This window comes from Hoplias malabaricus, chromosome 18 (genome assembly GCF_029633855.1).
Source record: "Hoplias malabaricus isolate fHopMal1 chromosome 18, fHopMal1.hap1, whole genome shotgun sequence".
NCBI lineage: Eukaryota > Metazoa > Chordata > Actinopteri > Characiformes > Erythrinidae > Hoplias > Hoplias malabaricus.
The window spans coordinates 15,482,392-15,554,480 of NC_089817.1; the positions used below are offsets into that span (position 1 = coordinate 15,482,392).

General features: G+C 38.3%; 3 protein-coding genes across 3 annotated transcripts; 2 read left to right on the forward strand and 1 right to left on the reverse strand.

Annotated features, from left to right (window-relative positions):
• The first annotated feature begins 1,583 nt into the window (after positions 1 to 1,583).
• mpzl1l (myelin protein zero-like 1 like) lies at positions 1,584 to 13,157 on the forward strand. The gene is made up of 6 exons (XM_066651402.1): positions 1,584 to 1,751; positions 2,913 to 3,085; positions 5,533 to 5,743; positions 5,849 to 5,978; positions 9,723 to 9,828; positions 11,250 to 13,157. The coding sequence occupies exons 1-6, from the start codon at positions 1,679 to 1,681 to the stop codon at positions 11,349 to 11,351; spliced, it is 795 nt and encodes a 264-aa protein (XP_066507499.1). The 5' UTR covers positions 1,584 to 1,678; the 3' UTR covers positions 11,352 to 13,157.
• Positions 13,158 to 20,087: 6,930 nt separating this feature from the next.
• On the reverse strand, positions 20,088 to 32,382 carry klhl35 (kelch-like family member 35). The gene is made up of 7 exons (XM_066651441.1): positions 32,330 to 32,382; positions 31,266 to 32,133; positions 30,202 to 30,386; positions 28,320 to 28,438; positions 27,465 to 27,653; positions 23,533 to 23,721; positions 20,088 to 20,836 (listed from the first exon to the last, which is right to left on the reverse strand). The coding sequence occupies exons 2-7, from the start codon at positions 32,111 to 32,113 to the stop codon at positions 20,645 to 20,647; spliced, it is 1,722 nt and encodes a 573-aa protein (XP_066507538.1). The 5' UTR covers positions 32,114 to 32,133; positions 32,330 to 32,382; the 3' UTR covers positions 20,088 to 20,644.
• A 5,033-nt stretch (positions 32,383 to 37,415) lies between these two features.
• lrrc32 (leucine rich repeat containing 32) lies at positions 37,416 to 46,570 on the forward strand. Its single transcript, XM_066651022.1, has 3 exons — positions 37,416 to 37,554; positions 40,135 to 40,234; positions 42,514 to 46,570. Exons 2-3 carry the CDS (start codon positions 40,148 to 40,150, stop codon positions 44,413 to 44,415), a joined length of 1,989 nt encoding a protein of 662 aa, XP_066507119.1. The 5' UTR covers positions 37,416 to 37,554; positions 40,135 to 40,147; the 3' UTR covers positions 44,416 to 46,570.
• Positions 46,571 to 72,089: the final 25,519 nt, after the last annotated feature.

Here is a 72,089-nt window from a genome sequence, read left to right on the forward strand (position 1 = left end):
TGTATTCTTTAAAGTGAAGCCATGGGTCAATTAAAATCTTACAGCAGGCCGCATCTGGTCCAGGGTCCAGACTTTGGACACCTGTCATAAGCCATATAAACACAAGTGATGGTAGGGGTATTACACTCTTCAGGCAACTGAAATGACCTCAACGACCCCAAATGACTTGGTGTATTAAAGCAAAATTTTAATTTGGCTCATCTCTCCAGAACCATGAATATTTCTATCAAAATTATTTCCTCTTCATTCCATATACAAATATTGTTTGTTGATATTCATTGTCTGTAACTGCTTATCCAGTTCAGGGTCACAGTGGATCCCTCGGCGCAAGGCAGGAACACACCCTTGAGTGGGCATCACACACTCACACATATCTATGGACACTTTTGAGTAGCGAATCCACCTACCAGTGTGTTTTTTCACTGTGGGAGGAAACTGGAGCACCCAGACATGGGAAGAATACACCAAACTCCTCACAGACAGTCACCCAAAGCAAGACTTGAACCCACAACCCCAGGATCCTGGAGCTGTGTGAACACTACCTGCTGCGCCACCGTGCCGCCTGTTATTGGTGTGCAAATCCTTTAAACCCTAAAATTAATAGAAAATAGCACAAATACAGTATTTGAATATGTGGAAATGTTTCTTGAAAAACATATGGCAATTTTTAATTTAATGCCAACAACACGTTCCAAAAATATGAGATGGGGCAAAAAAAGACTGCTAAGCTTGTGTATGGGAAAAAAAGGTTAATTAACAACCAGTCAGTTGCATGACTGGGTTTAAAAAGATCATCTCAGAATGTTTCAGAAGTTGAGAAGGGGTTGGCCATTTTGTGAAAAACTGCATGGACAAATAGTGAAATAATTCAAGAATATTCTTTCACAACTTAAAATAGTAAAGAAATAACATAATCAAAAGATTAATAGAATCCACAAAAGTCTTTGCATGAAACACACCAGGCCCAAACCCTGTAGCTGGCTGTGGTCTCCGGGCCCTAAATATATAAATGTTACCTTTGTATTTTTTTTTTAAGTTAAAATAATGTTCAAGGGAATTAGCCAATCACAGATTCCTCTTTAGCTACTGCGTGTGGTTTGTATCTGGCTAACTCAGATAACATGTAATATAGCCTTCGGTTCTATGTGTTGTAAAGTCACTTGTAATGTATTGCAAATGTGCTGTGATTTTATCATTTTTTATTCATTCTCACCATTGTGAGAATGGCCTGTGTGCGAAAATACAGGCCTATCCATTGCAAGGAACGAGTGTCAACCCTAAACCTACTCTTGGGGGTGGCGGGGGGTATTTCCCCCTATTGTATTGCCTTTATTATTTCAGAGAAGACAATGCAGTAAAACAAACACAGTGGGTGTTTCCACGGATTTGAATGAAGGCTCGGAATATGAAAAGAGCAGCCCCAGCAAAGGGCTTGTCTGGTAACGTGTGCGGTCAGTCCTGGTTGTCTGGTATGAATAAGTATATATCTATGTTTGAAAGGAGCGCGTCCCTCTAACGAGGGAACAGAGTTGTAACTCCGTGCTGGTCCCGATGCAGTAGGCGTGGCGAAAGGTTATAGTACAGACTCGATCTGCAGGAACTGCACGAAGATTTTCCGGTAGCAGGACGTAAACACACGGTTCAAACACACAGCTCTGATATTAATGTGCTCAAAAGGATGGAGCTGAGACCTTCGAATACTCCGCACTGCAGTATTTTAAGTGGCTTTTTTTTAATATGCGCCATTATTGGTGAGTTCACCGTTCATTTCGCTCGTTTAGCCAACAATGCACTCTCAAAACAAGGCGCTAACGCTCTTCGGCTTTAAGCCCCAGGCTTACCTGGCTGATTGTGATTGGGACAACACTTTATAATTGTCTGTAGCCTATATATATATTAATATCCTATGAAAATAATCGCCAAACCGTGTTAAATGATGTTTCTACAACAAAACAACGTCCTTTGGGTGACTAAGTATTTCCACCCTTGTTAGTCATGCTAGGTATCGTTAGCTTAGCGAGCTGAATTCAATACGTCGACTTTCTGTTTGATTCGCCTTTTAGGACCTTGTTTTACAGAAATGAGACACCGTATCATAAACCACACACATGAAGTGGTATGTTAGTCGTTTTAGCCAACGTATGTATTATATAATTCTAACAGATACTCAGTACGAGTTCAGGCAACAGCTAGCATGGCGTTAGCTGTTTAACGAGAAACACCCATACAGTAAAACTAACAGTGGTGGGCTAATCTAGTCAACATTATTTTCTTAAGGATAGGTCCTTTTAGTGATAAGGAGCTGCGAAAACACAAGAGACCCTCTCATTTAAGGACTTCAAGAAAGCGTTATTCAGTTTCAGGATATCAGGATCCTTGCCTTTAGCTTCAAATGGAAAACATCAAGGATTTCACCTTTTTAGTTTATTTCTCTCTTTTTAAACAGCTTCTTGACAGCTACGTTTTTTTCCAGATAAATGTAATTGTATTTATATAAACTTTTTAACAATAACAAATATGTCACCACACAATGGAAGGAAGGACCAAAACAGCTGTGGATTGTTCCTGAAGCAACCTTGAAGCTAGATTTTATCCTGTCTCTTAAAAACTAAAACTTGATAATCTGATGGTGACACTTTGGTGGTCTGCTAGGTTTTATTACATTCTCCCTTGCATTTTGCGTTTCTTTTGCCAGTAGATCTGTCATATATCCAATCTTCAGAAAATGAGTAACTTGTAATTAGTCACTGTTTTGCCTGGAAGAAATATAAATGGACAAATTTTAACCCTTGTTTTGGAGATCTGTTATGGTCATCACTATATAGTGTATATACATATGTGCATGCACATAAAATGTGTAACGCCCAAGTTGAATAATTCTGTGTGTATAATACATAGCTTTTTTTTAACAGGTATATACCCAGCTGCTGGTATAGAAGTGTATACTTCTGATGACCTATTGGTAGAAAATGGAACTACCGGGACACTTAAATGCTGGTTCAAATCCACCGAAGTGATCAGTAGTCAAGCATCAGTGAGCTGGTCCTTCACTCCTGAGGACTCTGCAGAATCCACAGTTGGAACGGTATGTCTGATGTGCATTTTCTGTTATTAACAAGTTACATATACTCCAGTTATGAGATTACAATGGGAGAAATTGGACATACAACAATTACTTCTAAGAGGTTTTAATGTTTGTGTTATTCACCACTATATTGTTTTTTTCTTAGCTGCTAATTGTAAAGGGGATATAAAAATATTTAAAATATTAAATCATTTTGGGAATTAATTTGGAAATCTGGAGTTCCTACCAACACACTGTGAAATAAAACAACCTGTCAGTTGTTGTGATCTGCGTATTTCAGTAAGCATGGGAGAAAGTGAATCATTCTGAATTTATGCTGCATCTTATGGAACTGCAATTTTGGAATTGCCCCCCTAAAAAAAAAACTCTTCTGAGTTTTTTCAGTCACAGCACTGGAATCACGTCTTTGAGCACACAAGGGCGAGGTTAAGCAGAGTGAGAATGGAGAAATGGATGTACTGAAAAAAATATGGTTAAAATCACTAAAAGCCAGAGCTTCAGCACCTTGCTCCTGACCCATGGGCTCTTGCTCTGAACTGGGCTGTGGCTCATTCTCATATGAAGCAACAGGCCCTGAAACAGGGCTGTTCACACAGGAAGAGAATGCGGCTGTGTTGGTTGGTCCTTGTGGTAATTTGACCAAAGGATATAACAGGTTTCATTAAGACCCAAGGGGACTACGTTAACTAAGTGGAAAAGGTGTATAGTACAAAAATGTGCAATTATTTTTCATTGAACAATGTAAAAAAATATGTTGCCTTTTTATTTTTTTACAAAGCTGTTTCCAAATCATAATATATGAATAATTTTGTGCAGACCTAGTAATTTTTTTGATGACACTATTGTGAAATATGAATCTTGTAGCGAATTCATAGACTACTTCACACTGTCCTATTGTAGTTGAAGTAATTCGAAAGTTGGCTTCTTGGCTTGTCATGGCATCATTAGTATTAGACACTGTCTGTTAATTTAAAATGTGTCTTTTGTATCTGCAAAAAGAGATAGGTGTCTTGTGGACAGATGAGTACTTGTAACAGAGGGGTGGAAAGAAGAAGCCTGTTCAAAAACCTCAGCATGTTTTCTGTTTATGTTTATCCTAGTGAATGCAAGTTGCATGTTTGGTACAGGGGTTTGGGATTATTTAGCGTATTATCCCCATTCATGTACTGCATGACTGACTTTTCCAGTCTCAATAAAAATTGCTAAAAAAAATTATACTCTGCTCTGACTATATGTAGTGTAGTCATGTAGTCTACCCAAGTGTACCCACCTATGGAAAGAGGAAATTGTATTGATTATGTTTTATTTTCCAAGGCATAACACCCATTCTGTAAAATGTATTTATAGAGGCCATTGCCAACATTTAAAGGAGCAATGTGTAATATATTTACTGTTCTGAATCATAAAACCATGGTTTTTCATCAGAGGTTAAGGAAACATTTTAAATTTAAGGCATGCTGCAGTGAGCATGCTCTTTTTGGAGAAGTGTCCATTGCAGATTGGAACTCTGATTGGACAGTGGGTGGGATCTCAGGACAAAACACAAACAAAGTACAGATTCCACACCTCAGTTTGTAACACAGTTTCAGCAGGCAGACACAGCATGCCACATTCATGGAAGTGAGAATGAAAACAGGGATAGTTATATTGTACAAGACCTAAAAAACTCTTTCATGATGAGAGCTGGACTGAAATGAGAGTAAATATTGGCAATGTTTGTGAAACATGGAGACACTATAATCCTTGGGTACATTACATGACTTTTAAAGTCAGAGCAGAGTATAAACAGACTACCCAGTCTTGCCCTACACGACTATTATGTTTTTAGCAGTTTTTATGGAGACTGGAAAAGTCAGTCATGCACTACATGAATGGGGATAATACACTAAATTATTCCAAACCCCTGTACCAAACATGTAACTTGCATTCACTAGGATAAGCATGGGCATAAAAAAGCTTGCTGAGGTTTTTGAATGTCAGTACACATTTTAAACGTTTACTGTGAATATTAAAGATTTCTTCTATACTGTCATTAATTTGAAACTAAAGTGGGCATGTGTTTATCCTGAGTTAGTGGAGTGACTTTTTTAGTATTTTGACTACGTTTTGCTTTTGAGTTTTGTTTATGTCTTCTTGAACCTGTATTTTGGGAAAAACAATATTATGTTTCACCTCCTTGTTCCAGTTCCACCTGTCAACCAGCTCATAGATCCTCCTAATGCTGATTTTCACCCAGAAATACACCAATTGTGACAGGAAAATGTACTATGGTTTTGAACTGAACATATTTGCTGATCGTGGACATGAGACACTTTTTTTTTCAGGATAGATGTAAAACTGCTCAAATAGCTGTAACCTCACAGACAAAGTTTTGTAATTAAAAACAAATTATGCAGTAGAAAAATGTTTAAATAATCACTCTCCAAAAACTGTGTTTCTGCTTTTAGATTTTCTATTACTCAGGTGGAAAAGCTTTCCCAGACAGCCGTAGGTTCAAAGGCAGAGTAGAATGGGCAGGAGATTTAAACAAGAAGGACGCGTCTATTCGCATCACTGAGATGCACTTCACAGACAATGGAACTTACTCCTGTGATGTTAAGAACCCTCCAGATATAAGTGGCAAACCGTCACTGATGAAACTCAGGGTCGTGGCAAAAGGTAAGCAAGGTTTTTCCACCTCAGTGAGAAATTAGGATCAGAGTGTTCTCACCCTGGTTCTGCTGTGCTGTTATTTTTAAAACATGTCTGTATTTCTTTCCACAGAGGCACTCCCTCAGACCAGCCCAGCAGTTATAGTGGGTGCAGTCATCGGTGCAGTCATTGGTGTCATCATCATTGCCTTTGTTGCATATCTGCTCATAAGATTAATACAGCCTTCTCATGACTATGAAGGGTAAGGTGTCTCTACTTGGTTTAACATGTGATATTTAAAATTTTGTTTCTGATATATTACTGCTCTGTATTTATGAGGGTGTGTTCTAAGGGAGTATATAGATTCATCGGGTGAGGTTTGTATTAACAGTGGACATGTTGGAGTAAGTCAGACTTTACACAGACATTTGTGTAAATGAGGTGCATATGAAATGTTTTTAAAACAATGATTAAATTGATGTGAACACCTGTGTAAAATCTGGATTACTCGCCGGACTAACTCTCCCTGGTGTCCCACTGACCCGACTAACCCCTGCACTTATTGACAGGATGAAAAGGAAGCATGAGGTATTGCATCAGTTACCTAATCCAAGTAAAACATAAAGGGGTGAATCTCATCTTCCCATCAGAATCTTAGCTCCTCCCATGAGAAAGCTTGAAAAGGAGGCAAGGAAAAGACCTGAGAATGGAGGACTCAACACTAAGCATGTGTTTACCAGATGAGAGGTCCTTCACTCAGTCATTTCTTTAATCACCTGTTACTGAGCCTGGAGGACCTGCTGTTATTAAACACATATTCAGTAACCAACTGATTTTTACATCAGCATGTTTTGCTGAATGAATAAAATACACACACACACACACTTTTATTAATTTAATCAAACATTTATATGCTGCAACTGAAAAACATCTTCAGCATAGGTCAAGAATCTCCTCCCTCAAAGTGTCTTCTCTTCTCTCCTTTTCCTTAAAACATCTCATTAAAGCCCCTGGAAACCCATTTCGAAAATTTGTGGGGTTTATTTTGTATAATTCAAAACTTAGGTGTTATGAGAAATGTTTAGTAAAGTTTAAATAAAAAACACAAAAAGAAACAGAAATATGATATAAATCTCATCAAAAATGACTGAAATATGCTCCTCTGAGCTCTCTGAGAATGGTGTTGGTGTGGCCCAATACTAATGACCCACAGCGTGACCCACAGCTCTGTATCACTGGAGAACAGAATGCTGTTTACATTACCATGGCGCAACACAGCCTTGAGACAGAGCAGTGGTGGGTTTTCTAGGGTTTACTCTGAATTGCAGTTGTCATTTTACACAAGATACACAATAGATTGGCACAGGTGGGTAGAGTTGGCATTGTACAGGTGTTCATGTGCGAACCTACGGACGTCTTTTTTCTTTTATGTGTCTGGGGCTTATTCCTGCTGCTATTTTGCTGTATATGTCGGCCTAGTGTGGCCGCTATCTCTGCTTTACATTCGACCGAGTGGGTCTGCCTTCTCCGCTGTTACTCTGCCCTGTGCCCCGGCCAAACGTGACTGCTATCTCCACTGATACGTCATTAAAGTACGCAGACAGAGTGTTGCTACTATCTCTGCTGTACTCAGACTTAATCCATTCAGCCTCGTTCTGTATTATTTTGTGCTCTGTTTGTTTTTCATTCCCTTCCCATAGCTTAGTGAATAGCTGGATAGCTAGATAATTTACTAATGCCTCCTACGTTTTAGCTCACCAGGCTCTTCAACTCAGAGAGGAGGTGTGGCTATGGTATCCTTGTGATTGGTCAGGGTAATAGTGACATAAGCATTACCCACTTTTAGGACTGCCCATTCTACATCGAGAGGAGAGCAGTACTGGTCGTTTTTGAGGAGAGATTTATCGTATTTCTGTTTTGTGTTTTTTTTTATTTAAACTTTGCTGCATATTTCACATATCACCTAAGTTTAGAATTATACACAAAACCCCACACAATTTCGAAATGGGTTCCCAGGGACTTTAAGGTGGCAGGCTGTAATCGGTTTTTGGCTTATGTACTGGAGGAGGTAGGACAGGAATCCGAGAAGCAGTGATTAGAATTGTGAGATTCACTCAAGCTAACCACTCATTGAATTGTGTTGCCATGTTTTTGTAGCTAATAACTAAAGCGTCCAAAGGGGTGTGTCTAACCATTGCTTGAAATTTCCACCACCATTAATGGTTTTGTGGAACACATTCTGTGCTGATTTCTATTGGGGATTCCTTTAGTTTGTGGCAGCTTACTACAATAGCACTTACTAAAATAATTTCAGCCTTGTGGTGCGTTGCATTGTTTTCATAAAATGTCTTTTATTCGACACCCTGTCTTAGAAAGACATTGAGTCTGAGGGCATGCTCGACACTTGAACGGTCGAACATGAACTGTGTGTGTTTCATGTGTGTTTTATAAAAGCGTCCTGCATCATCTAGCATCTGTATGTTCACCTTTCTTTAACCCACCACTTTTTCCATTGTTCATTGAACACTCTTTCCTTCTTTCATACCAAACATTTCCACTAACTCGTGTGAGCTAGCATACCCTAACAGTAAAATATGGAATACTAAATATAAAATCCAGGCAGGAAGTATTGCTGCTGGGGCTTTTTAAAATGTAATGTTTTGTTTTTAAGATTTGTAAGCATTTACTGTTCTGTAGGGATGGGTGATATGGCACAGTACCATCAGTACTTCTGGATTTTCCAGATACCAGCTTTATATAAAATATTGATAATTGCACAAATAGTAGAGAGCTTCATAAAACATATCTCAAACAAATCAAATAAAAATATTTGAGTTGTCCACATGCTTTCAGATTACATAGAGGAAAATTTATGATATAACCATGTATGTAAATCAATCTATTCCTCAAATAATTCCAGCTGGAAGCAGAGTTACAGAACAATAGCTGTATTTTATTTATTTATTTAGATGGTGAGTGTCACCACCTAACCTAGATTTGTTCTGCATTTTTTCCTCTTGCAGTGGAACAAAAAAAAACAATTTAATTCAAATGACTTAACTTTATTTGTTTGAGGTATTTTTCCCTCAGCCAGATTTAATCAAACAATTAAACAACTTGCACAAACACACATTTTTCCCCTTAAATGTAAAAATGCTGGGTGAATATCCTTTAAATATGATGATTCCATAATTATTGTGGTCGAAGGGCAGGTATACTTATTGGTTCATGACTTGGGCGTTTAGACCTCACCGTTATCACACCATTTCAGTAGGGTGTACTGTTGTTTTGACCATTGACCAGTTTGGCTGAAAATAATTATACACAGATCAGCCATTAAAAAATTTTGCGTTTACATTTATTGTTCATTTTATAAGCTTCACTGCCCATAGATCTAAAGAATGATTAGGAATGTTTTCTGGTTCATTGATTCTTGTATGTCCACCTTGATGCACAGAAAATCAGCAGGCAAAAAAAAAAGGCTAATCAGCTTCAGTTTATTTATGATGATTATAAATTCATAAACGGGGATAAAATGCCATTGAATACAAGACAGTTTTGTCTGTAAATTTATTAATGTGACAATTTTGTTCATAAACAAAAGTAATTTTCTTGCTTGTAGAAATCAATGTAAAATTGCTCAGTGCCACATGGCTTTATTCTTGCCATATAACTCATCCCTACTTAAAAAAAATAATAATAATTGTAAGCCTTAGTCAAATTAGTAGCTCTTTCAGACTTGATAACTACTATCTTATATTTCTCACAGCCGTTTGTTAGGTTTATTCTCCATGTTTTTCATCCAGTGTGCCGAACTCCCTTGCTTTTTTGTCATTTTGTGTCATCACACTTGTGTCTGTCTCCATATTTTTCTCTCCATGTGTGTGTGTCTGTGTTTGTATGTATGTATGTATGTGTGTGTGTGTCTGCTGTTGTCTGTGCATCATTGCTGCCTGGTCATCACACACACATGAAAATGGTTCTGGTTGAAAATTGGCTGACGCAGCTGCACCTCCATAGAGAGTGTTAGCACACAGCCAGCGCGGCCAGGGAAGAAAGCTGAGTCCAGCACGGAGGGCTCACGTTGTAGCAGTCCCTCAGCCCCTGTACAGGTACGAGTGAGAGTGAAGAAGGGAAGGGGTGTGAATGAGAAAAGGAATTGAAGTGTATGCCTACATGAAGTGTATTTTGTTTGTTTTATAACAGTTATGACATATTATGGCTGATTTGAAAATAGATTCAAAACAGTCTTTTGCATCACACCCCGGCTACCTAAACTTGGGCTCAGTTGCATGCAAAAGTTTGAACACCCCTGGTCAAATGACATCAAATGATTGTTGATTTTTCTCTGAGTATGAGTTAACACATACCACATACACAATAGATGTGTGTTCTCTGTAGTGGAGGCAATTTTATTTAGAAAATCAACATTCAGCTGTAACTCGGAGACATTTCCTTTGGTTTCAGTTTTATATAAACCTTGTTTCAGTTTGGGATATGTCATGATTAGGGTTGCAAAGGGGTGGAAAATTTCCAGTAACTTTCCATGGGAATTTTAGCTTGGGAAACCCCCCCACCTTGGTCAGCTGGTTTGGTATTATATCAAATTATTTTAGCTTCAGTATGTTTTTTTTTTTAATTTACAAACTATGTATGTTTCTCACCTTTTTAGCTTTAAATATTCACATTTTATGCCTGTAAATTCTTGTTAATTCCTATAGTAAATTTCCCAACTTTAAAAAAATTCCCAGAATTTTGTAGCCCTAGTCACAATACTGAAGGAAAATTTCTGATTTCCAGTTGATTGTCTTGTGTATTTTAATTCATCATAGTTGTCAGTCCTATAATACCTGTCTTTCACCCAAGCTGAGATATGGCAGAATGTTTCAGGTCTCTTTCACAACGTGCAGTATTATAATCCATTTTTGTTTCTTATGTTTCGTGAGTATATATTTAAATCTCTTCCCTACCTTTTGTGTGCACAATATGCTTGAGCTTGGGTAGAGTCCCATGTTGTTTTTCAAACTGTTTTTTCTCTCGACAGAGACAAGTCATAGCATGTCACTGATGAGTTCTAACAACAGACACAGGAACTGTTTTAGGTTTTACTATGAGTAGAAGCTATAGGTCAAGCTGTAGAGTCCACTTAAGTGTATATACATTTCATATAGGGATATTTTTGCACCTAGAGGCACATTTTAAGGTCCTGTGATTGGGTTCACAATTATAAGTGTAAGTACAGAAGATATAGTAGCACAGCTGATATGCAGGGTTTGACATGACATTGATATTTGCCTTATATTCAGATGTATTACATATTCAAATGTGTAAAACATACCTGAGGTTTATGAAGTAATCTAGTTCAATGGAACCTTGCCTGAAATTTGTTATGGGTTATGATTAAACAGACTTTGCCTGGGAACCTCCTTGTTTTTTTTGTTTTTTTTTTAAACGAATACATGCACTCATAGCTTTTACTGATTTTCTTTTGTTCCTCTTGTCTCCCTCATTCCTTTCATCTTTCATTTCCCAGGGCCCGGTGATATACGCCCAGCTGGATCACTCTGGCAGCAAGAATCTAAACTCTGTCCACAAGATGGAGCCCGTCGTATATGCTGACATCCGTAAGAATTAGAGAAACAGAGGGTAGTGCTCACAGCCCTCAAGCAAAACTCCATCGTGAAATTCCTGTAGGGTTTTTTTTTTTTTTTTTTTAAAGGACAATGTCACATGTAAATCATATCCCTTGTATGCAGAGGCTTGAAAACAGGTTATAATAGCTAGTATCTCATCAAGAATATTTGCCACCAAATGTTCAGTTACTACATCCCCTCATCAGCTTACCGCCTCTTGTCATGGACTGTAGCTCTCCTTGCTGCTTTTTTCTCACAGATTACAAAATTTAGGGTACAGATACTTCAGGGTCAGTGTTCCTCTTACTGCCACTGTGCATTATAAAAAATATGAAACAAACTGATGGTGCAGCATTGTGACATAGTAAAAGTATATCCTGTAAATGTCTTAACTGAGTCAGTAGCTTAATAACAAAATAGTGATAATGATCACAATAGACTAGTTTCTATTACTTAACAGATCATCCAGAACAGCTGTTCTCACCACAGCATGAACCACAAACAAATCATGAGCTCTTTACAGAATGAATGCATTACGTGTTAATATATAGATAAATGTCTTTGTATAGTGTCTTGCAGGGAATTTACTTCAACACTAACAAGAACTAACATTTTGTACAGTTTTCACCTGTTCTAAATATGCTGTGGGCCAGTTTTTAAGAAGCATGTTTAGCTGTGTCTTACACTAAATGTTTTTAAATGTTCTACCTTATAATGTAACCTAAGACCAGGCTTAAAATGCATCTGGAAACTGGTCCAAAAAGCCAATAGCCTGAAAATCTTGGTGTTTGTTTCTTTGGTTTTTGTTTGTTTTAGATTGTTTATTTTTTCCCCTTTCCTACTATTATTTGTCAAGGGCCAAAATATGTACATTACCAGACGTATGGTCTTTTTAAGATTCTTCCAAAGTTTAAAGGTTATTTCAAGCCCAGGAGCCTGACTTGATTTGATGTCTTTGTGCTACAGGTTAGCAGAGAGTTTGTTTTTTGAAAATGCTATTAGTGGCATCTTTCATTTTGGTAGGTCACTTCCAGAGTGTGGATCAGTTCAGATGTATTGGAAAAATACTGGTCAACTCATGCTGCATTACTGCCCTTTGTTTGTTTGTTTAATGCCAAAATAATTGCCTTTGGAAGTTAAACATTCCTTAGATTTTTTTTATATTCTAGTTTTAAGTCTTAAATATTTTGCACATTGTTGGAGGATACAATAAGTTTGAATTTTTTTTTTTATTTTTTATTATTATTTTATTTTATTTTTTTTTGGAAAGGGTAAAATTTATTGAATGAACGGTGAGTGCAACCAAAATCACTGATGAAAGATCACTGACATTCCTCGCAGGTGACACGATGCTGGACCTTTTTTGTCATGCAGTCTTGTGTTAGTGGTAGCATGTGTGTATAAATTATTTTTTTACGTTTAAAAGCTCTTTTGTTGGCTATTGAATCTCAGACTGTCTTAAACCGATAAAGAATACGCTCTTAAGAGTGCAGTTTACAGCAGCATCACGTTGTTAAAATGTGCCTGTTCTGCAAAGGTACTTTATGTAATATAGTACTTTTTGTTAGAAAGTATGTATAATGTCCTACAGCATGTTTTGACTTCAAGCACTATTGTACTTTCCTGTAGAGAAATGCAGGACGTGACCATTCGTTTTGAAAACTGGAACATTGTAAATTAGTGCCTTTCACATTTCATGTACTAATTCAGTCATCTGACACAGGCTCTGCATATGTTCTACCCACTTTTATTTTGTATATGAATCTGTTGTATCTGTCTAATTTTTTTATATACATATAAAACCCAGATTCAACTCATTTAATATTTTCGTCGTCTTTTCTCCACATGAGTGACCACTGTCCATGAACATTTAAATGTGTCAGTGTTTATCAGTGGTAACTTGCACAACAGGGTCCTTTGGCTTAAATACAGTTTTGAGTGACTTGTACGTTGCTGAGTATTTCAATTCATAATTTTATTATGTCTTTTTAACACTTATCTTGAACAGGGAATAAAGCACTCAGCCCATATCTACTATTCAAAACTGACCCTTAGACTCTGAAGTTTGGGATGACTTCAGGAAGAATTGCTGAGTATCAATACAACAAATGATTCTATACAGTCGAGGAGTTTGTTGCTATATTATTTGGTGTAATAAGTTAGATTTATCCAGGACCATTTTTGAACTTTTCTCTGTTTGGCTCTAGCAACCAAGTGCTGTTTCAAGTCGGGTTATAAAAATTCCACAGATACCCTTTTAAATTTTTTCTGGTATGTGAGCTACATGGGCAGTGATGTTGACTCTTCCAGTGAAGGGGGGGGGGGGGGACCTGCTGGACCTGTCATTGTTTCACATTACCTGATGTTTTCCTTCTTTCTGTTGACTGAAATTTCTTTGGAAGAATGAAAAGGATGTTGTCCATTTGTCCGTTTCTACAAGTTAATTAGGCTTATCAGATGTTGCATGCCTGTCATATTTTATTTATTTGTTTATTTCCTGTTTATTTCCAGGAACTTCATTTTATAATGACTGTTTTTGGGCTGTGCTTTTGTTATTCTTTATAGCACATTGATAATTTACCATTCTCAATGTTTTTCAATGCAGTTGTCCACAGATAAGCATTTAATCTGTTCATAATTTTCAACTGTGAATAATCTCAATTGTTAGTTTTCAGTTTAGCAACTTGATTGTGTCCTCCCTGGTGTCGAATGGGCAAATTCAGGGTAATGGAGGGTGCGCTATTAAAACAAAATCATTTCATTATTTCACACTAATTGTGAAGTCTTACAGACTTATCCAGATTAGATTAAGATTAGTCACAGACTAATTTTAAGATTTTCGGACAGGCCTAGTCTGCCTGTACACAGTAACTGAACATGTTTAATTGTAACATTAGCAGTTCCTGGTCTGACTATTAACATTAGATATTTCATTGTTGGCTGTTATCCAGTGCATTATCTTTTGGGGGGACCATGTCATCAGTAAAATATTTCACTAATGTCAGAACATATGGAAGATGTTTCTACTGATTTCCTCTTCCAGTGAAGTATCCCTATAGGACTGGCCAAACAGGTTGCCATTTTGAAGTGTCTCTGTTTGTCCTTCACTGATGAATTTCTTTGGAAGGATAAAGATCTCATGTTAAATGGCTTGACTCAGATTACATCTGCACTAACAAGTCATTTATGCTACCAGACATTTGAGCCTTCCTGGTGACCTGCCAAATCTGTTTTCTACGGCATATCAGGCCTAATCCTGTCTACATTCCCAAAGCCCTTCAGTGGAAAATCAGTCCAAGGCTGTAAGACATTTTTATCATTTTTGTACCTATATCTATATAATTTTATTCAGACTTCCTTCTGGTGAACAGATTGTACCATGAGTTAACACAGAAAAATTACAATATAAATTCTTTAAATTATTTACATTTAAAACGGTAGCCAATGGGCAGATATACATTTATGTATGGATCACATTTGGTAGTTCATGTATTTAACTCTTTTTGAGCATGAAGCATGTGATTGATACATACACAGTGCTCAAAAAATAATCATTACATAGTGGAATGTGTTCAGAACAAAACATAAATATGATCAATGGATATCAAAATTATTATCCCATGGAGGTCTGGATTTGGAGTTATACTCAAAATAAAAGTGGAAAAACCAAATTACAGGCTGATCTAACTTCAGTGGAAATTCCTCGGTACAAGTTCAAATGAGGCTCAGTAGTGTGTGTGGCCTCCACGTGCCTGTATGACCTCCCTACAATGCCTGGGCATGCTCCTGATGAGGTGCTAGATGTTCTCCTGGGGGATCTCCTCCTGGACATTATTTGGGTATTTACAACAGTTACCCAATTCCAGAGCTGGTACAATGGACAACCTGCTGTGTGCCTCAATGTCTTTGGTGAGATGTCACATTATGTCTGTCATGAGCAACTTTCAGTTTTGATTGTACATTACCAAACATGACATCACATCATCACCAAGCCAGATATGTCTGACTGTCACACTACAAAGCAGAGTATATGACTAATATACAGGGTGGGCCATTTATATGGATACACCTTAATAAAATGGGAATGGTTGGTAATATTAACTTCCTGTTTGTGGCACATTAGTATATGGGAGGGGGGAAACTTTTTAAGATGGGTGGTGACCATGGTGGCCATTGTGAATCCAACTTTTGTTTTTTCAATGGGAAGAGGGTCATGTGACACATCAAACTTTAACGTAACTTTATTCTTTCATGAGGTATTTGCAAGTTTCTGAATACCACTTATAAAATGTGTTCAAAGTGCTGCCCATTGTGTTGGATTGTCAACACAATTGTCAGCACCTGAAACTACGGATACTGGAAGCCTGTGCTAGCATTTCTCCTGTGGTGTTGCTATCAGTGTGTGAAGAGTGGGAGAAGAGGGTTGCATTGACAATCCAAAACAATGGGCAGCACTTTGAACACATTTTATAAGTGGTCAGAAACTTGCAAATACCTCATGAAAGAATAAAGTTATGTTAAAGTTTGATGTGTCACATGACCCTCTTCCCATTGAAAAAACAAAAGTTGGATTCACAATGGCCACCATGGTCACCACCCATCTTGAAAAGTTTCCCTCCTCCCATATACTAATGTGCCACAAACAGGAAGTTAATATCACCAACCATTCCCATTTTATTAAGGTGTATCCATATAAATGGCCCGCCCTGTATAAATGGGTCAAATTAAGTAAAAATATTTAAATTGTTTCAGTTCATTACCACATTGGAGATTTACCACATTGGAGCTCCTAACAACCCACAAACTGAAATAAAACAACTCAGTTAGTTCATAGTGGTCTACCTATGTCTGGAAACGCCTGCCTTCTTATTTGAATCTCTCCAACCGGAGTATTGGATACATTCAAGTCTGTCCATACCAACAACAGCACTGAGACTGCAATTATGTAAGAACACAAAGTGAGGTAAAACAGCAAAGCTAACCCAATAAGAATGTAGAAATACATATAGTGAATAAATATGGAGAAAATTAGAAGAGCAAATTAAGAGAACCTAGTGAAAATTACCAAAAAAAACAGAGCTTCTCTTCTCACTTCTTCTTGGGGTCTCGCGCGGAACTCAACTATGGCTTATTCTCATTTAAAGGAGCAGGCACTCTCATTCTGAACAGGGCTGTTTAGACTGGGAGTGAATGGTGCTGTGTTATTGGATACATGTATTTTGATCAAAGCATGTCATTAATTTTTCATTAAAATTCCAAGGACATGTGTTAACTTGTGGTTATATGAAGAATATGTTCTCGTTATAATTTACACAGTTTTTAAGGCATTCTTTGGTTAAGTTCAGTTATGTTACAAATACGTTGATTTACGTTTATTTTAATAGGTATTTTAATATTTAAGTAAATATTCTTCAACCATGCATCAAAAATATTTAAAAAAAATTGTATTGGAACACAAGAATGTAATGAAAGATTGACCTTGTATTAATAGATATTATTTAAAAAGTAGTCATTGAAAATGCACCATATGATAAATATCTTCTACAATATTTCAAAAGACAGATATGTGAATGAATTCAAAGAACAAAACCTGAAACTTCAAAGAGACAAGATGTCTCAAGGGTTGATAAGAGATTTCTTTTTTCTGCCGTCTGTTTCTTTTTTTTTTTTTCCATGTCAAAATCAGCTCACTGACATGTGAGGGTTGTGACGCACTTTTTTTAGAACCTTTCCTTCAGAGCCAGATAAGAGCAGATGGGCTAGCCATCATCCAGATCCAGTCACCTGTTCAGCCGTTGTCATTGGACCCCTTTTGTAGGTTCTAACCACTGCATACTGGCAACACCAGTACAAAAATACCTGTTGTGTTGGAAATGTATTTTGGAAACATTATGGCTATCATGATTTGGCTGGTCAATAGGGTGCTAGGAAGCCACCCCCCTTTGTGGAAATATAATTTCTTTATTACTGTATTAAATAAACATTCCTATATAATTGTTAGCTACTTGTTTGAGATAAGAATATGTTGCAGATTTAAAATTATATGAAATGTGTAACATATATGGAAAAAAACAGGCTTCATTTCTACTGGGTTTCCACTGACTGGTCTGTTGCAGAATGAAATTTCAGGCACTAAAAATGCTACTGGGGCATTTGTCTCTCGCCCCAGGTAGAGTCAATCTGCAGGGGCGTTAACTTAGCGACAGATGCTCCTCCCACAAGTTCACAGAGAGTCTGATACTTTCAGTGCATTAAGCTGGCCTTGTTGTCAGTATTCTGGCACTTGCAATCTGATTGGCTGTCTTCCACCTTCTACCAATCATACCAGAATAGTAGACTTGTGATTGTGTGCTGAAAAAATTACAGATCAAATATTTGGTCCAAATACACACAAACAGGAAACAGTTTTCTTTGTATGATCCAGCATGTAGTTTGGAGAAAAGTGAGACTTTATTGAATTTGGGGGCTGTGCCCTCATCTTTACTCCACCACTAGTCTCATATTCTGGTACCTTATGCTGACTTTTATTAATACTTCTACAATATTTCAAAAGACAGATATGTGAATGAGTTCAAGGAACAAAACCTGAAACTTCAAAGAGATGTCTCAAGAGTTGATAAGAGATTTCTTTTTTGGTTTGTTCATTCTGCAGTCTGTTTTTATTTTCCAAGCCAAAAACGGCTCACTGACATGTGAGAGTAAGTTGTAAAGCACTTTTTTAGCACTTTTCCTTCAGAGCCAGATGAGGGTAGATGGGCTAGCCTTCACCCTAATCCAGTCACCTTTTCAGCCATTGTCATTTCTTGGACCACCTTTGTAGGTACTAACCACTGCATACTGGCAATGCCCCCCACCCTCCAAAAAACCCCTAAAAACTGTTATTTTGTAAATGTTCTGACCAAAATATTAGGGCCATCATGATTTGGCTGGTCAATATGGTGCTAGGAAGCCACCCCCCTTTGTGGAAATATAATTTCTTTGTTACTCTATTAAATAAAATTTCTATATAATTGTTAGCTACTTTTTGAGATTTAAAATTCCATGAAATGTATAACATATATGGAAAAAACTTGCTTCATTTTCATTTATGTTGCTACTGGGGTTCCACTGACTGGTCTGTTGCAGAGAGTGAAATTTCATGCACTAAAAATGCTACTGGGGCGTTTGTCTCTCACCCCAGATAGAGTCAATCTGCAGGGGCGTGATCCCAGTCACAGATGCTCCAGACAAGTTCACAGAGTGTCTGATACTTTCAGTGTGTTAAGCTGACCTTGCTGTCAGTATTCTGGCACTTGCATTCTAATTGGCTGTCTTCCACCTTCTACGAATCATGCCAAAATAGCAGACCTGTGATTGTGTGGTGAAAAAATTACACATCAAATATTTGGTCCAGATACGCACAAACAGAAACAATTTTCTTTCTATACAAAGTATGATCCAGCATGTAGTTTGGAGAAGAGTGAGACTTTATTGAATTTGGGGGCTGTGCCCTCATCTTTACTCCACCACTAGTCTCATATTCTGGTACCTTATGCCACTTAATGCAAGGACCAACTACTACTGCAGGAAAAATAAAAAAGACTGATAAGCAAAAGGACACAAGTGAGCTATTTTGACATAATCTGTAGCAGGAGGCCGACAACCAATCAGAATGCAACTGGCAGAATACCAAAAGTGAGGCCGTACTAAATATTTCATACTCTCCGTCATGTTGTGGGAGGAGCATCTGTATACACCCCTCTGACTGACTCTGCATGGGGCAAGAGACAAAACGCCCCAGTAGCATTTTGGGCACCTGAAATTTCATTCTCGGCAACAAACATGTCAATGGAAACCCAGTAGCAACATAAAAGAAAGTGAAACTCTTTGTCAGTGAACATAATAAAAAACAATAAACAGACTAATAGTAGTCAAAATAATCATAAATTGCAGCTCTAATGTGCTCAGCTGTAAAGTGCATGACATAATACAAACTGTGCATTACAGACCAATTCAGAAACATAAATATATAAGAATATATATGACAAAATTAGAAATTTTAAGGTTGCTATATACAGCTGGACCATGCTTTGTATAGAAAGAAAGACAGGCAAAAGGATCAATCACAAGTCCCACTCTGTCTGGGGCAAGAGACAAAGTGTCCCAGTGGATGTCTGAAATTTCACTTTCTGCAAAGTTTTCTTTGTTGAAATTGACCACATGGCACACACAGCTACACCTAAAATATTTTTAACCAGCTGCCACTGCGATTTGTCCTTGTTGAAGTCAGATTTTTGTACCTTTTTCCCACATTAACTTCAAGAACGACGTGTTCATTTGCTGCCTAATATCAACTAACATTTCACCCTAATCAATATTATTTAGATCTCCTGTCAGTGGACTTGGTCATGTGAGTGATCTGTATTGTCTATTCAATTAAATTTGGTTTCATTTATAGAGCAATTTTTACAACTGTTGTCACAAATCGGCTTTGGAGAATTCCAGGTCCAAGCTCCAAATGAGAAAGTCGGTTTGACTAGGGAAGAAACCTTGGGAGGAACCAAGACTAAAAAGGGGGGACCATCCACCTCTTGTCCACACTGGAGCAAAACCATCAAAGAGCAGTGCATAAACAAAGACCACTATGAATGAAGAATTAGTTATAATGGAATTACTGTAGTCAATATATTCCAAAACACATAACATACTTGTTATTTTCTGATTAATATCAACTTTATTTCAATGATTTTACAAAGCATGTTATACATTATGGTACAAATGGATACAAAGTATTTTGGAATAAGAATTCTTCAAATATTCAGCAACTTCTCTATCGTATAGTTATACTGAGTTTGGAGTTTAAGACTATGTAAGGCTTGAAATAATTCTATTGTAGCTTGAGAATTTCTTGAGAAGCATTCTGATTTTGACAGAAAACTTCCATCACTGCTGTGTAAGTAGTGTGCCGTTTATGGAAATTGTCAATTCTCTGGAAGCTTTGTATTCTACACCAGAAATATTTCAGGCTCTACATGTTTTACATAAGTACTTCAGTAATTTTTCAACGGTGTCTACCTCACCCTCTCCTCCCCATTCCACACAAACACACACGCACACTCATGCACTCATATAGGTCACAGTTTGATTAATTGTTTCACAGTATGTAGTTCATATTGAGAAAAAGGACTTCCTGCATTGTGCCATTATATAGTCTAAAATTCCAGCACATAAAATGATGTTAATAATTCAATAGCAGCTCATAGTGTTTCTTTGGCTTGACTTGTTCTGAACTAAACAAGTCTAAAAGTAACTGAACTCATTTGTTTTCCAAGTGCTGTGTGATGGTGGCACAGCCATGGTTGCTCAAGCTGCGGGTCATAGGCATCTCCTTGTTCAATTCTCCACTCGCTGGGTCAAAGGCCCACATCTGGTCAATGGCAGCTGCAAACTCGTCCCGGCCGCCCAGTACATAGACCTTCCCGTTACACACTGTCAGTCCACAGCTCTCCTAAAACACACACAAACAGAGGTATGTTTTACTGCTATCATAACATACGCTATGTATATCAGTTTGTGGACATATAAAAATGCTTTTATTCTGAAAACTTTTTGTCCATCTGTGCTGTAGTAACAGCTTCAGTCTTACATAGTCTTCATACTATGAATCTTGATACTGGAACATTGCATTGAGGGTCTTACAGGATTCAGCCACAAAAACAGGAGTGAGGTCAAGTGCTGATCTTGAAGATTTAGTTCAAGATAAAAAAAAAAACACTCATTCCAAAGATACTGGAACCAATACCTCTGATTCATTATTTGAATTAATTCATTTATACATTCATTGTCTGTAACCGATTATCCAGTTCAGGGTTCGCATCAAATTTAAATCAATAATGATGGCCTTCAGAGTATTCACTGGTTCTGCTCCCATCTACCTCAATAGACTCTTAAAACCATATGTTAGTGCCCGCCCTCTCCGTTCCTCAAAGGAGGGCCAACTAACACAGCCAACCCCCCGTACAGGTCAGTCGAGGCTGTTCTAATCTCTGGTACCACGCTGGTGGAACGAGCTTCCAAGCACTATCAGAGCAACAGAAACCCTCTCCGCATTCAAGAAATCCTTGAAAACCCAGTTCTTCCGAGAGTATCTCTTGCACTGAAAGTCTTTCTTTAATGCACTTATTACGTCCTGGCATATTGCACTCAATGTAAGGTATTTTGTATGAATTGTGCTGTAGTTTGAATGTTAGATCCTCTTTTGTAAGTCCTTTTGGATAAAAGCGTCTGCCAAATGCATAAATGTAAATATAAATGTAAATGAGTTGCCAGTTAGATCGTGGGAAGAAACAGGAGCACATGGAGGAAACCCACGCAGACACACCAAACTCCTCACAGACAGTCACCCGGAGCGGGAGCTGTGTGACTGCGACACTACCTGAGTTAATTGCATATTTTGTCCCAGATCAAGAAAAGGAACACTTTATGGAATCACTCAATGTTGAGGTAAAATATGAAACCATAAAAAAATAATCCTCCTCAATGGAAATAGTGGCTGACATATTTTTTGCAGGATGGAACCTTGTCATGGACATTGTTTTGTTAATAATGAGTCAGAGGTATTGGTTCCACTGATTGATTGATTGACTGATTGGCTGGCTGATTAATTGAAACAAATTTTCTAGACACTCTAAGAGCTTACATACTTTGGAACATTATAGAGTCACTTCAACGACCAGCATGTTGTCACTGTGCAAAGACATTGTATATCTCCATTTTTGTGGAATTTTAGTTTTCTACATTTTATTTGAACCCAGCTGCTGTCCTTCACATTGTGTGAAAACTTACGAAGAATGGACCATTAAAAATAAAATGACTTGGAATAAAATATTTTTATTGACTTCCATTGAAAGTTATAATTTTTTATTTTGGAGAGATGTGTTCCTCTTTGGACAGCATCACTACACATAAACTTTAATGTCTCTTTCATGCTCCTTTTTCTGTTCAGTATACAACCCCAATTCCAGTGAAGTTGGGACCTTGTGTGCAACATAAATTAAAACAGAATACGATGATAAAAAATCCTTTTCAATCTATATTCATTTGAATGACCTACAAAAAAATTTAATGTTTAAACAGAAAAACGTCATAGTTTTTTTTACAAATATTTGCAAATACTCATTTTGAATATTTCACTCATGGTGTCGAAGGTCACGGGCATTCAATGTTGTTTTCGTCTTTGCCATTTACTTGGAGCGATTTCTCCAGATTCTCTGAATCTGAATTCTTTTGATGATATTATGAACTGTAGAAATTCCTAAACTCCTTGCAATTGTACATTGAGAAATGTTGTTCTTAAACTGTTGGACAATTTGTTCACGCAGTTGTTCACAAAGTGATGAACCTTGCCCTTTGGGATGCTCCCTTTATACACAATCATGACACTCTTCTGTTTCCAATTAAGCTTTTCACCTGTGGAATGATCCAAACAGGTGTTTTTTGAGCATTCCTCAACTTTCCCAGTCTTTAGTTGCCCCTGTCCCAACACGTTCCAGGCCTCAAATATAAAATGAGTGAGTATTTGCAAATAACAATAAAGCTTATCCGTTTGAACATTAAATATCTTGTCTTTGTAGTGTATTCAATCGCATACAGCTTGAAAAGGATTTGCAAATCATTGTGTTCTGTTTTTATTTATGTTTTACATAACTTCACAACTTCATTGGAATTGGAGTTGTAACATATATAAATAGTTTATAAAGTTCTAGAGATTAAGTTTACATAACCCTTGGACATGGGCCTGAATAAAGACACGGACAAACTGCAACAGTATACGACTTGCCAATATTATTATTATTTTTTTTAAATGTACTTTTATTTTATTTTTTTTGTGCTCTGTAGCAGCCTAACTATTTGACACAGTGTTAAGATCAGCTGGAGAATGACAACATGAAAAGTGATAAAAAATAGAGATAGAGGGTTCTGTTGAAACAGATTTAACAGATAAAGCTGTGAAATCACTACAGTGTACAATGTACAGATCGGGGGACCAGAGATCGAGGACCTGAGTTAGGAAACTTGAGGATGGTATATTTAAATGTGTTTAACAACAGTTCCATTGGAACTACATCAGAGCATTAAAAAAAACATGGTAAACAGGTCATGGCATCGATGTCTTAGTGATAAAAGTGCAAGAATGTCACGCACCACTTTCATGGGTAGGTCTGCCACTTTGCTCCAGGAGTCACTCTGGGGAGTGTAAGCGTAGAGTGCGTCTAGCAGACCCCCAGCCACGTAAATGGAGCCATTGAGGGCCACTGCATTTATGCATCTCTGAGAAAATGGAGAGGGTGTGACATACGTCCACTTGTCTTTCACAGGGTCATAGCACTGGACCTGAAAATCACACACATTCATACAACATGTTTATATCTGAGCCTGATAATCTAGTTCAATCGAGTCACCTTAAGCGTTTCAAATAGAACAGTTCATTTTAAAGAGCCCTCATGCTGGAATAAATTCAGAGGAAAAAAATATGCATAATCAAAAACAACACAAATCTAAAAATGTAAATTATTCTGCAGTTAAAATGATGTTCACAAAGACCTTCATGCCCTGTAGGATTTGATTAATTGAAAGAAAACATGAGGCCCAAACAAGAGGGTGAAAAAATGAAAGGATTACACTTTAAGAAGGAAACCCCAGGAGTGTTATAAAAGATATTGGTTATACCCAAATCAGCTGTGTCTAAATTTGTTACTGGTGCAAGTGTAAACAAAATGGGAAGGTTATAAAAGAAAAACATACGGGTAGACCAAGGACGACATCAACATGCCTCAAATATAGAAAATGCACAACAAACAAATAAAAAAAACCTAGAACTGACGATCCAATATTTGTGAAATGACTGGAGGAAATTAGCCAAATGCAATATGATAATACAATGCTGCAATGGGTTGAATAGAAGCAGTCATTGGGTGTGGATAACTGGATGAAAGTGATATCAATGGTAAATGAGAATTCTACATTGGCCAAGTTGTCTGGACCTAAATCTGATTGGAAATTTAACAAAAAATGTCAAAGACAAGTCTCCAGTTTGCAAAAAGGTTTCTGTCAGCCACTATTAAAGTTGGAGGATTTTTTTAATGGTTCCATCATTTTTTCCTTCAACACTGAGTGATTCCATAAAATGTTCCTTTACTTGATCTAGGAGAAAATATGTCATTAACAACAGAAATAATTTAACTGAATTAATTCAAATAATCAGATGTCAGATGTACTGTACATGAAGCAAGAATATCAAGCTTTTTTTGCATCATATCTGTAATTTCTTTATTTGCTAACACTCCACAATATGGAATAACTAAGAGAATGTTTAAGTTTTTTTTCAGATGAGAAACATGTAGTAAACATTTAAATGTCTAACCAGCATTAAATTATTTTTTTTTTCAAAACCTGATTCATTCAGTCAGTGTAATGGTCCAAGTCAACAATCAACAGATATTTTTTAAGCCTATCACCTGACTGATCCAACAGATTGCAAAAGATGCGTGACAATCTGTTTTTGCTTGAGTTTTTTCCATAACAGGCTTGGCAAATGTCGCCTTTTGGCACCAACAAAACCTAGCTTGCTTACTGCAGATGTATATTTGTTTAGTTACAATGTCCTGCCGCAGGCAATTTTTATGCTGGGTTGTCCTTTATGTTACAGAGGCATACTCAATGAATAATGAAAATAAGTGAGACCAGAGCCCATATATGCATCATTTATCCAAACATCTGCAGAAATCCCTCTTAATTCCTGAATTAATTTATTTTAAATACCCTTATTACATACACAGACATTCACTTGAACACTAGCAGCTTGCATAATCCTATTTGAAAAGCATGAAATGAAATGGGATGCTTGGAACAGATGTGCGTTAATCATCTAATCAACTAATCATCCAACATCAGTAATGAAGCTCAATAATAATTTTGTGACCGAATGCCATCAACTCCTCACAGGAATGTGCCAGGATTAATGTGTGTAAAGCCTGCCCAAAAAGTACTCTTACTGCAGAAAAATGTAGACAAAATTCCAGTAAATAATTATTGTGTGTAAAAAAACAAAAAAAAAACCAAAACATTGATGAAGCAGGAACCCACAGATTTTAGGTAACAATATAGTTGCAAACGCAAGTGGCCATTGCAAACATTCTTTAACTGCAAGGTCTTTTCTGAAGAAGGTTATTTTCTAAGGTGATGACATTCCACTTACATCAAGGCTATAAATCTGGGCAAAGTTCCAGGAACAAGGAAATGCAGACTTCTGTTGATGATGTATAAAGTACATGCAAAAAGGAAAGAGCGCGTGACATGTGATAAGCAGCTGAGCAAGACCACATTTTTTTAGTTCCTACTTCACAAAATGCTGCTCTATTGTCAGTAATGCATGCTTTGGGTATAAATATTCAATGAACGAAGCTGGTCTATCTTTACACACCTTCAGTTACCTACAGTATGCGCACATTTTGAAAAACACTGTCTGCCAGTGGACGAGATGCTGCCGGATTCTATTTTAATGAAATGCACATGTACTTACTGTAAAAGATCATCAACCACTCTTGGACATTTCTCTTGGCCTACAAACCTCAGATGGCAGATGCTTCATCAGTGATCATATTTTTAGTCCCCTAACTATTTTATAGATGGGATCAAATACAGACTCCAGTGTAAACACTAGAAGCATCAAATCTAAAGTCTGTAAATCAACCAACTTTAAAACTGTGTTATTCCTGCAAGACTCATTCTTCTTCTTCCTCTCTGAAAGCTTCAAGTCTCCACTCTAACTGCATATAAATACCAGCCATCATCATCACTGCTTTTAAATGAAGAGGGCAACTAAACATAGCACAAAAAGTAAGGTTTTTGTGTTTGTAGATTATTCCTTTGTTGTAACAATGCTTCTTGGCAATAAATCTTATAGCACTGAAAAGCCTGTTAATTTCCCTTTTAAATGGTGTCACATTTGTAAGGAACATGCATTTGTGGGATGAGCAGTAGAGCTGAGTATGTGGCTTGTGCCAGTGAAAAATTTGCCAAATCCTCTCTGCCAATGCTAAACAGCTTATCCTGTCATTGACTCCTTTGGTTTTTGGTGGACTGGATGATTGAAGTTTGAAGAAACAAGACATACTGGCAATTTAACAATTTATTCATTATTCAAATAAGAGCCTCAGTAGCGTGTAGAAGAACCATACACAGCCGCAACAGTCTCTCTGTACTGAGATTGCCTCCAATGATGACAAGTCTCGTTTTTCCATTGAGGCAGATGCTGCCCTACACCATCACACAAAATAAGCTGTTTGGCATTGGCAGAGAGGATTTGGCAAATTTTTCATGAGAGCAACCCACATACTCGGCTCTACTGCTATTCCCACAAATGCATGTTCCTTACAAATGTGACACCATTTAAAAGGGAAATTAACAGGCTTTTCAATGATATAAGAGTTATTGCCAAGAAGCATTGTTACAACAAATAAATAATCTACCAAACACGAATGTTGTTATTTTTTGTGTTATGTTTATGACACTGGGTGGAAGGTGATGTTTTGTCTGTAGGGCTTATGTCAATAATGCAGTATATTGACATAATAATAACTGTTACAGCTTGTTTTATTTTCTGTCATAATTTCCCAGTGAATGTAAGGAAAAGTCTCCTGACCAGTTGAAACAAGCTAAAGTTAAGTAAAAAAGATGATAATAAGGTGTCACTGATCAATTTGGACACTTTGTGCAGCCACACATGAGCCAAAGATTACAACTCCTAGTGACTCCTAGTGAAGGAGCACTAGAGAAAGCAGTTTCACCAACCCATAGTCAAATGCTGGAGAGCATTTACCTCTCTACCCTACACTTGATAATGGGCATAGCAACTTTAAACTCAAAGAAGCTGCTCCAGGGCATCATATTTCATGCCATGCTCTTCTAGAACATACCAGCAGAACAAGCAGTGTTTGCAAAACTGAAATGCACCTAATCCAGACAGTCAATGATATTCATTATTTGTAGTGTAGTCTCTGCATGAACCTAGACAACAAGGCTCTCCAGGAAAACGGTCTGTGACCACTATTGCAGGCTATTCCTAAAAATCTCACCTTATTGGTGTTGCATTCTTCGCTCACTGCCCCTCCGATAACATACAGCTTTCCAGCACAGCTGGCCACAGCAGCTGAACTGACCGGCACAGGCAGAGAAGCCACAGCCTTCCAGGCATTCTCAAACACACTGAAACACTCCACACTGCTCAGCCTCTGATGCCCATTGTAACCACCTACAGCATACAGCTACAGGGAACACACAAACACAACACAGATATATCCAGAGTAGAGACAGAAACAGACGATGCAAATTTCATCACTGTATGATTTGAGTGGCTAATGTTTATTAATGAAACACTAGGTAAGATCAATTTATTTATTTTATTTTTTTTTTTGCTCCTAAGGCTCCTTCTAGTGTAATTCATTTGTACAGCACTGAAATCAGTGAGGAGGGGGCGGTTTCCTACCCTCCTCCAAAAGTTACATAGTGCAGTTTCTGTAGTGCTGATCCCAGAGTAGCAATGACCAAGGCTCTATTCTCCTTATTACAGGTCAGTTGAGCAACACAATGATTTTGAAATTGTAATTTCAAATCATTTTAAGGTAAAAATTATTACATTGTGTTCCGTTAATTCCTCTGGTGGACGGAAGGCACTGTGACCTTAGGCTCATATGCGTCACATCCTACTGACAATTATATTAGCGTAATACATATGAAGATTATATAATTTATGAAAATATGAAGATTATACATTGTTTTGTTGCGCTTTGTGAATACTGGGTGCTTCTTAATTAGTTGATTTCACTAATTAGATGGGGTATCTGGATTGTTTTGTACATATAGTGATTAAGTAAGGCACTGCCACTTTCTGATTTATGCACTCATCAAAGTTTACTATGCAAGGATATTACCTTTCCACGCAGAGAAGCCATCTTGTGTCTCCATCTGCCCTTTAACATGCTGCCCACACGTACCCACTGGTTCAATGAAGACATGTAGCGCCACACGTCAGAGCTATTCAGCTGCCCACCTACAAACATAAAACACACACACACACACACACACACACACACACACACTATAACTTCACAAAACCTCTAGACCCACAGGAATGATAAGTTGTAGACAACCACTAAGTCCATTTGACATCAGTGCTGTGGATAAGGCTTTGGGGAAAGACAAACAAAAACAGCCGCTACTGGATCCATACTTAGATAACCACAAGCACTTCTGTGGAAACCAGCAGTGATAATCATCTCACGCTACTCGTGCGCATGCACGTCATCCTGTGTTTCCCCTTTGTACTTTTATTATACAGCCTTCAATGGCTGTAGATTGTTATTACTTCTATTAAGAGATAATGTGCGTTTGACTACTGGTGTTCAAACATTTTCATTTGAATCATACAATATGCATCTGAAAAGCAGATGCTCTGGTTGATTTAGTATAATGGTAAATATAATTAACTTATTGAGCTTATCAGCTCCAATGACCATACAAAAGCACTTTGTAGTTCTACAATTACAGACTGAAGTCCACCTGTTTCTCTGCATACATTCTCATCCCTATTCACCCTGTTCTTCAACGGTCAAGACCCCATCATCGCCAGTGCTGCAGTTAGACTAACATGGTGATGGGTGTTAAGTGTATGTTGTGCTAGTATGAGTGGATCAGACACAGTAGTGCTGCTGGAGTTTAAAGCCAAACATAACAAATATGACACATGATCTTTGTTGTGAGTTGTGAGTTCTCTACTGAACTGTTAATGAAGTGGAAGCATTTCCATGCATTTACCAAACCATTACAAAATTATTGCTATTGTCATGAAACCACAGGAGAAAATCTCATGGCTACTTTTTGCCAAACTGAAGCAATTCCAGGTATGATTAGAATGACATTACTTGTAGTAAAACTAAGTGTTTTTGTTCCATGTCATAGATGTAGTGTATTCTACTTGTCAAATGCTCATTAATTATAATAAAAATTCAGAAAATTCAATTTGTTCTTTACAGCAGCAAAACACATGTAGACAAGTATTGTTATGAAATAAAAATAAAATTTTAGTTTTCCAAAAGCCTTTATGTGCAAAATGTGTTGGCTCAGTTGTCGACATAGATTTTGTGAGACAGATACAGAGGAAGTAGATGATACAGAGGAGTATGGGAGGTCTGTTGAATGAAAAATTGTGAAGAACTCTACTATTTAGTTTTAAGTGAACTAATATATATATATATATATATATATATATATATATTTTTTTTTTAATGTTTAAATATTATGCATTCAAAATGTATATGATCCAAAATTTAAAAATAACTACATTAGGATTTTTAGTTAAAGGGCCACATAATTTGTGATTTTAAAAATGATCAGTTTTATTGTATTATTATTATTTCATGTGTCAGTCGTTAAGCGGTTAAAGCCCTCTGTGTCACTACTGGACTGAGAATAGTCAACTAACCAAACATATCCAGCCAACGGTGTTCTGTGCCCACTGATGAAGGACTAGAAGACGACCAACACAAACTATGCAGCAACAGATGAGCTATTGTCTCCTACTTTACATCTACAGCATGGTAGGTGTGCAACAGTGTAACACACAATAACACATCACCACCACATCAGTGTCACTGCAGTGCTAAGAATGATCCACCACTCAATTCATATGTGCTCTGTGAGGGTCCCAATCATTGAAGAAAAGGGTGAACTGGAGATCTGGTCTGCAAAATGCCAGAAATTTAACAGTACAAATTCACAGTGTCTGTAGGAATAAGTGACAAGTTAGATTCCTACCTGATAAATAAATGTCATTCTGGAGTTCACACATGGCAAATTCACATTTGGAGTAGCCTGGCAGCGTGGCAGACGGGAGCCACTTCCCTGAAATAGGATCAGTTTTTTCAGCAAAAGCAAGCCGAGAAATTCCGTTTCTGTCACAACCTCCGATTACTACGATCATTTCAGCCCAGCCGGACCACCTTTGTTCACACGCACACACACAAACACACACACACATACATGGAAACATTTTGCAAGAAAAAGAGTTTAAGATATGATATTGCCAGTCATATTATTTCCTACGTTTTACTAGTTGTTAGTATTCTAATACTCTACATTGACCCTGGGGCTTAGGTTTAAATTAAGGCTGGACGTTATGGTCAAATTTATATCCCGATATATTTCTTAATTTTGGTTGATACAACATAATTTAGGTATCAGTATGAACAATATAAGCACCAGAGAAACACCACCAAGAACAAACAAGAAACATGCCATCACAACTAAACAAACATTTTAACTTTTCAATATTAATATTTTTAAAATAAATGTAAAACTGTGTGCAATGAACTGAAAGCAGCACCCTGTAAATGGACATCAGTCAGTGACAGGTGCTGTCAAAAGTGTGTATTTATATACTGAAAATGCGATTAAAATAAAAATCATATCATTGTTATTGAAACATTGTATAATGTGATAGAAATTGATAATGCCTTATTGTCCTGCCTTAGTTTATATGTATTTTTTTCTTTTGCATCACAAGGGCATTGTAGATCTTCCCCAAGGCTCATTTACAATTAAGCCTTGTACATGATAAGGAAGCTGTAATCAGTCTGTCAATAAGAAAAAAACTGGAAATCAAAGCCAGTATTAAAATTGTGTAACCTTAAAACTTAAAAGGTCAGTGTGACAGCTAGTGTCCATGTCAAGAAGTCCCAAATCAAAGTTGATATCAAAGTTAAGGAACTCTAAACCAGTCAGGTTAGAATTACCTCTAAACTCAAAAGTCAGCGTCAGTGTCATCAACCAAAGGCCAAACACTATAGTCAACATCTATTGTGGTTAAATCCCTGACTGACCTTCTGGGTTTGGTTCTCTCTGAGCTGATCTCCCTGCCGTACATGTGGTAGCGTCTGGCCTCCTGCAGCAGAACTCTGCACTCATGGCACTCCTGCACCAGCTCGTCTGCCTCCAGTTTGTCTGTGAAGAACACAGGATCCAGCAGGGGCAGCCTGAGTCTCTCCAGCAAAATCCTGAGAGCCCCACGCCTCTGGTTATGCCGATGATAGACCCAGCGTAGCGCCACTTCCACCAGCACCTCATCTGCCACCTGCAGCTTTTCTGAATGCAGCAGCTCCAGAACCCTGTCTAAGGGCAACTCCAGGAACTCCTCGTTCATGGAGACCATCTCAAGGTCTTGGAACAAGACAGCCTGGCAGTGATCAAGCAGGGCCTGTAAGGAATAAAGCTGGGCAAATTCCATGAGGCCTAGGCAGTTGGAGGGGCACACACGTTGGTCCAGGAAGTCCACACATGCCCGGGACAGTGCTGGAACGTCCAGCAAGTCAGCAGCACGGAAGACTTTCTCCACACTGTTCTCGTGAAGCCTCACTCGGCCCTCGTAGATGAAGTCCAGCAGGTGCTCCATGGCAGCAGCTGACACCTCCTTCAGACGTACTGCAGTTTGCTGGCTCTCTTGCAACTTCCCTGTAAACATGGTGCGGAAGTAACGGCTGCTGGCACACAGTGTGGCCCTGTGGCATGGAAATTCACGGTCCTCCACCAGGAGAACCACGTCTGTAAAGGTGGCACTCTGCCGGAAGGTGTTCAACACCTGCAGGATGTGCTCAGCGTGGCATGAACCTGAGCAAATACTGTCATCTGAGCCACTGTCCGACCATGAGTCGCTCTCACTCCCAAAACCCATGGGTAGAGATGTAGAAAGCCCTTCAGGAGACATGAGGAGAGAGGGAAGTTCAAGTAAATACCTATGTAAAGAAGCATGTCTGATACTATAGATCATAGATTAACTATTTGTATAGAAATAAGTCTTCTTAAATAAAACTGAGTGTAGTCACTGATTAATTTTGATATTTGCAGATGCCTATATTACAAAACATATAGCCAAATATACACAGCTCACCTTTGTGAAACTCCTCAGCGTTTGTGCAGCAGCTGCCAGATCAGCTTTGGCACTCTTCAAATAGATGGAACAAAGCACAACTAGCACAGTTTATAAATATTGCCTCCCTCTGCTCATAAGGAGGGGCCAATTGTGGGAGGGAGAAAAGGCATAGTAAGGCTTGACAGCATTGCGCCCTCCTCTGTTGACATGGTTTAACAGAGAAACCGGTTTCCATCATTTGAGAAAAGAGAAAAAAAGAAAGAAGAATCACAAAATCTGTGATTTTTAAATGTAAAAAGACAAGATATCCAATGTTTTAATTCACTAACATAAGTGTATTCACCACACTTCACAATAAAACAGGGACAGAAACAAAGTATAAGTCCAAAGTTTATAGATTATTCAAGTTTTGAAACATTCCATTAAGCAAAGATAGATCATGGCTCACTACATTACTTCAAACATCATAAACCAACTGTTCAAAAAATATTTTTCAGAACAGTCCTGAAGAGATAAAGTCTTTCTTTCATGAAATCTAAATCAATTTTTGTCCCTCTTGGGCAAGGGTCGACACCCAAACTAAATGAGTGTAACCTTTTGACCGTCTTTATGCTACTGCAAGAAATATAGCAACAATAGCTTGAGAGTACTTAAGAAAACTGTTGTCCACCACTGAGATATGGGATTTTAGAAAGGCATTTGCAGCCATCAAGGCAACATCATTTCCTGGGAAGTCCATAGCTGTTTCAGCAAACAATGCGGGACCTCGTTACTCATTACATATGCTATAACAGTGAGGCTTCATGTTTGTGTGCTGACTTGTTTGCAATTTAGCAACAATGGACATAAATTCCAGTGGCAAAACTGCAAAAAGTTTCCCTAAACAGAAAGGTGATGTAACAAACAGTTAAACATGTTCATGTTGCAGGCATCAAACTTGACGTGTTTATATTTACAAAGTACAATTAAACTGGTCATTAAAAACACTGGGCGGCACGGTGGTGCAGCAGGTAGTGTCGCAGTCACACAGCTCCAGGGCCCTGGAGGTTGTGGGTTTGATTCTTGCTCCGGGTGACTGTCTGTGAGGAGTTGGTGTGTTCTCCCTGTGTCTGCGTGGGTTTCCTCCAGGAGACTGTCTGTGAGGAGTGTGTTGTGTTCTCCCTGTGTCTGCGTGGGTTTCCTCCAGGAGACTGTCTGTGAGGAGTGTGTTGTGTTCTCCCTGTGTCTGCGTGGGTTTCCTCCGGGGGACTGTCTGTGAGGAGTGTGGTGTGTTCTCCCTGTGTCTGCATGGGTTTCCTCCAGGAGACTGTCTGTGAGGAGTGTGGTGTGTTCTCCCTGTGTCTGCGTGGGTTTCCTCCAGGAGACTGTCTGTGAGGAGTGTGGTGTGTTCTCCCTGTGTCTGCGTGGGTTTCGTCCGGGTGCTCCGGTTTCCTCCCACAGTCCAAAAACACACGTTGGTAGGTGGATTGGTGACTCAAAAGTGTTCGTAGGTGTGTGTGAGTGTGTGTTGCCCTGTGAAGGACTGGCGCCCCCTCCAGGGTGTATTCCCACCTTGTGCCCAATGATTCCAGGTAGGCTCTGGACCCACCGCGACCCTGAACTGGATAAGTGGTTACAGATAATGAATGAATGAATAAAAAACACTGAAAATCTTTTTTTTTGTACCTTTCTAATATAAAGCATTAGAGAGTTGACAAATCACAGACTCTTGTTTCTATTACATTTCCAAAAGAACCCAACTTTTCTAAACACAGGGCGGTACCTATCACTTAGTTTCTCACAGTGGCTTATTATTTCATATTGAGAACAGATAGGGTTACTATGTGATAAAAAAGTTATAACTGTGAAGATTTATGCCATAATTTTGAGATAGGATCTCATTATAATGAGAAAAAAGCATCTTCCATGTCCTGGAGTATATTTAATTAAAAAACAAAAAGGTGAATGTAGGTTGTCCTGCAATTGACCTCCTAATAGTAAATGCACGGAAAGCTGCTAGCCCAGATGACATTCCAGAACATGTCCTCAGAGCGTGTGCTGGACAGATAGCCCAGGTCTTCACGGATATTTTCAACCTGACCCAGACTAGTTCCCTTATGCTGGAAGACATCCACCATTGTACCGCTGCCTAAACAACCTGCTGCTGTGTGCCCAAATGACTTCCGCCCTGTTGCACTTATACCGATTGTAATTAAGTGTTTTGAGAAACTGCTTCTCAGTCATCTGAAGGCGATGCTTCCATCATCACTCCTACCAGTTTGCATACCGCACAAACAGATCAACTGAGGATGCTATTACTACTGTCCTTCACTCTGCCGTCACACATTTCCACCTCTGAATATTTTGCTTCGCAATTATGCATCTGAATATAACTGCTCTTGAATTGAACTCGTGAATTTTCAAGAGCAGGTTTTCATTGTTATTATTCAAGATTAATACATTCAGATAAAAAAATTCAAACAAAAAAAATTAAAATTTTCGAAGTTGCTCAAATTCGGTAGACGAAATTTAGATGCCAAAATACAAGTGAAAAAAAATTCAGATACACATCCGGGTCACCAAGGATGAGCAATCGATTCATTTGGGTTTTCTTTTTCACCTTAAATGGTGCAGTAGTTACATTCTGTCGCCGCTAGATGACGAAATACGAACACAACTTCCATACCGTGGAAAAACTACACGTTTAGCTTCCTTCCGCGGATATTATCTCTTTATTTTCTCAAAAATGATTTTTTTTGGAACTCGTATTTTGGTGTCTGAATTTTATCTACCGAACTTGAGCAACTTCGAAATATATTGTTTGAATTTTTTTATCTGAATGTATTAATCTTGAATAATAACAGAGAAAACATCCATCCATTATCTGTAACCGCTTATCCAATTCAGGGTCGCGGTGGGTCCAGAGCCTACCTGGAATCATTGGGCGCAAGGCGGGAATACACCCTGGAGGGGGCACCAGTCCTTCACAGGGCAACACACACACATTCACTCACACCTACGGACACTTTCGAGTCGCCAATCCACCTACCAATGTGTGTTTTTGGACTGTGGGAGGAAACCGGAGCACCCGGAGGAAACCCACGCAGACACGGGGAGAACACACCAACTCCTCACAGACAGTCACAGAGAAAACATGCTCTTGAAAATTCAAGAGTTCAATTCAAGAGCAATTATATTCAGGTACATAATTGCGAAGCAAAAAAAAATTCAGTGCTACAATTTCAAAGGTGGTATTATTTCAAAGTCTGATGAGACAGATTTGCTTCCATGTTGTTGCTGGAACACCTAAGAGCTCATTGTGGCCCACAGGAAAAACAAGCGCAGCACACAATCTCCAGTTCAAATAAATGGAACCGAGGTAGCGTGTGTTTCCAACTTCAAGGTCCTAGGTCTTCACATCTCTGAGGATCTTTCATGGACACACAGCCCATCACATTTGGTTAAGAAGGTGCATCAACATCTTTACTTCTCAAGGAAGGACAATCTCTCTCCTCAGATCCTCACAAATTGTAACCGCTGTATCATTGAGAGCATCCTGACCAACTGTGTGACAGTGTGGTATGGCACTGTGGCTGACAGGAGGGCCCTGCAGAAGGTGGTGAAAAATGCCCAGCGAATTATTGGCGCACAGATCCCTTGGAGAGTCTCACATCTCCCTTGTCTACCATCAGAGACATTCCCCACCATATATTCATATATTTAATTACCCATATATGTACAATGTCATTATATATTTTACATGAATAGTTTAAATATTATGCATATTATAATTTTAATTCTATATATATATTATATACATATTATACATATTAAACACACACACACTGTGTGTGTATATAAATGTACAAAATGTTCATATATACTTATGTACATTTAAATTATTGTATTCATATTTATTGCAGCTTTTTCCATTTGCTTTTGCACTCGTCTGTCTTTGCACTTTGCAACTATTTGCACTTCTGGTAGATGCTAACTGCACTTCGTTGCCTTGTACTTGTACTGAGCAATGAAAATAAAGTAGAAAATGGGCAAAATTGTGCTGTGTAAGATGCACAATTGGTCGCTAGAGGGAGCTACTTACTCTGCAGTAAGCGCATGAATACCATAATATTACATCAACAAAAACAGCAATAACATAACCATCAACAACATAATAATGATAATAATATTTATATAGATTATATATTATAATAAACATTAATAATAATATCACTATTACTACTACTACAAATAATAATAAGTATTATAATGAATAGGCATAACTCTGGTACATGGTCCTGGGGTTGGAAGTTCAATCCTTACCTCGGGTCACTCTCTGTGAGTGTGTGATACCCTGTGATGGACTGGACCCCTGTCCAGAGTGTGTTCCTGCCTTGCACCCAATGATTTCAGGTAGGCTCAGGAACCGCTAGAAAAGGAAGAACAAGTAAAAGCATCACAGAAAAAGAATGAACAAATGAATGAATGGATGAATGATAAATGATTTACAACTTCAGTGATAACAACAGCCATATAACCATCCTCATGAAAGGAAAAGTGAAAGCAGTGTCTGTTGCTAAGGGACTGGAGGGGAATCCTGGCTTGTTCAATGCAGGTGTGTAGTACATATACCTGCTCATCACTGTCCCCTGTTACTCTAAATGCTCACTTGCATTTCAGCTGAAATACTTTTCAGAAAGAAGACATACCCAATACGCAGTGAGTATTGTGTTTGGATTGTAAAATTAATATGGGATGCCTTTTGGAATTGGAGATGGGCTGAAAGCAGTCTTGGGAAACACCCTGAATTTCAGTGTTTAAAGAATTTCACTGAAGCCAGCTGCTATTTTTCACACACACACACACAAACAGAGAGAGAGAGAGAGAATGAACTAAGGGAGAGTAGATGGGGAGTGCTATATATTAAAACGAGAATCACATAGATAGAGAGAGAGAGAGAGAGAGAGAGAGAGAGAGAGAGAGAGAGAGAGAGAGAGAGAGCGAGCTTCCATTCCCATATAAGGTCTGGTCAAAGAGGCAAATTGGGGAAGACGACAATAATACAGGCAGGATATTCCCCACAGGATGTGTAGCAGGGAGGGGGGGGGATGGAGAGAGAGGGGAGGTGGAGAAGAGGAGAAGAGAGGACCTGAGAGGGAACAGGGCAGGATTATTCTGGCAGAAATACTGGAGAGTAAGGAGCTGCAGCAGCATGACTGACTCTCTGCGGAGGAGCTAGCAGGTCTCTTACTTTCATTACTCAGGTAATTCTCTCTCTCACTCTCTCTCAGTGATATCTACGTTTCACTGTATAGGAAGTGGTTATTTAAGCGTGATCCTGATGTGTGTCAAGAAGCTTTGATATGTTTGCGTATTAAACTGATCGTGTGAAAGTTGCACTTTAGTTATACTGTTTATAAGTGTGTTAGAGTTCTTATTATTAGTATTCAGTGTTTGTACAAGTAGATATAGTTGCTGTCAGGGAAAGTCCTTGTAACTCCACTTTGCAGGTCTTTGCCAACTACCCTTTACATTAGGTGACATATGCAATGAATAGATACAAACAAAACATTGAAATGAAATATATTCCTATGAATTTCCATTAGTCAGACATTGTTCTGTTTTATTCCAGTGGCAGTGGTATACAGTCTAGAAAAGACGTCCATGCTTTATTGGAATAGATTTTATTCTAGGTCATTTTGAAGCATTTCTATTGGCTCATTTTACACACAATGTAAAGATCAGTTGATGTGTTTTAATGAAGTACCTCTATTTATAAAATTAAAAGTGGAAGATGGAGTTTTTTGGACAATGACAACACCAATTACTTTATATTTTTATTATATTTATTAGTACCTAAAAAGTAGTAAAACATATTAATATCATGAATTTAATTTCAGAATTATAATGGGGAAATAAATGTGCAGCAGTCAAAATGAAGGGTACACGTTTTTCTATAGAGAAGTGGGTCTATATAATTTTTTGGTAAAGACCCTTTAAAAAGCTTTGGTTTTGGCTATAAAAGGGGGTCTTCTATTCTTAAAATGGAAGTGGAAGTCTTTGTAGTGCTATACATAACCTTTTCTTTTTTTTTTTTTTTTTTTTTGCTGAGCGGGAATAACGGGACCCTGCGTGAAGGATGCAGGTTTTGACTCAGGACGGAAGGATGTGTTGTAACTCATAGTTTTGAGTTGAACACTGCTGGGAGAGATAGGGGGTCAGAGGACATGGGAAAGTAATAGAAATGTTAAAGAGCTTTTGAAAACTGCAAAACTATAATGGCAACCTCACCAATAATGTTCTAGACTTCTAGACTAATTATATAATGTATGTATTCACTCAGTTTCCAAAACTGGAGTCGCCTCTTTTTTTGAGAAATTTCTACTATACTCCCAGAAAAACTGTCACTGTGATGTACCCTCAAAGGTACATATTCTTTTTTGTGCATACTAGTCATTTTAGTGCACCATGTTCTATATTAATTGCACATATTTAATTTGTTGATTTCATACACTCTCAAAAGAAAAGGTACAGTAGAGGTACATTATTGGTCACTAAAGGTACAGTGTAAACGGTACAACCTTTAAAGGTAAAACCTTTTTAAAGTCCAGTTGTGTTCCCTTAAGGTACACTACATTGTGTTCTCCAGATGGACTGGTAAATATTTGTAAGATTTCATTATAGAACTGTGTAAAATAAAAGAATAGACGTCCTGGAGATGAAATGGGGCGTATGAAATCAACACAATTTTAAAATCTACAATTATTATAGAATAAGAGTCCCCTAACAAAAAGTTACAGAATACGTACCACCACAGAGACAGCAAAAGTTACCACCACAGTGACTTATTTTCTTTTACAGTTCTATAAAGACAGCTTACAGTCACCTCACCTTCAGAGAAATAGAATGTAATGTACCTTTAATGAACACAAGTGAACTTTAAAAACATGTGCTGTACCTTTAAAGTTATATTTACACAGATTGTACCTTTAGTAACACTAATGTATCTGGATAATACCTTTTTTCTGACATTGTAGACTGAGATGTTGAAATAGACAGACACTCTGGAGCAAATGCACAATGACTAAGGTCACAAAATCAAGTGTCAGCCGGACAGGTGGAGTTTTAATAAAGATGTAATTTTCTAACATCATTAATGCTCATAGACTTAAGAGGAATGTAGATGCTGTTACTGCTGGACAGGGAGGGGGTGCTTTGGACTGACTTATATGTCAGGGGGGTGAATGGCTGACTTATATTTATTGGTCACAAAGTTGTAAAACCTCTATCTTGCACATTATGTCTGTGGTTGAAAGATGGAAGCAGAGCTACACTGAAAGGATGTGTGAATCAGTTTGTTTGGCCATGAGCTGTGGTATTTTGGGAGCTGTTAACTGGGTGTAATTTGCAATCAAAGCTAAGACTGACAGAAATATGTGCCCCCACCCCCACCCCTCTCCCCTCTGATGACTAATGTTTCTGTCTGATATGTGGGTGCTTCCTCTTACGTCAAATATATAAATATCAATATTATGTAGGAACTGAAACAGCAATAACATGTTTTTTTTTTTTCTTTTTTGCCATGTCAAGTAGTCATGTGGGTTAAAAAATGTTCCCCTACATTTACTCATGTCATGTCAGTTTGAACATATGTAGTTACTGGAGACAGGAACCATGTCAGCAAAAAAAAAAAAAGTACCACGTCAGACACAACCTCCCCTCCCTCCAAACAAAGTAGAGCATTAAACTGAATTCGCTCTCTCTCTCTCTCTCTCTCTCTCTCTCTCTCTCTCTCTCTCTCTCTCTTTCTCTCTCCTCCTCTCATGTGTACCATCCTCTCTCAGCCCCTGCAGCACGATGGGGACCTGTCTGTGGTTCCTCCTCGTCACTGTGTATGAAGTGGCAGCATTTGCCCAACCGACAATGCACTCTTCCTGCCGAGTGGTAAGTGATCTCACCGAACACTGTCTGGACTGAGGTCAACACTATAGACTGTGCTTTCTCAACATTTTAAAACGTTTCAGTGCTGTAGGCAGCGTCTTCTGCACTGATCTAGAATCTGTCAGAACACTCAGCTGAAATCTAACTACTGTTAAATCAATGCAAAATGTGCCTTTGTGCTTTTCTTTATTGTCATTGTCTTGTTCTAACTCACAAGGAGTGTCAAAGGCTGCTACATATATATATATATATATATATATACATATATACACTGATCCGCCTCAAAGTTAAAGCCGCTGACAGTGGTTAACTTTGATTATCTCCTTTCAGTGGCATCTGTCAAGTGGTGATATAGATCAGGCAGCAAGTGGACACAGTCAGTTCTTGACGTCAATGTTGGAAGCTTACAGAGAAACTTTGCTTATATTGTTTTGGTCAGTCCATCTTCAAAACGGCTGGTCTTGCTGGGTGTTCCCAGTGTGCAGTTGATAGTACTTATCAAAAGTGTACCAAAGAAGGACAACAGTTTATTCTACAGTAGTTCTTCTGTGGGATCAGACCAGGCGGCTAGTCTTTATTCCCCTTGAGTGCCCATGAACCTGTCACTGGCTCAAATTTTAATGCTTGCCCAATTTTCCTGCTTCCAACATCAGCAAATTAAGAGCTCACTGTACATATACTGGCAAATTGATGAAATCACTTCACAGGTGCCACTATAATGAGAAGTAAATGGCCATTGTGTAGCCTGTCATTGGTTTTAAGTTTGTGGCTTAGCATTTAGTTGTTAATACAAAGAATAATGTCATGTGTAAATTCTATGGAAAATACAATGCTGTGTGTTGTTTTTAAAAACTGAACATGATTGAGTCTGTGCATGTTTTGTGTATTGTGTCAGTGTGTATTGTCAAGTAAAAAGCCACTGGTGCAAAAAACTGAAAGAGCAACTCTCAAATCCTTGAAATTATGCAACGATATTTTTGCTGACAAAAAATGCTAATGTTTTTGGGAATGAGATGTTCTCATAAGGTAAAAAAAAAAACACCGACCATGTGAATGGAGGCATGCTCTACACAGAGTTTTTGACAAATCTGTCACTGTGAATCAGCGTTTAGTCAAGCAGCAAACCTGACAGCTGACTTAGGTTAGCTGTTATGTGTTATATTTTTTTGACAGCAGTCGTCCAGGGTGTATGAAACAAAAATTTGGCTTGTGGGGAGGAAGTGGTGGGATGGACAGAGTTTCAGTACCACTCTCTATGCTTGCATCCTCTACACGCATGCATCTATTAGGGCTACAGGAAAGGGAGGGCTGCTCTATGATATGGACTGCCCTCAGTGGGAAAAAGTAGAGTCCTTGACTCTGATTTGCGCAGCTACAAATGACTTACTTTCTGATACATTAAAGGTCCAAATATTTGCAGACATTCATTAACATTAGGGAGTTTATTTCCATTAAATCTCCATAGATTGTTAAAATGATTGTTCTCCATTCATTTTAAAAATGATATGGCTGCATGTGAGTTACCATTGCCATGCATGGGTCAAAGGGATTTAGACATCTAGGCATTTTATGAGGAGATCTGTGTATGTAGCAATGCATAGATTAACAATTTATAGTGGATCTGAGTCATTTGGAGTAATTAAGGTGTATCTGATATTATTGGAAGAGCTGGAGCAGCATTTGTGATTTGTGGAAAAAAAAATCTGACTGTAGTACATCACCGAAATATTGTTCTTCTGACTAAATACCATTAAAATACTCAACTAGTATCAAAATAGCATCATTTCCACAATTAGGGCGGCACAGTGGCACAGTATGTAGTGTTGCAATCACTCAGTTCTGGCGATGTGGGTTTAAGTCCTGCTCCAGGTGACTGTCTGTGTGGAGTTTGGTGTGTTCTCCCCGTGTCTGCGTGGGTTTCCTCCGGGTGCTCTCGGTTCCTCCCACGGTGGCTCCAGACCGACCGTGACCCTGAACAGCATGAATGAATGTATTACCATAATCAATGTCAAAAGAAGGGGTTGGTGAACAAGTGTATAAAACTATTTAAACATATAATCTATGTAAATATTGCAAAGTCAGACATTGAGAGTTATGTATATGTTCATTGAAGGGCAGGTGTAGTAGTGATATTGCTGGAAAAACTGCCAGTGAGATGTTAGTCATATTGTGTCCAAGACCATTATGACTAATTTATCTTGCTGTGTAATCTAGGACAGAATCTACTATGGCTCAGTGGAGTGCAGACTAAATGCTGGTTCTTCTCTTATTTTCCTCCACAGGTCCTGAAGAATGCATACTGCAGTGATGTGAACCTGACAAGCATCCCACCCCAGCTGCCAGATGGCATTCATACACTTGACATATCTCACAACCTCGTCCAGAATCTCACAGATGATGTCCTGTCTTCCTATGCCAGCATCCAACAGCTCAATTTGCACGCCAACAGAATCCAAAGCATTCAACCAGACCTCTTCAGAAACATGACCCACCTAAGGGTGCTTGATCTCTCTAGAAACCAGCTGCATCTTCATGCAGCTTTGAAAATGCATGTGGGACCACTGACCTCAGTCCAGAAACTAGACCTATCTGGAAATGGTCTTTATACAGACATGAGTGACTACTTTTTGAGAGATGCTCCTGCCCTCATGAACCTCTCTTTAAATGGAAACAGCATAACCAAAATTGGCAAAGAAACCTTCAACGGGTGCCTGGCCTTGCGAAGCATAGACTTGCACAACAATGTCATTCTAGAGATTGAGGAAGGTGCATTTGACTCACTGCAGAACCTCACCGAGCTTGACTTATCAATGAACTCAATTTCATGCATTGCTGACTTCAATCTCTTCCATCTTACATCCTTAAACCTGAGCAAAAACAGTATGACTGCTTTTCAGAGCATTGACTCAGACCAGGAGTTTGCGCTGATAAACCTAGACTTGAGGGAGAACAAGATCCACTACTTTCCCGTCCTCCCATACCGAAACAGGCTTATCTACCTAGACCTCTCTCGGAACCAGCTACACAGTGTGAACTTCACTGGTGCAGCTGAGGAACTACAGTACCTGAGAGAGAGAGACGAGCTGACTTATGTCCCCCTTCCAAACAGCAAGCACAAGCAGAACCTATGCAGACTTCTCTACTTAGACCTAAGCTATAACCAACTCAAGGCTGTGCCTCCTGAATTTTTCAGTAGCATGGTGTCACTGCAGACTCTGAACATCAGCAATAACTGTCTGCGGACCTTCATTCTGGACAATGAGAACCCTCTGAACTCTCTGAAGACCCTTGACCTGAGTTTCAACAACTTGCAGAACTTGACATTTGGTAAAGGCACCCTGCAGGCACTGGAAACCCTTCATCTTCAGGGCAATTCACTTAGCAACTTGGACTCTGCATTCTTTTCCAGGCTGCCCAGCATTAATAGCCTGCACCTTCAGCTTAATGAGCTGAATGTCTGTGGTCCACAGCATGACCAAACCAGTGGCTGCGTATCATTTTCCTTCATTCCCACTCTGGAATACCTCTACCTCTCTGAGAACAATCTGCTTTCCTTACCTGCGCATGCCTTTAGAAGTACCCCATTGCTCATCCTGGATTTATCTCTGAACCCTGGTGTGGAGATCAGTGAACAAGCTCTCTCAGGTTTAGAGAACTCTCTCACCTACCTATTCTTAAGAGAGGACCAACTCCAGACACTTAAAATGAACCTCTCACTGCTCAGAAAACTGAAGTCTGTGGATTTGTCCAATAACCAACTGACCAGCCTGTCACTGAGCAAAGACTCTACCATAGAGGTTCTCAATCTGCAGAACAACAGCTTGGAGATGTTGGAAGATCATACATTAATGGCATTAGAGAGCACACTTAAAATGTTACATGTGAGCATGAATCCACTCAGCTGTTGTAGAAACACACGTCTGATCAGCTGGGTGCAGCAGGGCAGAGTGACCTTCCCTGACATGAAAATGGCTACTTGCCAGTACAAAAAGGACAACGAATATGTGGAGATCAACCTCAGCAATATGAAAAATGAGCACTGTCAGGCAAAGTCAGGCAAAGGCCAAGTGTTTGTTATTAGCATGATTGCAGTGCTAGTATTAGGACTGATGGTGGTTCTGCTAGTGTCCATAAAGTTATGCCACTCAAGGAGCCACAGATTCAGTCATAGCTACAGGGCCTGAAATACTAGTGAAGGAAAACTGAGAAAGGAAACTGAAGGTGACATACAGAGATGTGACAATCACATGAGCTCAGCACTAGGTCCCTTTATTGAGACTCCAAATGTGTCTGGGTATTTTGGATTCGAGTTAAGGGGAACTGTTTGAGACCATTGTACATGCTTGAAACACTAGGCCCACTCATGGCTGACATTTCAGTCACAGCTGACATTTTCGTACACCTTAACTTATGAACGTATATTAGTGAACCAAGCTGTGTAGTGTTACTTTGAAACAACTAAAACATGCAGAACAGTAGCCTTGACCAAATTACCTGAAGGACTGCTCAGCAGACAAATGATATATGTGGTATAATGACCACTAGCATGTATCTCAGCATCCACATAAGTCTGATATGTATGAAGGGCTCGATGAAGAGCAATAACTGAGGAACCACATGGAAGTTTTTCTTATTTTCCTGACAATGATCTCCTTTTATATGGTCACTACATTTCAAAAGGTTTAGAATTCGCTAAACTTGTTACTTATTTTGCACTTTAAAGACATGTGTCATGTGAATATGAAAGATATATGTAAAAGACAATATGTACTCCTAAGAATAACCATGTTCATCAAACACTACAGAAGGCATACTACAGTTCAGACACATGTTAAGACAAGAATAGCAGGGTGATAAACATGGCTGGATTCATGGTGCAGTCAAATAAGCAGAATTCTTTTCAAGGTACCTAGCTAAATTTTTATTTCATTTTCAGTTCTGCCAGTTCTGTTCGTAATGTTGCTGTTGGACAAAAAACTTGCATCTTTAACATAGTAACTTTATACAAGAAGGAAAACATTCTTAATTTTATGTGAAATTTAATTCTTTTCCAAAAGTCTTCCGTTCTAAAAATGAATCAGTGGTATCTATTGTATGAAATGCCTGGCGAGTATCTCAATGGATCTCCACACAACAGATATAGGACAGTAGCCAATCTGTGTCCATATGCTCCTCACATGTGAGCTAACAGGTAAAGAGTGATGAGTGTGAACAACTGAGATATTTGAAGAAGATATGGATTCTAAAATATTTTTATTGGTCCATAGAATTTTCACATATTGCAAACAAAATTTGGTATTTTCCAATTATGGTAAAAATGGAAAAAAAGAGGGTACAAGATTTTGTTCCAATAATGCCAATGTGCTAGTAAGCTAACTCATTAACTCAGTTCAATGTAGCTTTGTATTAGCATGCTAACAAATTAATCCAGCTTTGTAATATGCCTCTGTCTATTGCAGTTCATCTTGAAGGTCAGTGGCATGGCAGTCATGAGACTGGACAGAGAACAGTGCGTGTGTATGTGCATGTGTGTGTGTGTGTGTGTGTGTGTGTGTGTTTGTGTGGGTATGTGTGGGTGTATGTGATATGATTTAACCAAGCCAGGGCAGAGGAAGTGCTGTTGTCGGGACACCTGCAGCAAAAATGCAGCATGTTTTCACAGCTTTAGGGCTACTGCAGATAGTTTTCCTGTTATGGAATAAGTCTCCCAACTCCTTATATTTCTCAATGAGGCATCTGCTTCTGTGGGACAAAGAAAGGCACATTTTGTGGCAACTGATTTACATTCTGAAAAAATTATGTCTTGTACTCCACTAAAGTTTTACACTGCCTCACACTTTCTGGGGATGAATGATAAACTGGCACTTGTCAGCTTTTAATTATTCATCCCTCTTATGTTATTAATAGACCCGAGTAGAGGAAGTGGTTTGAGCCCGCTGTTTATGTCAGGAGATGGCACACCTAAAATAGACACAGGAAATCCCTGTGTGTTTGGATGTGTCACCACCTTGCGTATAATAAGAGTTCATTTAACAACCTGTTGACTCGATAACGAAAGGGATGTTTCCTCCTATGGGTTTCATGGTCACTACTACTTCTTTTTTTTCCTCCTACGCAATCTGCGCATGCTGAAACCAGCAGTGATCACACACACACACACACCCACACACACACACACCCACACACACACGTAGTGCAGCAGAGACCAGTGAAAACTGCATTCATGACCTGGCTACTGTGTCATCCTACTAAATATTTATGCTATATGAAGGAATGATTCTTAAATCTGTATAAAGAATGTAAATGAGCTAGAGATATAGTTCATGAAGAGATATATTTATGAAGTTTTATATTTTCATAAAATAAAATTTTATCTAAACTGCTTGTGTTCTTGTGTGGTTTCATCTGTTAAGCAACCTGTTAGAAATCACCTTAACGTGCAAGTTATTCAGGATGTACATCTAAGAAGATCAGCTGTAAGATAATCTACAGTATGTTTTTTGAGCTCCAAAAGTGCAGCTCAAAAATTAAGATCTTTCAGACATTTAAAAAAAACTCAGGTGCCATTCTTGCTTTGTATTTTTTGTGTCCGTCTGAATCAGGAAGGACAATAGCTGTCACCATGCTATTAATAAGAAAAGGACAAAGATGAATGAGAAGATAATTTCCAAATCATCCAAGGAAGTGGCTGCTGGTCACAAAGTACTGGCCACTACAGAGTTCTGACCACAACATTAATGTTTTTGGGATTATTTGGATCATGAGAAGCAAAAAATGTAATTTACTACTCTAAGCAACACAGACAATTCTGCAGAACTACTTTTCTCAGAGCAAAACCTATTCCTCTGTGGTTATGTTTTTTCAGAAAATCCACATACTTTAATGTGGAATGGTGTGTTTGAGTACGAAACAGACTGTAACTTGTATGTGGCTAAAGTGGTCTGTAATTCAATCAAATGAAAACATCCTGGAGCAGCTGCACATGAGGTTATGCTCAACACAAATTGGCTAAAGCAGTATAAAGCAAGCAGCCCAGCACTGTAGTGCCTGAGAGAGCACAAACTAATAATTCTGGGCTGAGTTAAAGTCTTGTTTATTATCTGGAAACATTCATCCAACATTAGTATCATGGTTTACTCAGGAGATCTCTTTAATGTCTCTGTAGTTTCTCCTAGACAACAGATGGGATAAAACAGCCTGAAGCATAAGTCTCCTGCTGCTCAAATGTGTCATAAAATCTTGTGTCTTGAGTTTTAGTCAAGTCACACAATATGCTAAGATTTGGCAGATGAACTAAACATTTATCACTCTCTCGTGTATCATGTCTCCTTTTTGTCTCATTCTTTCTCCGCTAAGGAAACTACGACCATTGCAATTTTCCTCTAGGCAATCGCGAATGCCACAGAAATGTTCCAACATCTAAAGTAAAGACTTCTCAAAAAGATACATGGCAGCAAAGAGGGACAAACTACTAAAATGAATACTTATATATATTAGACAAGCAGGTGTTAACAAATTTTTGACCATGTAGAGTGTGTGTGTGTGTGTGTGTGTGTGTGTGTGTGTGTGTGTGTGTGTGTGTGTGTGTGTGTGTGTGTGTCTGTGTGTATACACTTGTTAGTCCATAAGTCTGTGGACTAAAATTAGCTTGTGTGCAAAGCAAACTATTGGAATGGTACTATGTTATTAATATGGCAGACTCAACAGGTAGGCCTGGGTGTGTGCGTGTTTGTTTGTTGTGAATGAGCACGTGTGTGTACACATGCTTGAGGGACAGAATTAGCTCGTCTAAGAGGTAGAAACTTGAGCTGTGTTTGTGTTAAAGTGATGTTGGCTGGCAAAGAGACAGCAGGACAATATCCATCAGGACTTTCCAAACAGGAAACAGCTTGAGAGGAAAATGCTCAGCACCCATAAATAGTTAGAGTGTTCACGCCCGGCCTCTTACGCACCAACGGCCTGGACCCAGCATGCCAGCGGAGAAGAGCTTTTTTTCCCATCTACCTTTTCCAACAAAGAGTATTGCAGTTAATCTTTAAATATGCACTCATTGTTTAAATCACTGCTAAACACCGGATGAATTATTCATTATTTCCTTTGAGAGCAAAAAGATTGGCCATGATAAAAAACAAAGGAAAAACAAAGCACAAAAGCAGTCATCAGACTCTCTTTTACACCAGTATAATTTACAACTTGTCTCCTGCTTGCCCTCCAAAACAACCCTGGGACTCTTGTTATTACATGGGAACATAATTACCAGACACAAGAATAGCAGCACATGTTAAATGCACTTCATTGTCTCATAGGAATGTCTGAAACAATAGACACAGTCTCAGGACTTATGTCATTAACCCCTCTCTTTCTTGCTCTCTCTCTTTCTCTCTCTCTCTCTCTCTCTCTCTCTCTCTCTCTCTCTCTCTCTCTCTCTCTGTGTGTGTGTTTGTGAGTGTGTGTGTATGTGTGTCTGGTTGTTTGGGGGCGCAGACGCAGAGAAACAAAGCACATCATTAGATGAGAGGGCAGGACTAGACCACTCATTTCCTGTGACCGTAGGTCATTTAACTACAGCCCATTTTCACGAATCTAAAAACAGATCTCCTTAATATCCCTGTAATTGTTCCTACACGACAAGATCGCAGATGACAAAGTCTACATTTTCTGAACTCTCTTGAACCTCAGATATTTCAGAGAGTGAAATCATAAAATATCATATTACAATCATATTATTGTAACAGTGCCCATGTTCCTATGCAAATAAAATAAAGGCAGGAATTTCAGCATGCAGTGATAATAGATTTATCTTTTTGTTTTTTATTAGTTGATTTTGAGTAAAAATATAATTTGTTTTAACTATTATTGTTTATTTTTAACTAAATTTCCTTCCAATTTTTGATCATTGGCAACTCATTAACTGGGACTCCCCAATCTCACACACTGCCATGGAACTGGATGGCTAAGACAAGCACTGGATAGCACCACCACATAGCTCAGCATGTTAAGAAGAGAATGACAGCACCCACCCTGTTCTCACAGTAACAAACCGTGCTGGCTAGCATTGTGAATGTGAAGAGGGGGAAAAGGAGGCATCTTAGCTACCCATAGTCCTAATTTGGCAAACATGGAATGGGTTAAATTCCAGTTTGTGGACCTTATTTTCCAGGTGGGCACGTTTTCACCAAAAATAAATATGTTCTGGACGTCTAAAATTTCATTCCCAGCTAAAACTGAAGAATATAAGGCTTTTTAGCACAAGCTGTTAAATGCACATCCTTGGTTCCCATCAAAATTGGCACAAACATGAGCCAGTTAGCTGGATAGCACCAACATTCTAAAAGTCCTAAATGGTACCTGTTCAAGATCTAGGTTTCATTTGGTCAAAAATGGCAACTAGAAATCAGAGACATAACAAGTGTAAAGCCATGGTTACGAGAACATTTTGGGACCAGTCAAAAACATACCTCTTGCAACAGTACAACAGAGAAGTTTCCAATGCTGGGTAATGTGGAAATAAATGACATTAAAAAAAAGAGGTGTTGTGAAGACCCAGACAGTTCAACCTTAGGCCAAACGTCCTCTGAGGTAATTTTGCGTCAGCAAGTATGTGACATTGCACCACGACCCTGAAATGGATAAATGGAAAAGATGATGAATGAAAGAACATAATTGTATGTGACATTGTGGGTGGGGCTTCCATCTGCTGATGTTGAAGAAAATAGAGAAGAAAAATGATCACTGATGTTAGGTCAAATCCAGGGGCCAAATTCTCAAAACTATATGACGTACAGTATGGGCAGCTGTTGCAACATCCTTCTGACCCTCTGTGACCAGCCAGTGACCTTCCTTATAACCTCACTCTCAAAAGAGGGACATGACTTCCTAAAGTAGTCGTGGTGTAAGCCTGGGGCTTGCCTTAAAGAGGACAGCAGTGTCAGCAGTTTTACTCTTAGGCAATGACAGAGATTTAGTATATACACAAAGTGGGAAGAGACTATGGAGTTATTTATGTATACGAGCATAGTGCTAGGGCTTTATTTTTGTGTAACTACAGTGAAATACATGAATAAAGAGGGGAGAATATGGCAAGAAATTTTGTGTGAAACAATTAAAAATGTGTACTGGATTTGGATTTAATTACTATTATTGCTAAACTGGAAGAATTGCATTATGACTAAATAATACTGAAAGTGTGATGCCCTGTGATTAATTGGGAGCCTGTTCTGGGTGTGATTACCCAATTAACTGAAATTATTTTCAACTTTTGATTGCTTTTTTCTGCATTAGATGTGGATTACAATAATTGATAGTGCTAACACTTTTCCATTGAGTTAATAAAAGATAGGATTTCATGCTGTGAATGCTCTGATTTGCTCCTGAATTAGTTTGAATAAGACATGAGACAAAAGGGAAGCTCAGTGTGGGATCCCCTAGACTGATTTTGGGAACACTGATCTATTAGGAAGTATCAGCAGCTGCTTTATTAAAACCCACACACATCTGTTTAGCTTATGGAAAAAACCTTCAAGAGTTAGCTGTTTTGGCATATGAGCATTCATGTCCAAGTGAATTTCCCATTTTTGTGATTCCCAGTGAGAGGGATGTCTTTCTCTGCCCATAAACACACCTACAGAAAAACAAACAAAAAACAGTCATGGGAAGCTACCTCTGCTTTTAATTTTTTAAAATGAATACCAAAATGTCTTGTAAACATGGCCATGTGGTATTTATCTTGTACACTGTGTGCTTATTGGAGCTAAATACATTTTCTTACATGTGGTCAAGGTGGTGCAGCATGTAGTGTCACCGCCACAAAGTTCTAGGGTCTCTGGGTACTGGGCTTGGCCCTTGTCTTGGTCCAGTGTATGTTTTCCACATGATCTCTTGGGTTTCCTTTGGGTAGTCCAGTTTCCTCCCAGAGTCCAAAAACAATATTGGGAGGTGGTAGGGCTGTCCCAAAAACTATTTTTAGGGCTTCAGAGTTTTGGCATTGATAATTTACAAATATTAGAATTTTTGAGAGCATGGAGGTGTGATGGTGTTTGCATTCTTGGCATACGAAAATCTGCGACCAGGCCCGCTTTAAATACCCATTCTCCAGGCAGCTCTTCAGCTCACAGCACGGGTTTCACACGCTAAACGGCTAATTAACTTGCTAACTCTAGCAGAGTGTATGCACGAGTTAACCTGCTTTGTGGTGTGGTCTAATTTTCAAGTTTCAAGTTGACAAAATGAAGTGTGGTGTTGCCCTGAATATCTGAATCTCAAAATTAAAAAATGAATATTCAATGAACGAATATTCAAATGATCTGTGCCAGCACTAGTAGGTGGATTGGGTGTGTGAAATTGTTCACATGTATAAATGTGTGGAAAGCCCTGCAAATGACTCATGCTTTGTCTACAGTTGTGCAATTTGTAGCCAGATATGCTCTAGACCCACTCCTACAGAAAGGTAAATGAAGGGTCACATGGTACATTGTTTTAGCTTTAGCACCTGTGGAGGTGGATATAGCCATGAAAGGTGGGGTTCAAGTGAAGCTTTAACTCAAGCAATGCAAATAAAATATACTTTTACATTTGAAGTAATTAAAGCTTGAAACACACATTACACTGAATGTAATCATGCCTGGCTGTCAGTAGTGCAGCTGTCAAAATGCTGGTTCTATCATTGGGAGACCAGGTTTAATCCCTGGAGATGGCTCAGTCTTCCATAACTGAGAGGCCAAAAGAAAGCTGACCTTGTTTCTCTGGGTGGGTAGGATAGCCTTCCCTCTCACCAGTCCCCCGTTACTCAACAAACGGTAGGTCATGCTGGCATCTCTTCTTTAACGAAGCAAAATTAGGAGGTTACTGTTATCCTCCAAGCTTACTGAACTGTCCAGTAACATTGAGTTAGAATAGACGCAGTGACTGGCTGCATGATCCTTCACAGATTTGATTTTGGAAGTCCTTACTGGGCTGAGTGGCAGGAATTGGCAATGGTGAAACTAATAAGAACATTGGAAAAAATTTTGGAATTAAAGTTGTGTTCAAAGCCAATTTGAATCTGTTTAAAAAGGCTGACACCATAGTAACACCTGGTAATGCCGGGTTAATGCATAAAAATATGTAGAACACTGTGTGTCTGTTAAAAAAGTCTGCAATTTTCATTATTAAGAGTTAGCCAGCACTCCCCACCCTAGAGGTCTGAGAGAAAACAGACACAGAGAGAACCGTTTTTAAGATCAAGACAGTACTAATCTGAGAATCTAAACTACTTCTGTCTCCTCCCTGGGTTTGTTTGCGCATCGGAAATGTGGGAGAATGGTGTTCCCCCACCCACTGTACTCTTCCCTATTCCCTCTGCTGTCTACTTCTTCATCCCACTCACTCAACGCACACACATATACAAATGGCATGAATTCCTGCATGTTATTATGACATCTGAACTCTCTGACACAGTGACAAGCAATAACTAGAAGTAATAGAGAAAGAGGATGGGAAAAGGGATGGAAAAAGGGATGGAAAAAGAAAAGCAATTTCGTCTCCAATCCAGTTTGTCCACTCTGCCGCCTTATGGAACAATAATAGGAGACCTTAATCTGGCCATGAATGAACTGAATGTCATGCAAAGGGGCTGGGGGTTTAGTAGGTGAGTCAACAGCCGGAGAGATCAAGCTTTCCGAGGCTGAAAGTTCAGTCTCACATCCACTGCAACCTCTCACATCCTCTGCTTAACTTTCTCTGCTCTTACTAGACCAGAACTCCCCGACTTCTTTACCAGCTTAGACAAGAGCCCTCCAGACAGTAGCAGAGACATCTGACCCACATAATTAAATGGATGAAGGGGGTGGGTGTGTGGGTGGGAGGGGTGAGACTGAATAGAACGAAAGTGAAGACAAGCCTTTCATAAGCACCTCACTCTGCCATGGCCCAGGGGCAAAAAGAACCTGCTGCATCCATAAACACATCAATATGCATTACATAGCAAGGGGCAGCCTATTCATTCCACTCTCCCTTAGGCCCTGAAACTCAAATTCTCTAAATCTCCACAAAAGCGACCCTGAAAGAGCTCTACAAAGAACAGAAAAGCCACCGGCTGTTTATCTTTTCTACCAGGCCCAAAGAAACAAACCTGTTCTTATTCACTTGTGTAATCTGATAACCTCTAATGGGTTCCAAAAAAGAAGCAGAAAGTAGTGTGAGGTATGCAGTGCCACAGAACCAGAATCTCTGATGTATACATTTCTAAAATAACTTAACAGCCTCTAGATTCAGTTTATGCCTGTAAATTTGTCTGTCAAAATTTGGATGTGTGATAGCCTTAATGCATAGAAAAACTGAATGTTAAGAGAATGTTTACCCTCTAAAGACAACAAAGTCATATACACCTTGAAACAGCTTTAAATGAAAAATAAAAAATTAAATGACTAATTTTTTAAAATATTATTAACAGTGTCAAGTCTTAATTTTCATCAGACACCTGAGGTAGGCAGAGTAGCCTGAATCCTTACACAAGTAACACAATTGTTAAGGGCTCCTAAGTGGTACAGCTGTCTAAGTACTACTTCTGTCATTAGGAGATGGTGGTCCCCTAGTATTCCTCAACCTTTCTCTGTGATTGGGAGAGACCGAGCTAATGATTAGGAATGACAAAAACTGGAAACAAATAAAAAATATTAAAAGAGAATATTATTGTTTGAATGAAGTAATAAGTAAAAGTACACAATAACAGTAACTTTGTGCAAGAGGCAATCTAGTAAAGTTTGATATATGTTTTATTGTAGACTGATAAATACAAATGGTGCATTTAAACTTACACTCAAAAAACAGTGAATGTGAAAAAAAGCTTTGTGGCGTAAAGCAGCGAAAACAAAGAACAAGTCACACCAAATCTCAACTATTAGATTTATTATATTCACTATCATACTATCTACTACTCAGATTTTCAGTGTGAGTCTTTTTCATCCACTATAAGGAAAACATGATGCAATGCATCAAAACTGCAATCTATTACCACTTCATTTCCCTTATATTTTGCTCAACATATCTACAATAAACTATTAAAACTTGTTCCCATACATAAATATAAAGTATAGAGTTACCTGTTAAGCTCTGCACTATAATACTATGTTATTAACATAACTGAATATTCATGATATTTTGTGAATATTTTTTTTATTTTTATTCCATAGATTTCACTCAAATTTCAGCTTGTTTCCAGGTCATGATTCATGAATCAGATGTGGGATAGTTTGTTCATCTCTGTAATCAACTCTCTACTTATTGTTATACATCTTAGGGCCAATTGAATAAGGGCCAATTAAGGTATATTTTCATATTTTGCTTAAGTACATGTAACATGAGTAAATGTAATTAGTTACTGGCAATCTTTGATACTACATTTGTGCTTTTAATCAAAATTCAAATTTGAGAAAAATGTATATAGCCTGGCTATTCCATCTACACACTTCGGCTAGTCCTATTATTTATAATAATAATAATTATTATTATTATTAATATTATTATTATTATTATTATTATTATTATTATTATTTTTAATAAAAATGGAAAAATGTCCTGTCTTGAACATGTCACTACACAATATAGATCAAATTACCTTTATGGTAATAAACAAACAAAAAACAAAAAGCCACACTGACTCTGTAACTTGAACAAGTGCTTCCTCAATGCTTGAAGCAGGTTTTCTTTGAAACACTACGGAGGCCGACAGCATAAACAGCAACAGTGATACCAACCATAGCAACAAGACTTAACACAGAAGCCAATACTTCCATTCTCTATTTTTGTTTATCTTAATAGCAGTGGTATTGTTTAGTCTGTAGTTAAAGGTACACTGACAGGCATTTAGCATGACTAGCCTAGCCAGCGCATAGCTATGTAAAAACCCATTATCAATTTACTGCAATGCATATTTTTCATTTAGCCCAGCATTTTACTTAGTTTTCTATTAAAAAAAAACTTTATCATTTGTCAGTGTAATCATAATCTACAACAGCCATATTATGTTCATAACATTAGTAACATTTGAAACAATATCATCTCATGAGAGAGGCCATGAATGGGAGTGGTTCATTTGTGTTCTTTGAACTAGGTCTAATGCTCATAACTAACATAACTGTGATTAAATTTCTTTCTCTTGAAACCAATTAACATACAGTGCCAGAAATGTGCAAATATTGTCAATATATACAGTGAACCTAGATATTTTCTCTTGGCTATACTGGGTCTTCATGTAGACTACACCTGCAATTTATCCACTTTGGAAGTACTCAAAATTAGGAACATATATAATTGATATTAAAGAATTTAACTTAAATATATATATATTTTTTAGCTGATTATTTTTGTGATGTTATAAAATTTGATTTAGCCCCTCCATTTGAGCTGCATATGTGTTCAGACTTTAATGGAATATAAATTTAAATAAAAATGAAATGAAATGAAATTGGTAGCACAGCAGTCACACAGCTCCAGGGACCTGGAGGTTGTGGGTTCGATTCCTGCTCCGGGTGACTGTCTGTGAGGAGTTTGGTGTGTTCTCCCTGTGTCCGCGTGAGTTTCCTCCGGGTGCTCCGGTTTCCTTTCACAGTCCAAAAACACACATTGGTAGGTGGATTGGCGACTCAAAAATTGTCCGTAGGTGTGAGTGTGTGAGTGAATGTGTGAGTGTGTGTGTTGCCCTGTGAAGGACTGGCGCCCCCTCCAGGGTGTATTCCCGCCTTGCGCCCAGTGATTCCAGGTAGGCTCGGGACCCACCGCGACCCTGAACTGAATAAGCGGCTATAGAGAATGAAAGAATGAATGAATGAATGAAATGAAATTAAAAGGAATGTACTGCATCACTTTTCCACAAGTAAATGGCTTGTATCAGTGCATGTGCTTTTAAAAGCATACAGGGCACCTTTTACCCCAGTGCAGGTCTGCTCATTTTATCCTGTGATAACTGCCCACAAAAAACTGACTGGGATTTTTTGTTTTACAGTTTGTGGGTTGGTAGGATCCTGATCCCTGAATAAATGTGTACATGCACTTAACGTTTAGTTTATATATGTGCCCTTTTAATTAAATTTAATTTGCATATATCAGTCACAAAAAAAAAACATATTGTGTTAGTTCTAACCTTACGTTCATAGTCGACGACAAGTCGCTTATGTCTCAAGTTTGTCTCTTGTGGGTGTGTCTAGGCTGCTCGCATTTTCACGGGGAGTGTGTGTGTCAAAGAGCAGAAGCTGGCCGAGATTTGGAACTTATGTCTACGATTGGTTCAAAAAATTTCTTGCAGCCAGTTGTATAGAATGTCACTTCACCGTGTCATAATTCATTTTCATAAAGTTGAGAATCTCAATTTGATTTGTGGTTTGTCGCTGAATCAGGGCTACAAATTGCATTCTTCCATAGGAAATGAACCGCGGTCACGCCATCTGCACTTCGCGAAAACGCAGTCACGCCATCTACACTAGGATTTCTTGTGCGCTTCTACATCACAGATTACGGTAGAACGTGTGAGAGCGAGAGGGGGGACTCGCAGAAAAGCGCAGATATTGAAAATTCATAAGAAATTAATTTAAAACATAATTCAATACAGTTAATATTAAAAACAGGCCTGATTGGCTAAAAGAACGGTTTGTTACCAGAAAATTTCACTGTTGTATTGAAAAACATGTCCTCAGGTACACAGGGTATAATATTTATGTGCATTTACTGTAAGAATTAGAAGTAATAGGCTTGAAAAAAACTTCAAAAAACCCTATGGAGATTAAATTCCATAAAATGGTTAAATCAAACTGTTACCAGACCACTCCACTGCATTCTTGAAGAGCATGTTCTCAGGTACTCATGGTATAATTTTCATACATTTTTACTGTAGGAATATAAAGTAATATTATTTGATGATGTTTAATTTACATATATGGACAATTTTGAGTTCTATTAAAGGGTTAAATCAAACTGTTACCAAACCACTCCACAGCAGCCTTGAAGAACATGTTCTAGAGTACCCAGAGAATAATTGTCAAACATTTTTACTGTAGAAATGATATTACTCCAAATTCCTACAGTAAAAATGTTTGACAATTATTCTCTGGGTACTCTAGAACATGTTCTTCAAGGCTGCTGTGGAGTGGTTTGGTAACAGTTTGATTTAACCCTTTAATAGAACTCAAAATTGTCCATATATGTAAATTAAACATCATCAAATAATATTACTTTATATTCCTACAGTAAAAATGTATGAAAATTATACCATGAGTACCTGAGAACATGCTCTTCAAGAATGCAGTGGAGTGGTCTGGTAACAGTTTGATTTAACCATTTTATGGAATTTAATCTCCATAGGGTTTTTTGAAGTTTTTTTCAAGCCTATTACTTCTAATTCTTACAGTAAATGCACATAAATATTATACCCTGTGTACCTGAGGACATGTTTTTCAATACAACAGTGAGATTTTCTGGTAACAAACCGTTCTTTTAGCCAATCAGGCCTGTTTTTAATATTAACTGTATTGAATTATGTTTTAAATTAATTTCTTATGAATTTTCAATATCTGCGCTTTTCTGCGAGTCCCCCCTCTCGCTCGCACACGTTCTACCGTAATCTGTGATGTAGAAGCGCACAAGAAATCCTAGTGTAGATGGCGTGACTGCGTTTTCGCGAAGTGCAGATGGCGTGACCGCGGTGGAAATGACTGGACGCTTGTCGCTTTGTTGCCTGCTAATGTGAACGCAGGATAAGGCATAAGCATTGTTAGAAAATGGCCATTTAAACATAAACTCTAGCCATGTTGAAACATGCATGCACAAAAATTCATTAAGTGCATAAAATTATATAAAAAAGAGATGAGGACAATTTAAGACCCACATACAAAATTGTGCAGGATAGTGGTTCTCAAACTGTGGTATGCATACCACTAGTGGTACATGAAGCAGCAAGAGGTGGTACGCCAAATGATCTCGAAAGATTTACTACTTAATTAAGAAATTTATTCATAACAATCTAAAGTTTTCATGCGTAAATTACATAATGCTTCGCAGTTTTCATAAGTATGCCATAATGAAATTCATTTGTGTTGTTAAAAAATACAACAAAAAAAGGGATCCCCGTTTTTTGAGAGATCTGTGTAAACAAAGCCCAGTTTCAGTTGCTTACTCCACGTAAGCAAAGTCTAGAGACAGACGCGGGCAATTTGGATTATATTACAAAAAGGGCAAAGTAAAAACGAGAAAAACAAGCCAAGACCAAGCCAGAGAAATACTCTGAAGCCCAGAAGGACTAAATCCAGAGGCAAAAATGGAGAAAAACTAAGCGAGAATTCTGCACACGCAAAGACAAAATAGGAGAAAACACTCGGCTGAAGGAAAACGTGGCTGTTCCTCACACCTTTACAGCCCTAAAACAAGGTTTTATACAGCGCCAACCATCCTTCACCTACTGCTACAAGCGCAGAGAACCGCTGTGAGCTCCTGCACCAAGCACCACACCGTTTTCACCTGTAGCCTAGTAAAGCACATAACAGATATTACACTGACCTCTTCTCGTTTTTTATTTCTTTCAAAACGTATTGCCCATACATTTTATATGCTCTCATAAATGTATAATTGTGTTTAAAACATTCAGTTTAGGCCTATAGTTATTTGCATTCTCTCTCTCTTGAACTTGAACTCTAGAAGTTTCAGTAATTATTTTAGATAATTTTGTGTTAAGCATGCAAATTTCAAGAAAAAAGCAACAAAAACATGCAAATATTCAAGCAAGGTTTTGCCTTATGCCCCCAGAACAGAGGAAGAACCAGCGGTGCACATGTTTCTGTGGTAAAAATCATAGGTGGTACTTTTTTGGTTTTGGTTTGATAACGGATGGTCTAAAAAGTTTGAGAACCACTTACTCTAGGAATGAGGTATAGTATTTACTTGTATTTTAATAGGCTGAACCAGTTAAATCTTACTCAAATTAAATAAATCTGAGTTATTGAGAACTATATTAGCTGCAGCTGCTGTTCTTCATGAACCTGTTTATATGTTGAACAGTCATGGTCCAGGAAAATCTCTGTGGTATTATCAGAACAGCAGTTTATTTAAACAAAGCCTGCTGTGTGAGAAGGGGTTTGGGGTTTTTTGGCTCATTTGCTGTATTTAGAAAGTGTCTGATCTTCACTGATGTTGTATGTGTCACAAAGTAAGTGCTAAGTGCAGAAATCCATTTTGGGTGGAATTTACATTCCGAAGCTTCATTTACAGAATAGTGCTGAACCACAGGCCTGTCAGCCACAGCAGGAAGAGAGAAGTACTACACACAGAGAGCGAACAACATTCATATTACAGCATTCTACATGCTCACAATACAAATTTTGAACTACTGAATTATAGTCATGTAAAGAAGACAGGGGTATCCATTAATTCTATCAACGAGCTCTGATTGTTACAGGAATTACAGGATTTGTAAAAGTCTACCATGACCACCTGATTTATTATTATTATTATGTAAGAATTCTCCAAAATGTAGTCCTAGAAGCTGGTTGCACTTTCTCCATCACATGCTCCCCATAATCCTGAAGTAATGAGAGAACACCAGCATCTATTTATTTGTTTGCTTGTTTGACAATTTGCTTTTTTTCAGCTTCCTTTTCTCAGCAACAGTTTCTTGACTGCTACAGATCCTTTAAGACTGATAGCAATAAGCTATCTTCTCATAGTGGATGGATGAACATAAAATATACTCAGAAACAGAAAGTAATCTGCACAAGAGTATTCAGAATATTCACAATATAGTGGTTTCCTCAAATAAAATGCTGAGGGGGCCCTACAGGTTTTCCACTTCACTGGCTCTTCAGTGGTGTAACCAGGCTTTCAACACTGACACACACTTTGTGGACATTGACAAAGAGCTGAATCTCAGCCTTGACAGAGGGGAACGTAAAACGCATGACAAGACAAAAAATAAATAAATAAATAAAAAGAGGCAGAGAACTAACAGAACATGAATACAACGCAGTTCATCCAAACAGACACAGCAAAACCCCCTAAATAACTTGGATAGTGGGCAGCATTTTGGGTGCAACATGGGAGCCATGATGTCATCTGCAGTCTTCTCTCTCCCTTTCTGTTCTCCTGCACGCTGCGGAGGTGTTTATTTTCTTCATTTTTGGCCAAGTTCTGACATTTACAGCCTGAAGCCCATGCTCTAATAGTCACGGTTCACCACCATTCCATCCCAAGAGTCTTGGAATAAAAATAAATCAAGGCTACAGGGCCTTGAAAATGTGTTACAAATGCTTTATGAAGGCATATGAAGACTTTAGAGGCCTTGATGTTGTAGTAACAACTCAATGACCTGCATTACTCCTAGAAGTTACATTGTTTGTTTTGTTTTAGCTCAATTAAATATTAAGAATTATTAACAATACACATTCAAGGTATGTGTGTGGAACATTTCAATGTAATAAGAACTGAAGGCTCTTGGCTGCTTGTGAACTGGGTAAGTGCTATTCTTGACTATTGTTTAGCGTTACCACAGTAGATGAAGTGCAGGCTGTATTTGAACAGTCAAGAGGGAGGATGAAAAAAAAGAGTTATTATTTCATTCTTATGTCCTGATGGTTATAGTTTGCCAATTGTAATGGGTTGGTTGTTCTTCCCCCACCACATCTGCGCCTCCAGGTTTTTGTAGCTGACTCTCATTCTGAGATTCTGAGAGAAGAAGAGAAAGATCTCAATATGTCTCACAATTAACCATGACGCCATTGGATCCTTTTTCATGTGAAGAGCACCGTGGGCATTATGACAGAAGCCACAGAGGATTCTAGTGAAATTACATCGTATTTTACAGAAGCAGGGTACCTTTTGAGAGCAGTCTTTAAACTTCAAACTTATCATTTTATTCATAGAAAGATAACATTTTGGAAACTTTGAGATCTTGTGCTTTGGTCTTTGATGTTATGAGTTGCTGAAATTGGGTAGAAGCATGGTTTGGCTCTCTAGGATCCAGGTTCTGCCAGGCTTGTTGGACAAAATTTGAGCAACTGAGAAGTGCATTTAGCAAACTGACATTTATACATGATGTAAATGTGTGTGTACCAAGAATACATGACAACGTGTGGACCAAAACTTGTTTACAAACTCACAACACTGAAAAAATTCTTCAGAAGTGTCACTCCTTTTATTTCTGTTTCTATATAGCACTGTATGATGAAAATTAGCCTCCACAGACTCGAGGGTGGACAAAAACATGATTTTGAAAAGTGTGGGCCAGTACTTCCCCATCCCCGGAGAAAACTCCCCTCTGCTGCTACCTGAGCTGGCCATACTTAGCTTTGTAAGAGGCAGAAATCATTGCTGTTTGTGGATGAGGTGATACACTGAGATCCTGCATGACTCCCACTCCTCATGCCAGAGTCTCCACACGCTGAGTGAGTTTACAAGCACAACTGGAATCAATTAGAAGCCTATTCCCCTAGATCCCATTTGTTTTTCTTCTCTGACATGCCCTCTGCAGAGCAACAGCTAGACGTGTAAATGATAGTGGAGCCATTCTCGAGCACTGGTTTCGTAAAACCAATGCATGTTTAGACAGGTGGTCTGTTTCGAAAATCAGTCTTTAACACTCACTCAATCTCCATTTAAATGCACTACCGAATATTAGTCCGGGAAATGGGATGGGAGGTGGGGAATATGGGTGTTCATAAATTCTATCAAAGAGCTCTGAATGTCAAATTGGTCCTGAGCTCACTTTACATTACAGGAATTGTGAATGTCTATCATGACCACTTCACAGCACAGTTTTGTCCTAGGAGCCGGCTGCACCTACTCCATTCCATGATTCATATAATCTCAAACAGCAGCATCTTCTTCTTTGATATGGAACTTTTTTATTGTGTTTCTGTTTCCTTTCCTCAGTAAGACTGTTACACATCCTTTCAGATAGATTGTGATATTTTTTCTTCTCACTGTGGACGGATGTACATGGGATTGACTTCAAACAGAAGAGGATCATCAAATGTTAACAATGTTGCATGCCTTATAAGAATAATATATTCAACATTGGAAAATATTCAGTTGGTAATTATATGGTATTATGTTCACATCAGGTGGAAGCTTTAAGGCTCTGTAATGGTCACATTATTATTCATCCATCCATTATCTGTAAGCGCTTATCCAGTTCAGGGTCACAGTGGGTCCAGAGCCTACGTGGAATCATTGGCACAAGGCAGGAATACACCCTGGAGGGCAACACACACACACACCTACGGACACTTTTGAGTCACCAATCCACCTAGCAACATGTGTTTTTGGACAGTGGGAGGAAACCGGAGCACCCAGAGGAAACCCACGCAGACACAGGGAGAACACACAAACTCCTCACAGACAGTCACCCGGAGCGGGACTCAAACCCACAACCTCCAGGTCCCTGGAGCTGTGTGACTGCGACACTACCTGCTGCGCCACCGTGTCGCCCCACATTATTATTATATTTTTCGAAATAATGCAGGACACAAGTACACACATATATACTTAATTCATCATCCAAGCTTAAAGTTGATTTGTTTTTACTTGAGGAACATTGGATTTGGTGTGATTTTAGAGTCCTTTTCAATAGTAAGATGTCATCTGCATATAAACTACTTTTATGTTGGATGTGTAATGTCTGTATTCCTTTTATATTCGTATTCTGATGTATTGCTGCAGCTAACAGTTCTATGAAAGTATCAAACAAATGGAGAGAAACAGGGCATTCTTCAAGTAAACACAACTCTAAATAACACTCAGACACAGACACTTTCTATTCCACTGAACACTTATTTTATCACATATCTGGGTGTAAATTTCTCCCCAGCTGCTAGAGTTATTCCATCTCAATTATACCCCTCTTCTGAAAATAATATGTGAATGGGCAAATCTTCCCATCCCTCTGACAGGTAGAACAGTCATAATTAAAATGCCCATATTGGCCAAAATCAATTACTAATGCTCCCAGTCAAACCTCCTACAAACTGGTACAAGTCAGAGCTTTCTCCAAATTCTACTGGAAAAATAAACCTCTCAGAAAAAATAACTTGCCACTTTACAGAATATAAAAAAAATGGGGGCTCAAACTTTTACAACTACTTTCTTGCAACTCAATTGAAATATATTCTAAAATGGATTAACCCCAATCAGACCGAGAGCACATTTTGAACAACCTTATGCAAAGATATGAAGATAGCAGACCTTCCATTTATCAGCCACATACTCATAAAATATGACTGCTTCAAAAATCCTTTAATAGCAACAAATCTGACATAAAATCACAAACTCCACTCTCTCACTGAGCATGAATACCCCCATCTGGAACAACCCTGATCTACTTATATCTAGAAAATCACAGCACTTTACGTTATGGAAGGATAAACACATCACATATTTTAGACATCGATTCCATAATAACACCCTGGTTTCACACCCATATCTTACCCGATATTTCGGCATTACATCAAATCATTACAATCATTACATCAAATTCCACCAGCTAAAATCACTTTTAAGCTCCAAAATTAAAATAATTGAAAACACATTAAATCTACCTCCTGCAATTTTTGATTTTAGTAATATATGCTCTCCAAAAAAATACTATGTGAAATATACAGATTAATACCAAAACCTGACCCCAAAATAACAAAAACACATATATAAAAAACCCCTTAAAGTTCATGTTCATTGTTTTAATAGACTGTTTATGAAATTCAGAGAATGTTTGCTCATCATTTGCTAGCTCTCCAGTCTGGAAAATGGTCTAGTGTTTGTATGCAGCCCTGCCTCAGTAAATTAGAAAAATAAATATAAGTGTCATGGTCCTATCAGCTCAAGCGTTCTCTGTTCATCTCTGGCTCCAGCACAGCCAAGAAAGTAGTTAAATCTCTGTGATATGAAGCGGAATTCAGCTGCTTATTCTGCGACTTTTTGTCGAAACTTCCAGTTTCACCTTAAATCCTGCGGTAGTCACAAGCATTATAATGTAACGGCTTCAGCATTTAAGGTGGAACTGGAAATTCCAAGATATCAGCAAACTACTAATAATATTTTATGCTTATTATGAAGTAAAGGGACATAATGCACTGAAACTACATTAAAGTTAATACAATGGTTATCACAGTTCATTAAAGAAGAAAATACTGGCATTTGTGGCTTTATTTGGTCACATGCGCCTCCATCCTCCTGCTGATTCATAAGGCATTCATAGCCCTTTGTTTGAAGTATGTCCCTAAAAAAGTTTCAAAGGGTTTGTAGTCCTACACCTCATTCCCAACAAGAATTGAGACACCCTACCCCTAAGCTAAATAAAGGGGTAGAGCAAAGTGGTAGGACTAAGGGGTGAAATGGGATTCACCCTTGGTCAGAGCATCTCCAAAACAGCAGGTCTGTGGGGTGTTTCTGGTATGCAGTGGTTAACCTGCCAAAACTGGCTCTAGGAATGGAAGCCAGTGAACTGGAGACAAGGTCATGGGTGCCCAAGGCTGACTGATGTGCGTGTAGAGCAAAAGTTGGCCTGTCTGGTCCCAGCCCATAAAAGAGTTACTGAAGCACAAATGGCTAAAAATGTGAAAGGGGAGATATTATTTACTCATTCATTATCTGTAACTGCTTATCCAGTTCAGGGTCGTGGTGGGAAAACCTAGAATCATTGGGTGCAAGGCAGCTTGGAGGGGGCTCCAGTCCTTCACAGGGCAACACACACACCTCCTGACACTTTTGAATCACCAACCAACCTACCAGTGTGTGTTTATTTGGAGTGTGGGAGGAAAATGGAGCACCCGGAGGAAACCCTCGTGGACACGGGGAGAACACACCTCCTCATAGACAGTAACCCAGAGAGGTTGAACCCACAACACTACATGCTGCTCTACTGTGCCGTCTGAGATACTATTTCTAAAATATATATATATTATAAAATGTATACATTTTGTGTGCACATTAATTCAGGGAACAGGAGCCCCTACCAACCCACACACTTTGAAATAAACATGCGCAGTCTTTTTTGTGATCTGCTTATGTCAGATTACGATTTCTATGATGCTTCTTACATGGAGAGCAAGAATTTCAGAGTTGGTCTGCCTTCTTGTCTAAATCCCCCCAATCACAGCACTGGACCTGTTTATGCGAGAGCCCAAAATCAAAGAAAAAAAACCCAAAAACAATACACATGCAATTAGTGCAGAAATATAGATGTACTGTTCAAATATGGTGACAACACAAGGTGAGAAAAAAGAAAACCAAAGTAAAATGGCTTAAAACCCAGCGTTTCTGCTCCTCATGCCTTAATAATGGGCAACTGTCTTTAGGAGCAAAGAGATGCTTGTTCTCAATGGTGGCTGAAATTCTGAACAGGGATGCCGCAATCCAAAATGCTCAAATGTTCAAAAATAGTTTGCGGAAGATGACAAAGTGTAACAGGTGTTGATTTGACCTCCCAATTCCAAACATCAGTCTGATGAAGCTTTTGTGGGTTGTGCCGGGAAAACCAGCACAATGCATGGAGGCTCTATCCTCACATGTTACAAGCCTTAAAGGATCTGATGCTAACAGATGCCAGAGGAAACCATTAGAAGTATTGGGGTATCTATGCCTCAACAGGTCAGAGCTCTTTTTGGTGACACTCAGGATCCACACTGTAAGAGGCAGGGTTTTTTGATGTTATGATTGATAAGCACATCATCATAAATTAATATGTGAAAACTGACTTTGGAGGGAGGATTTAGAAGAACAAAAGTTGTTCTCGAACAACCTTTTGTGTGTTCTTTCAGGAACCAATAACAGTTTGTGTAGTATAGTGAGAAAAACTGTGGGTTTAATTCCTGGCATAGGCAGGAACATCACGCTTTACCAGTTAGATTACTTACGTAACTCTTCTAATACTGGCCTACTACTACTTAAATCATTCTGGATAATAACACCTCTTAAAAGCTCTTAAAATATTTTTAATATAATTGTAGATTTTTGTAAAACAGAGATGAGAAAAAAATATGAAAATGTAAAAGGTCCAAAACAAAAGTTTCTAATTTTCATTCAGTCTAAAAGTTCAAAGCCAAATGAAGGTTTTTCCTCATATTTGGACACCACTGAAGAACACCCATTTGCCTTTTACAATGTTCATATGCCACCGGCAGTTTCTTTGAGGGAAAGTAGAATGTATAGGTAAATAAAACAACAGCAACAAACCAATGCTTGCATTTTGGAACTCTCTTCATAAGTTGTTCACTGGAAAAAAAATATTAAAGTCCGTCTGTAGGTCTGCCAAGTTAAATATTTCCCACAAACCCTAGCTTCAGCACAGTCCCTCTGGATGTCCCTATTCAAAATCACTGCAGTCTTGTCCCTCTGGGCACTGAGTCATAACACAATGTTTTTAGGAACATGTCGAGAGAAAGAACAAGACAACACATGTCTACGTCTAAGAATTTGCTTGCATTTTTGCCCCTCACATAACAACTTTTGAAGAGGTTTATATGCTCCTTGGGCGGATGGCCAATGAAAATTTCCAGTGAAAGCCAAACGTGCAACAAGTAAAATGGATTTGTGAGAACTGGGAGCTGGGAGCCATGTTTAGTCCAAAAAACTAAATCAACACATGAATACACAGTGAATAAGCCAGCAATTCCTGTTAGAGATGGGGTTTTGCAATGTCACCGGCTACATTTTACGGGGAAGCCCTGCCAGTGGAAAAGCGACAAGCTTTAAACGTGCCGAGCCAAGTTGTGTACAGCTGGACTCATACGGTGAAAAAGCACCATAAATGTATTATATTTAGAAATTACAACACAAAGTGGATTCAAAATGCTTCAGTGCTAGAAAAAACAAACTTGTGGACATTTTGAAAGCATTAATTAACATACAAATATAAAAATGCATTCATATACTACAGTGAATATAATCTTACAAATGGCTATGCATCAGTTTAGTGGTATGATTCATGTGTGCATACTTTTTGTTATTTTTTTCTTTCTTTCTTTCTTTCTTTCTTTCTTTCTTTCTTAACCAGAGCTTGGGGCTGAAAATTAGCTTAAGCTAGATATGCTATATACATACCATCTGATGCATATCAGATGCAAATATTTATATATTTAACAATATTTATCTGTTTGTCTTCATACAAGAATTAACCAAAAACATATGTCCATTTCCTTTTCTCGTTATCAGCTTATTGACTGCGCCACATCCTTTCAGACCCACAATGTTTATTTGTCTTCTCACGGTGGATGAATGGATATGGTCAGCTGTGGAAGTTTCTAAGATCTAAAGATTTTTTCCTGCCTCAGAGATGAAAGCTTGTTTATCTGACGGCAACTGATTTGGTGCTCTACAAGGCCCTTACAGGGTTGTTAGGAGAATTTAATTTAATTTCTTTGAATTTAATTCCAAAACGTTGGAAACGTCTAATTCTACAAAATTAGAACAAATTATTAAACAGCTGTGTCAAAATGTCATGACTGTATCAGTGCTGACACTGGTTTACACAATGAAACTTGCAAAGATTTGATCTTTTCTTTCCAGTTGCATATGTTGCATATTCACAATGAAATTACATCAACACAGCGTGGGTCTCATTTCCATATGAAGAAAATGCAATGCTACAATTAATATTGAAAATGCGAATAAAGTAAATGGGAAAGTTGAAAATGATGTGATGTATGTGTGAATGAGTCTTAGCGCACCATTTCTATTCACTCCACTGAGGATCAAAGCACATATGAAAGCAGCTCCACTCTTTACTGTATGTGGGATCAGTCTCATGTGTGAAAGCCTCTGTGCACTGTGTTGGTTTGTGGTTTCAAGTCAGGGGGAGTTCTCCCATGACTGGGAAAGTGTATCACAGAGTGTTTCACATCTCTCAGCCCAATCTCGGCACAGATGTTGAGTGGCACCAGCTGAGCCGTGTGTGTTTGTGTGTGCGTGTTTGTACGCTGGGCTCGTTGAGAGAAGTGGGTAAGAGCATGATTTCCATGATGCATCAGCTGCTCTACTGTCTGTTATTTGGGGTTTTCTTTTTATGTGTTTATGGTTGTTGTTTATTGAGATGTTTTTTTTTGTGTTCTATTAGCTGTGTTTATGGTTGTTTCCCCAAGTTGTGTTATGGGTGGTGCTGGGGTCAATGACACTCCAAGTGTCAGAGCTAGTGCAGTTGAAAACCTGTGACCTGTGTCAATGTCTCATGATGGAAAACTACTATTAGGTAATACACTAACCATCACTCTGCTCACTCTACAGTCACGCACTGAATAGGTTCAAATTTCCCCAATAAATAATGCCGTATTTGTCATTGTTGTCTATTTCCTTGTGGTAACAATGCATGCGTCTTCTGGTTACTCAGAATTAGCCTTTATTTCCCAAGTATGGTTAAACATAAAAGGAATTTGTCTTTGGTTAAACAGCTGCTTCACAGTAGTTTCACAGTAGTTATACACACATTACAACCTGGGTTCTATCATACGTGTATTCACACTGACACTCTCAGCCAAACACACACACACCAGTAAATATGAACACATGCATACAAAGTGGAATTTATAAGGTATTTAAAAGTTTAGAAGAAGAAAACATTTTATTTCACATTGGAAATGAATCACATGGCCTGAATCACCTAAATCCTACAGTGTCCTATAATGAATTTTTAAAGGAATCTTTTTGTTGTTGTTTTTGTTTACATTTGATATCCTATGTAAATGCAATTATGCAATCATTAAAATATATACAGAAATATATAATAGTACTCCTAGCAATTGTGCAAGATATGCATGACCTACCAAAATAACTTTATATTTCGCCTTAGAAAAATGAGGGAATGTCAGGCACCATTCTGATTTCAGATCTAAAAACTCCATATAATTCTCTGTCCATACTTCCATTGTACGAAAAAAAAAAACCCAGATATCTCAACACTTTGGTTCAGAAAGGATGTGTAGTGGTCAAGAAGCTCTTATTAAAAAAATAAAAATATAGAATATATAAAAAGTTCCCCCCAAAAAATGTTGCTGATCTCAACATCACTGAATGTGTATAAGTGTGGAAATAAAAAATGAATAAATAAATAATACAACAACAACAACCAAAAAACTAAACATAATAGCCCATGTTGGAATGGGCACAGTGTGGAGGGCATGTTCCTGCCTGGCACTGGACCCACCACTAACCGTTGTTACAGAAGCTGAATGTATAAATGAATGACTGGCATTACCTGAAACAAGAATATATAGAAAATAACACATCTAAGACTGAACTTTGGACTTGAGGAATTTTCTGTTAAATTTACCATTACCTTGTAGTTAATGGCCTTCCTTAAACAAATATAGTTTTCTGATGCTCCTTTGGCAAAATCTAAGAATCTTTCAGAAATGACATGCCATTGTAATTCTACTAGGCCATGAGTGTTGGAATCCATGTAGGTTTTAGAACTTGGTTGAATGGCAAGGAAAGCACACACTCATTAAAGTAAGCTACAGTTATTTTAATTGCGAATGAAGGAAGTGCTTCATGTTGAGAACTTCATAAAGCCCACCACCCTGCTCCTCAATAAAAGTCAGATGTGCCCCCCACGGGCCACAGCTCTGACTGATATCCTGAGTCTGTGATCCTGTGAAGTTGGCTCACAGATGGCGCTTGATAAGAGTGGTCTGCAAAGTGTAAACACATTTCACTCACTTTCATTCTTTATGACACAGCAGTGAGTCAGACGAGACTGGATTCTTCTCAGTCCAGAAAGCAAAGCAACCTTTTCCACTGGGGATGCAGCAGACATTGAGTCAATATGCTTCAAAAATGGACTTGCTTTTAACTCTGGACTTTGTGAGCTTAGCATTAACTTTCATCTCTCCAGACTAAAGCAGTTTTGAAGGAAACTGGCTTTGATTGTACTAAATGTAATCTGCAGTACACAAGAATTTTTCATGGCTGATCAGTGAGAAACATGTAAACTTTTCCCGAACCCTGTGTCTACCTAGGTTCCCTCCTAGTGCTCCAGTTTCCTAACACAGTCCCAAAACACACTGTGATATGTGGACTGGTTATGCGAGTGTGTTACTGTGTCATGAAAACTATATGCAAAAGATAGCTTCTCTGATTGGCTGTATTGTATTTTGTCTTAAATCCGTCTGAATTCAAATTCAAAATAAATTTAATACATCAGAGAATGTGAATTTCAGAAACTTTGATTGGATGTTTGAATCTCAAGACCACTGCATTTACTTCCTGTTAGCCAATAACAACATAGTGTTTAGTTTCTTTCCTTTGGGACGAAATCCTAAATGGATGGTCATATGGAGATGTAATCATGGTTCATGACGAAATTTTTGATTAATTTTTTTTTTTGCAAGAGCTGTGAGGTAAAGAATTAACCCAGTATCAGGGAATAGTGTGTAATACACACATTACGGCACCAGTTTATGTTTATGTGTCAGGTTTTGGACTACTGAGCATGAAATACAGGACAATACTGCTAAATGCAACTCTGAGAATAAATCCTATCCCTACACTTAACCCTAACTACACCAAATCTTAACCCTAACCCCAACCTTAAACCAAACCCTAACCCTACCCATACATCATAAGAGTAGTTTTAGTAGCAGTGTGAGCACTTCTCACCAAAAACGGGACACATTGGTCCAAGCAGGTAAACATGTATTACATGCTTTAGTTATGATACCATGTGGGAACAGTAGGTTTTGCCACGTTAAAAGCAACATTCACTATAGTATTATAAAAAGAAATATACCCTTAAGGACTTAGCCTATACTCGCCTTGTACACTTCTTTTCCTACTTCATGTGACAGTGAATGGGATGTTTTATTTTTTATATCTGGATATGTTTATTTGTTATTTCTTTCTTTTCTGCATTGAATTGTAAAATTTACTTATTTTTGTTTGTGAATTCGTGAAACTGCTAACTGCATGAAAGTAAACACAGACTGAAAATTATACAGAAATTAAATAAGTCCAGTTAAAATAAGTTTCGGTGGAAATCCAAACTTACAGCAAGTTAAACTTCAGCCAAGCCATAAACAAAAGTTGTTTTTCTCCTCAAGCATACCATTCCACCTTAAAAGGCATGGAGCCTTGGAATGTAAACAAATTAGAGGAAACTGCAGTTTCTCACATTTGTAGACATTGTCTTTAACATTGTCTAGTTTATCATTTGAACACAGTACCTGACTGCTGCAAAATAAATTGGAATTAAATCTTTTAACATTGAATTCAGTTAAATGTTAAGGTTTTTTCCTTCTCCTGTAAAGTTAATATTTTAGGGATACATGACTCTTATTGGACAGTGATGATACACAGAATTCTCTTGTGTAATATCATCTTTATTGACACAGCTGAATTCATGTGGTCAGTCATCCTATCACTGCACTGTCATATCCGGTCATCTGTCAATTTCTCATAACATTACCAATATAATTAGTAACTCTAAAGCTGATTAGTCAAGAGGTTTTACAGTCACCCTGCAGGAGAAACTTTCCAAAACAAGGGGATGTTCACAGATTCTTTAAATGTACACATTGTACAACTACACCATCCACTCTCCAGCTAGGTCCAGAACTGGGGGAACTACACTTGAACATCCACTTGTAGACTCCAAGATTCAAATTCCGGTTAGGGGAGACTACAGAAAGTTTTTCAGACATTTTAAGTCGTCTCTGGCTTCTTTTAACTTCAGCAGTATATAACAGTGTAGACTCCCTGTCTGTATGTTTACATACATGTGATCAAAAGCAGGCCTTAGGGCTGAATGAAGTCTGCTGATTACTCACCATGGGCTCAGCACTAGTCACTGCACTGTTTAAGTGTTTTAAACTGAGAACACTCAGTTGAGATGAGGAGCACTACTACGCATGCATGATTCATC

What these genes read in the sequence shown, in the direction of transcription:
- lrrc32 (XM_066651022.1), top strand. Translation starts at nt 40,148, where the DNA reads ATGGGGACCTGTCTGTGGTTCCTCCTCGTCACTGTGTATGAAGTGGCA. An exon ending in TGCACTCTTCCTGCCGAGTG is followed by an intron (nt 40,235 to 42,513) that starts GTAAGTGATCTC and finishes TTTCCTCCACAG; the next exon opens with GTCCTGAAGAATGCATACTG.
- mpzl1l (XM_066651402.1), top strand. Translation starts at nt 1,679, where the DNA reads ATGGAGCTGAGACCTTCGAATACTCCGCACTGCAGTATTTTAAGTGGC. An exon ending in ACTCAGGGTCGTGGCAAAAG is followed by an intron (nt 5,744 to 5,848) that starts GTAAGCAAGGTT and finishes TTCTTTCCACAG; the next exon opens with AGGCACTCCCTCAGACCAGC. An exon ending in GTCCCTCAGCCCCTGTACAG is followed by an intron (nt 9,829 to 11,249) that starts GTACGAGTGAGA and finishes TTCATTTCCCAG; the next exon opens with GGCCCGGTGATATACGCCCA.
- klhl35 (XM_066651441.1), bottom strand. Translation starts at nt 32,113, where the DNA reads ATGGGTTTTGGGAGTGAGAGCGACTCATGGTCGGACAGTGGCTCAGAT. An exon ending in GAATGACATTTATTTATCAG is followed by an intron (nt 28,439 to 30,201) that starts GTAGGAATCTAA and finishes TTATGTTTGTAG; the next exon opens with GTGGGCAGCTGAATAGCTCT. An exon ending in TGGCTTCTCTGCGTGGAAAG is followed by an intron (nt 27,654 to 28,319) that starts GTAATATCCTTG and finishes TGTTCCCTGTAG; the next exon opens with CTGTATGCTGTAGGTGGTTA.